A 72089-nucleotide genomic window follows, 5' to 3' on the forward strand; every position below is an offset into this window, starting at 1 on the left:
ATGAAATATCAAAATAAAATTGGTTCCAATCATAAAAAATATTGAAAAATCCAGTTATGAAATTTTAACATCCAGACATGTGTTTTTTTTGTTTAAAATCCACATAGTTTTTAAAAACAGCTCAATAAAAAACAAATAGGCTATTGGAAGGAATGAGCTATAACAATTTAAAGGCCTGAGAAGAGTTAATTAAATTAAAATTTCAGTTTGACATGCAGTTTTAGGGTGTTTAAGATTTGTGATATCTTTATATTAATTCTAATGAGTTGATTTTGATATGACTACGTAATCTCTTGTCTTACGTGGTATATTGAAGAACTGTAACTTAAGAAACAGACAAGAGCAAATAACGGAAAACGTAAATGCCTGTAATTTATAGACATAATCTGTATCAAAGGTTTGTTGAAAGAAGTTTACACAATGTTAGTAATTGAAAACCTGGAAGGTTGGTAGAAAAAGGTTTTTTGCAGTTACTTAGGCACTTGTTCTGTTTGTCATCGAATTCTTCATTATTTTGTTTACACTATTTTTTGCGTAAAATAAACAAAAGTTAATCCTAATCCTTTATTCCGATGTGAGCCTCATGAATTCAAAGTAATAGCTTATTGATCTGCATATTTCAGTATCGTCAAAGGGGTTTTTCGTCATTAATATTCGAAACAGAATAAAAATCCTTTGTTGAGTGGCCTTGAAAAAAGATTTGAGTTACTGATGACTTGTTAGTTACCTTGTACCATGGTTTATTTACCAATAAATTTTTATCTAGTTAAACAGAACTATGCTCAGAAAACAGTAGTTTTTCCAGACAAAGGAAGAAAAAGAAAAATTAGTTCGCATTCTTTCTCGGACTGTACTAGGTTATACGTCCATCCGCCATTTAATCCTTTCATATTACGTCTATATTCATGATGTCTATTCTCCAGCTACCTTATTTTCAAGGATTACATTGTTGTATTAAAGGAATAGTAAAATATGTGTCTCAAACTAGTATTTACGAACTATGTTATACTAAAAGATTAATCACCTAATTATTGTGTTCTGGATCGAATATTGGTAATAAACATAATGGACATGAAAACAAGATCATCTGCATCGTCAAGGAATTTGAGTGATATAGATGAATGCTCCAGAATTGAACTTGATAATTCTACGAATAGAGTGGATTAGAAGCGAGCAGCCTGATATTTAAAGCCAATGGAGCGTGTTGAAATCCATTCATCCTGTGAATGATCTGCGAAGTTGGATCGTAAAGAACTCCACCAGTTTACTAAATAATTCATATGTGTAATTTAACTCAATCTTTGACATTTGAAGAACGTTTTGTTTTATTTATCTGTAAAAAGTACGATAATTGTTTTAAAGTTTAAAACTTTATTATTTTACTCGTTATAATTCACGTGAATAGTGTTTTATATTGTTAGTATAATGTAAATTTAAATAAATTATTAGAAACCTCATTCAGTAAATATTTATGATTTTATAGTCATCTCCCTTAAATAAACAATACATGTAACCATGTACTTATGCGACTTGCGCATCGGAATAAAAATAACCAATAATTCGTTACCAAAGATAATAAAAACTATCAGCATATTAAAAGTGCTTATGCTTGCCTATGTACTTTTGTTCCAGGTAAGAAAATACATAAAGTGAATCTAACTTCATCCAGTGTAGGAAATAAGTTGCTTTTAACTTACTGAGCAGGTCGTAGAATCAGAAGTTTGTCTGAAATACCCTGATCTAAAACCTCTTTCAGTTGAGGATCTTCAACACCAATATTGTTATCATTTCCCTGATGACATCGTCAAAGCTTATTCTACTCCACGGGACAGCTTAGTACTGAAATATAAATCGATCAGCTATTTTTGATTATGTATAACAAGGATATTTTTTATGACTAATATTTTTAAGGATCATCATTTTATAGACAAAAACAGTTCGTTCGCACGTTTCCTTTGTGAGGTTTCGGTTACTCTATATATCAGAGGTGCGAGTGTTAAATTATTTAAATTAAATTATTTACAGTGTTAACGGTATCAAACAGTGTTATTCTCGTTAACAGTTAAAGTCCTTTTATTCCAAACGAAAGAAATATCATTATTGTTACCAAGAGCGTTACGTTAGAATACTTCGTTATCGTTTGAAATTTTAAACTTAAGTATTTTGAAGTTTTGAATAACGTAAATATTAAAGCACTGCCACAGGAGGCAGTGAAAAATAATTGTTTAATCAAAACTATACAAAACATGTAATATATTTTATAATTCGGGTATAGAATATGTATAATACGCTATCAAAAAAGCAAATAAACATAATAATAAGAAACATAATAACAAACATAAGCATAATCAGATAATTACGTAATAAATAAGGAATATAGCATTACTCAACTTTAAAGGAAAAATTTAATCCACCCAAATAAGTACAATAATCAGTAACAAAAAACAGCTCCTGTGTTGTTTATAGACACAGTGACAAATATCATATGTTCATTTAAATAAATGAAATACACCATATAGATGGAAATATTTGCTTTGTATACGAAAAAGTCAATAAATTAAATAACGTTTCACAGTATACAACTAGCGACAATGTTTTATATCGTTTAGTAGGTTGACAAAGATTTTGGAATTACGTTGATCAATGATTTTTTTTATGTACGTGTCAAAACATTTTGGAAATGTATACTTCTAAAAGATCTAAGATTACAACGTTCTTTTAATATTTAGTTTCCTAAAACTGACGGATTTATAAAACTTTTGAAATAGTTTGTTTTTAAATATATAAGCTTCGGATATAATGAGCAGTATACGTTCATCGCAAATTGAACGATGGAAAGGACTCGAAATTAAGAAGAGAACTCCTTTGCAAATTTTTCAATACGCTCAGGTACAAATTGGGAGGCGCTACCCCACGCTTCAACACTGCACCAAATTAAGACTCAAACATGGATCAATAGATGAGTTTGTGCTGGTCTACGTAGTGATTTTCTTAGAAAATACAATTTCCTAATCACTTTTCATATGCTGATATTTTTTATTATCTTAGCTAGCTGGACACTTTTATTCAGATGGTCAAGTGTTGAATGGAGTTTATTGATATGGCAAATTTAATATGATACACAGTTCAGCTAAATTATGAAGGGAAAAATACAATTTTTTTATCTCTTTTTCTTTATAATAGGTTAAATAACCAGTAAATGGTCCAGCAAATTCAGACCCAACACATATTCATTTATTCAAATTCCTTAAAGTCCGAGTTATTTACACATATGGATTACTTGAGTAAAATCGTGGGTTCTATTCGATCAAATTACCACGCAGATGATGAATAGATTTAAACACGCACCACTAGCTCTAAATATCAGGCTGTTCGCTTCCAACTCATTCAATACAATGAGTGATCGAGTCAAATTTCAGTGATTTCGTCCAAAAACACCACCCAATTGCAATGACGACGTAGATGATCTGGTATTCAGAGTACGTGTCTATTGCAGAGTATTAACACATAAAATGTTTAATTAAATAATCCTTTAAGTAACTTAGTACGTTATAAGAAAATTACATTTACGGTACAATATTTTTATAACCTTTACTCAAATAGTTTAAGTTATCATTGCCTATCGTATCGTTCACTTCTTATTGTTAATTTCCCCAAACTTTTCCGTATATATTTTTTGCAAAATAAACTTACCTGTAAGTTATGGTTATTAATGTATTGCTATACTATCCTACGTTTAATTGTTGTATCTAAGCAAAATTGTTCTTTTTTATTGTTTGTAATCTTTGTATTGTTTAACTGACTTTTTTAGGAAATTCAGGATTAAAAGATATGAGCTTTTTAAGATATTAGGGATTTACAGATTTTTTTTCTTTCTTCTTTTTTTCTAAGCATAGTAAAACTTTTTTTGATAAAAAACTAAATGTTTAAAAGTGAAAAACTTAAGTAACAGCTTAAAAAATTACTGAAGACGTGGTTTTTGTAACCCAAAAACTACAATAAGTGTAAAAGCTGAAATAAATAAATCTCGACGTATATATTTGACAAAGTTATCAGAAATCTTATTTAATAACCTTATAGTTTTTATACCGACGATGCTGCATTAAAAATAGAAAATATAATTGCGTTCTATTCCAGTAATCAGTGAAAACAATTTATTGAAACCATGGAAATTACTCTAATGTTTTTACATTTATCTGCAGTACAATAATGCATTTCTGATCGTGCACTTACTTTTGAGTAATATTTTATTGAGTAAGAGATATTTTTGTTATGTTGTGCAGCATACATTAATTAATGCGGTATGTAAAATATTAAACACAACTAGGTTTTGTCCCGTTCATAAACAAAACTACATACTACATTAAGACATGGCACTGTATGTGGTAAATATTGTTCGTCATGCTCATTACTGAACACAATAAATATTCTTTTGGATATTTCTTCAAAGGGAATAATGGACCCATAATATAAGTTTTAATAACTACGACCTTCAACTCCTGGTGAGTCTTTTTCATTTGTAATTACTGACTGCAAAATTATTCGAATATTGGTTTGATGTGCGGTTTACTCATAACCAACACAGATATCGGACTCAATTATCTCTCACCGTCCTTGTTACAGTGCTCATAATGACATTATCAGAAGTTCAAAAAAAAGGTCGAGCTCACTTTCATATATTATACTGGCACATAATCAGTCCATTATACAGTGTGATTACGAACTCTCTGGTGATACCTTAGGAATGTATATGTTCTTTGGAACAATGTAAACAAAATATAAAATATAGACATCATTCATAAAAACTTATTTTATTGCCTGCCTTCCTGTATGCATGTTTTAATTTTATTCCATTGCTTACAAAAAACAGGAAATATAAGACATTTAATTTTAGCAAGAATATTGTTTTTTTCAGTCTCAGAGAGAAAAACGTATAATTATCAATTTATTTAATATTTAAGTGCTTCATTTTCATCACTTCAGAATTTCCTAGATAGTCGAACAATAATGTTAAAGTTAAATTAATTATTGTTTTAAACTGACAAGCAGTTTGGGACCACTTGTGAATACCAAATAAGCGATAGATGATATCTGTAGTTTATTAACACGTGCGATATAAACATAGTTAACTATTGTTAATCAATGTTTCTAACAGTAAACAGAAACTCACAGCCCCATTTGTGAACACCCTAACACACATCATCTTACCGACATTCTTTGTGAAATAGAATATTAAATTTTATATAACTCATAATGGTAGTTGTTGTAATGTACAGTAACTACGTAAAATGTAAAAATTAAATAACTAGTAACACATCTGTCATTTGACTATCAGAATATACTTTTATAATCCGTGTGAGTAGAACATACAGGCAAGTAAGCAAGTGGCAGGCAGCGAAGGGGTGATACCTCAGGACCTTATGTACTGTGTACTTGTGTACTCGGGGCCTCGACCGCATCCCGGCAAGTGCAACTGACGACTAAACTAAAGGCTCTGGGCTGTAATGGAGGCTGACCACATCACAGGAGCCACAGCTAAAACAAGTTTTGACCTGCCCACGGACCTGATGTTTGACATTAAATACACAACTAGAATTCAGCGTACGTCATATTACATCAAAAGTATGCCTAAATACGTACACCTGTTCGTGTTGAGCTCTTTTTTGTAATATGACGAAACTAATCTTTATAATTTTCCGTTTATGTATATTAATTTACTAGCATGTTTTTAAATAGTAAAACTAAAGTTTCGAATAGAGTAAAATTACACATAGTCAGTTATTATTATAAAACATTATTATAAAATAATAATATACAAACGAACTGTATTATTATAAACACATCCTAGGAGTTGAACTGCTTACAAATAAAGAAAAATACGTTATAAAAAATATGAAAGCTATCATTATCATTAATGAATTAACATAACTTACTTCATATATTGTTAACGAGAGCATTTATATCCATATAGACGATTTTGCATTATATACACCAGTGATATATAGGTGAAATGCATCATAACTTAGCAAATGGTTTGTATGTACGTACTGCTAAGTTAATAGTAATGAACTGTGTTTTACACTATCGTAGCATATATATCGTAGCATATATATTAGCGCTTGTTATCTATATGTTTATCGATATAATTATTTGTTAGGAAGGTTCTTAATGTTTCCTCTGATTGCTGCATTGTTGTCTATTGGTTATATTGTAAGGTTAAATTTGTATGGTTTGTTAAATTGCATTGATATATTATGAATTGTATCTATGTAAATGATGAGTTTAGCTCCAGTTCCTCTTCCTCTTAGAGCAGCGTCTGGAATCTGATGATGTCACAGACTTGATTTCTGGAGTCTTGAGTCATTAGTCATAATAGTCATAATTTATTTATTGGTACACGAGTGCAAAAAAAAGTAAAAATGTACGTTATTAATATAATTTTTAGGTGCTTTAAATGCTAATCATTGAAAGACATTCCCTTTCTCCGGATAGTTTTTCGAATAACTAGATATGCAACTTTGAAGGAGTGTATTTGGGAACACCAAAACTGGAGAACGAAACATGTTTTATGAATATTACGGAGATATACAGGGTGGAACCGGTCCCCAACTGTCAAACTTTTACAGATAAGAATAAACCACTTGATTTATTTGACATACATAAATAATACTAAGAACACCACATTTTCAGATGACTTTATAGTTTTCATCATATCAAGGGGATGTTTCTCAGACTAAGTTTAAAAAATCTTAAATGTAGCCATAGGTCGAGTTGTACATCAAATTAAGGGCTTATACGATGCGAATAGCCTCTCGGTTTCTGAATTATTTTCAAATGATATCGGTGACTACAAGTTTCTTCTAACTATATATGCTGTCCATTTGAAGTTTGCCAAATATCTAATATACTGAGTCATACAATATTTTGTAGTATTTAGGTGTGTATTTATATTAATTTTGACAGCTCCAACAGTTACATCTCATTTAAACTTGAATTAATTTAAAAATAATTCAATGCATAACATTCGGATCATGTCTATCACAAAAACATTAGTTTCTGACTATACATATTTTTAACATAGATCAGAGAGTAATATAACTGCAAAGTTAGAGGTAATAAGAGATGTTGGACGATGAGGCCAAAGATCAGAACAGCGAAGCGAACACAGCCGAACAAAGTTTGGGTGAACAAAGGCAGCATCCTGTGATGAGGCCTCACACCTCCGCTCTATGGCGCCTTTATCTGCTCTGATAACCATTGTGAACATCTTGGAGCATTATCAGGTACATGGGCCAACTTGCTCATACAACCAGCTAATGGCCCATTGACGTTGTAACATAGTGGAGGAAATTTAGAGAAGTAGCTACTCTCCCAGCGGAATCTTCTCTAAAGCGTTCTTTTATTTTCACAGGGCGAAACAAACAGAGAAAATTACAGGGTGGAAAAAAAGTATGGAAACGCTTTCACACTAATTTTGTATGGCTTCACTTATACAAATTAAATTTTGTACATCACCACTTGTATTAAGAACCTAGTTTTTGAGACCAGTGGGGACATTTTATCTTTTCAGGGGGGACGGCCCCGTGAGGGTCGGACGAAAATCTTAAATGTAAGCATAGGCCGAGTTTGGTATCAAATTAAAGGTCTAGTAAAGAGAAACTCATTACCGTAAACCGCACTTAAAAAGGTTGACCCTGACCCTATCCAGAGTACGGGCCGTATGAATTTCATGAGAAAGAAGTTTAGTGTAATTTTGTCTTGTGAAGTAACTAATTTACTTTCAGTAGTATGTTTTATGTCGGTTATGTAAATTTGAAAAACAATTTCCAAAAAAAAAATTATTTTTTTTTACCTCTACATTTGTTGGATAACAGTAAATAGGGGTTTTCCTGTCTTGTCTTCAAGAAACTGAGAGTATTCAATAATACCACCGTAACTCCTTATCAACATGAGGTCAAGGTCCAGTCCTCCAGCCCTTTTATCTCAGGCAAACATAAACTGGTTTAGGCAATACAAACAGTACTGTCACAGCAAAACTCCACAGTTTTGTATTTTTTAATATCAGCTTGGTTTTTTAGTCTACGTTATAATTTCGTTCACGTAAGATAAAGTTGAAAGTCTTCACTAGAAGGTACTGCGATAGTTATACATTTTTTTTACTTAAGTGTTTACATTTTTATTCTACTAGTTTTAAAAGCAATGTCACTTAGTGAGTTTGAGAGAATCACGCTGCTTATGATGCGTGGGTATGGATATCTAGTTCGTCCCTATGAAGAAACAGCGCATTTGTTTAATGACACTTTTCTTGATAGACCCCCAATTAATAAAGTCAACAGTGTTTAAGACAGTAAAAAGATTTTGAAGAAACTAGAACAGTCAAAAGTGGCAGGCCTAAATCGGCAACAAATGAACAAAAATCTTTGGATGTACTCCAAACATTTGTTGAAAATCCCAGCACCTCGGCCAGAGTGGCTGCAGAAGATCTTGATATGAGCCATACCTCAGTGTTGAATGTTTTTACACAAAAACAAGTATCACCCTTTTAAAGTAACCCTAACCCAAGAACTTTCAGAGGATGATTTTGATCGAAGGACTGAATTTTGCGAAATAATGATGAGAAAGTGTGACGAAATTCAAAATTTTTTAAGTTCGATATTGTTTTCAGATGAAGCTACATTCTTTGTTAATGGACAAGTTAATAGGCATAATTGCCGTTACTGGGCCAACCATAATCCACACTGGATGATAGAAGGCCACACACAAAGGCCTCAGAAAGTGAATATGTGGGCTGGAATAATAAACAATAACATTGGTAGGGCCGTTTGTGATAGATGGAAATCTAACAGGCGAAATTTATTTCAATATGTTGACAAATAACATTTTGCCAGCAGTGCGTGCTCTTCTTGGGGCAAAATTTTAATGCAGTATGGTTTCAGCAAGGTGGAGCACCGCCCCATTACTATTTTCGGTGTGCGCAATCTGTTAGATGAAGTGTTTCCTAACCGTTGGATTGGTCGCAGGGGGTACCGTTGAGTGGCCGGCTAGGTCAACGGATCTTAATCCACTAGATTTCTTTTTGTGGGGCTTATTACAAGATAATGTGTATAAAACTAAACCAGCCAACATTGAGGAGCTGACAAATTGTTTATTAGAAGAAGCAAGAAGAAATTAACACCCGAGATGCTTCAAAATTGTGACTGCAGTAGGTTTTTATAATAGACTAGCTCATTGCCAACAAGTGTTCGGAGAGCAGTTGAGCACCTCATTTAAAAGGTATGGTTATTTTTTGTAATACACAGATAATTTTTAATTAAATTCTTTTTGGATAATTGTGTTCCATAAAGTGTCATTTTCAGTCAGAACAGTTTACTTGAGACTGTGAAATTGCGGAGAAATAATAATTTCAATCAAACATTATTTATGAAATTCAAACGGCCCATACTTGGATAGGGTCAAACCTTTTTAAGTGCGGTTTGCGGTAATGAGTTTCTCTTTACTAGAGCTTTAATTTGATACCAAACTCGGCCTATGCTTACATTTAAGATTTTCGTCCGACTCCTCACGGGCCGACCCCCCTGAAAAGATAAAATGCCCCCCACTGGTCTCAAAAACTAGGTTCTTAATACAAGTGGTGATGTACAAAATTTAATTTGTATAAGTGAAGCCATACAAAATTAGTGAAAGCGTTTCCATACTTTTTTTCCACCCTGTATATTTTTAAACACCTAAATAATTTTTCAGATTAGATATTTCTTTCTCTTTTCCATGTGAACCATGGTCTTTAAAAAGCTGAGCGTTAGCGAAACTTATCATTTGAGAGGCTGGAAATATTTCATACCTGTCTAACCAACCAATCATATAGGCTTGCAATTACTGTATGCATAACGCTTTATATCTGAATGACAAACATCGAGTCCAATGATGGTTCATGTCACTTCTTGGGATTACCAAGTATTTTTACAAGGGTAAACGTGATGGCAACGAGAAAATAGCATAATAAATGTTATTTAAACAAACTAAATTCAAAATGATAACATTTTAACATGTTACATAGTAACAAATGTAGCCTAACAAAATTAGATAGCTATTGACTTGACATTTGCCGTACTCCCTCTGTAAAGCCATAGTGAAGCCCTCTATGTATTTAGAACGATGCAGTTACGAGTCCATACTTGCCTCCTTTCATAATGTGAGTCATACTACAATTTAAGTATGACTCACAATAACAATTACCGATTGCTTAAAATACTAAAGAGATAAAAATTCAAATAATAGCTGTGAATGTTTGTTAGTGTTTAAGAAGAGTGCATGTTTTCCATAAATACAGTTAGTAAAATTGAAAGATAAATTCAAAGTCATATTCGCGAGAACAATGGCGCTTACATTATTCAAAGATGAGCACAGATGTGGCCTAAAGATCATCATTCGTCTGTATCAAGCGAGTTTTGATTGATGGCCGCGCGTTGTTTGTTGTCCTTCGATTGTATTTGTGGGATCCAATCATTATTCTATTCACCTTATTATATAGATACGGTTCTAGAGTGTTTGAATGTATTGTGTTTAATCGAAATGGGATTTATTGTGTATGAGTTTTAAACCATTAACAGGCGTTAGAGAATTTAGCTACTTTTATCAAGTATTCTGAAGGACTACGTGAAGAGTTCCAAAGTGATTAACAGTAGTTTGTGTTAAGAGTATTGCAAATTAGGCTAATACTGTTAGAAATATAAAATATACTAATTGGCCTCCGCAGTCAGTTTGAATCGAGAATAATGTGTATATAATAAGTTACTATATATTTTATATTTATACAGTAAAATGTATACTGCGTATTACAAAAGTCCTAATTTGTATTAATATTTGAATAACTATACAGTGAGTAATAGGTCACACTCACACCAATTTTTATTTCAGTCATCTATTGAACTTAAATAATTCTTAAAAAGGACAAATAGATATAGGTATACAGGAATACAGTGTTCGTGCTCTCAGTTTCTTTAATTACAAAGTTCAAAGGCTATAAGTTCTTACTAGTTTGTTTTTACTGTCACTTATTATACTCTTCTACACACCCTTTTCCATATAACCTTTTACATTTACTTACTAATAATAAATCATTGTTATATAAAAGTGTCAATTCACTTAAAAAAATAAAATCCAGGCCCTTACGGAGAAAATGCTCTGTGTAACCTTGCTTATTTCGTAAGTTAATCCTAGCATAGTAAAACAATCATTTTTATATTTTTCTCTGTTTCCTCACACGTTACTAATAACTATTTTGCTATTACTATGACATTATTATTTATTAAGATGTTTCAATATACATCTTAAATACCTAAGTAGTTGAATGTTATTTATTTTATATATTATATACGAGTGTTTTTATTAAGAAGTAGATGTAACTTGATTTTCAGCTCTTCCTCAAGGGAGAACGTTTTACTATATTCATTCGATTCTATTCGTTTTAAACGATAAATTTTAAAAATAATAACGATATTACTAAGAGTAATTTATACACACAATATATTATATTAATATTTAAATAAAAACAAAAGCATGCCAATATAGACATGTAGTTAATATCAGTGGACATGTTTCAAAATGTGGTCTATTTTATATTAAAATTACGTATTACATAGTTAGAAATTAAGCATTCCTTTAGTATTATGACAAAGTTTGTCTTGAAAACAGGTTGTATTGAGAATACGCTTCGAAAATAAAGGTATTTTTATTACTGTCATTAAAATATACGAGCAAAATATATAGACGTGCTGTTTTAGAAAATTATTGGGTATATGACAAAATACTGAATACTATTTCTTATAATTATAAAAATATGTAAAATGAAACAGAAATGATTCATTTTAAACTATATAACAAACAATATTACGACGAAATACATAATGTCAATACATGTTATTAATTTGACCATCACATGTTTTCGGACAAGACGAGGAGCTCTAGGCAACTGAGCAGATAAAACCATAATTTCCCGTTTCCTCTGTATGGTTGTAAGGTACTAGTAGTACTAATTCATACAAAACTAAAATTTGCGTAATTTTGAACCGATCTGAGTCACCTTTTATTGATTGTATTATATATCCTGCAAAATTTTGGAACGAAGTCATCACGAATTTTTTGTTACTTTGCAGGCATCTCACGTAAGCATTAAGCTACAAACTGTAGGTTGTAACCATAAAAGGGTAAAAAGGGTTGAAAGGGTAAAAAGATGAAAAGTTTAATTTTGTGCGCAAAGCATGGACGTAGTAAAATAAATATTTGTTAAAGCATAATAATGTGAATAGGAACAACGTTTGGGTATAAAAACAATGATTATTATAGAGAAATATCAGATGTTAGTATGTCAAACTAAAAAATACTTTCATTAAGCGCTGTACAATAATTTCTATCGAATTGTATTATAAAGAGTTTTATAACAACCTTTAGAACAGTCAGATTGTTATACGTGAAATGCTATAAAAATATGTCCTTTCATAAAAACACTGTATATGAGGTAACTGTGTATAAATAGTTTATATTTTTGCCATAAAAATTGTTTTCCTATAAACAGAAGAGGCTGCAGAAATGTTTGAGTCATAAAGCGGGTTCAATACAATTGTAATTACAGCGATTCAAACTGAGCGAGTCAAGAACGTTAAGGCCAATTAGTTAGGCTCGGAATGTCCCTTTCTGCGAGTATTTTGGAATACCCTGTTAGACAAAGTACTATGCAATGTGCAGGGTATCTTTGATGTCAAGAGAACATGAAACCGTAAATCAGAACTCTAACTACGAGTTGGCACATAATCTGCAATACTATATATGAGTTAAAAACAAATGTGTAAAGATCGTCGACTTTTAAATAAGAACTTGTAAATTTCAAATCCTTAGATTCCAAAAACTTTCTGAATTGTTCTAATAAAATTATTTAACGCTCATGAATGTACTGGTTAAAATTTACAAAAGAATTTGAAAATCACAGCGTATCGCTCTTGGATTTACGACATGTAGATTGGTTGGTTACTTTGATAGATAGCGCTTGGTTTATGGTTAAGATTTTTTTCCTGAGTGTAGTTGACCATAAATTAGAGGGAGCATTATTACGTTACCGACCGAATTTATAACTAAAAGTATTTGAATGAAATTTAAAACTATTTGCACAAAACAATATTTATTCTCTTTGCCTTTAATTGTAATACGTATTAAATTGGTTCAAATGAATACAAGTGTCATCAATTTAAAAAGTTTAATGTTATACACATGAAAATTCTACATCCGAATACAAAATTATTATTAAATAGGCTTAATACTATATTTATAATCCAGTTGGGTAGAAAACATATTTAATTTAAATCCCAATTCGAAGCACTATCGGATCTGTAAAATTGAAACTCTCGAAAAACATGTGTTAAATAACCTTAGTTAAATTTTCCACGAACAACGAGACAATGATTTCCACTCTGGCCAGTTCCGGAAATTATCATTATTCCCCGGAAGTGACGTCAGTGGTTTATCGCTTTCACAGCGTACGCTGGCTCTTGGATGGGTTTGTGATTTTTTAGTTTTATTTCATACAGAATCCAATTGAAAATTTCTTTGTACTATTTTTCATATTTTATTAAGATCATATAATTAACCGAGATTTAAGGATCGCCCACTTCAGTTACTTCCTCCTTACTACGACAAATAAATCAATTCAAGTTCAATTTGACATTATTAAAGCGCATTTCCATTTCAATAACAATTGATTAAGGTTTATTGGTCTCAAGGTTGATTGTGCTCTAGAGAACAAAAAACTATTCAGAATCTAAAACAATTAATTCTTCACAGATATCACTTTGTTTTAAGTTGGTGTCAATTCACACATCTTATAACAAGCAGTTTCCAATTCTTCTTTCAGTTTAAAGCTCAAATTGGATTTTGTTTACTAATATGGAAGTTAAGTTACAAATATGCATGAGAGCTTTAAATATTAAAGCTTTGGGAAAATATTAAAATAAAATTCATTCTAAATTAGAAACAAATATTGACAATGAAAACTGTGAAATTTACCACCCAGATCTGTGTATGTGTCTTAGTTATAAATCCTCAAGCAGTTTTGAAAAACCGCTCAATCAGGGCATTGGAGGAATAAGCTATTACATTCTTTTAAAGCTTGAGAAGTGTTTACATTTATTTCTCGTTAAAATTGGTTTGATATGCAGTTTAAATGCTTTCCAAATTTGTCATGTTTAGTAACAATGAACTGAAATTGAGTATCGAGTAATCTCTTGCCTTACCTCACATACTAACAAAAAAACTAAAGTACCAGATAACGTAAAACGTAAATGCCTATGATTTGTGTACAATATGTATATCAAAGAGCTTGTAAAAGGATAGTTACACAAATGTAAGCAAGTGGAAATTAGAAAGGTTTGGCAGAAAGCAGGTTCTTGTTCTTACTCAGCCACTTGTTCTTTTGCCTTACCTCGTATACTAATGAAAAATTAAAGTACCAGATAAGTACAAAAATACAACTTAATACCTTATCGTATAATGCCAGCAATGTTTATTTCTTATAACGTATTGATCAAATTTGTTATTATAGGACTAATGACGTTGTAAATATGTCTCTTATACTCTTATCTACCATATACAGTCACTAGACAAGAAAGAAATTAGGCCTAATTGTTGTAAAAAGAATGTGTGAAGTGTTGGACTTAAACAATACGTATATTCGTACAGTTTAGTCTAACATTGGTAATAAACACGTGTGTATGAAAACCATATCATCTGCCACGTCATGGACATTGAAATTTATGGATGAATGCTTCGGAATTGGACTTGATCACTCTACGTATTGAGTGAGTTAGAAGCGAGCAGCCTGATATTTACAGCTAGTGAAGCGTGTTGAACTCGTGCTATTGATCCTTGAAGTTCGGTCTAATACAACACCACCAGTTCTCTAATTAATGCATATGTGTACATAAATTCAACTTTTTAGACATTTTAAATAAATAAATGACAATTCAGATGAATTATTTTATTATTTTGAATGTGATAGAACAAAGATACTAGTTGTTTTATTTATTTCTGAAAAAGTATTATAATTGTAATGCATTTTCAAAATTATTGTTTTACTCGTCACAATTCAAGTAATGCGTGTTTCATATTGTTTGTATAACATATGGTAGCCATTTATGATTTATATCATTCTCTCTGAGATATAACGAAAAAAACTCAAGCTATGTATCTTATGCATCTTGTACATTTGAATACAAGTATCCAATAATTCGTTAGCTAATATGGTAAAAACTATCAACTAATGAAACTGTATAATTTAAGAACGTATGCTTGGCTCTGGTATGAATTTCATAGGTAAGACAATACGGGAAGTGGATCAGACTTTATGTGACGTGAGTTTTTGACAATACGTAATCAAATCAAGTGGTTAAATTGTAATTAAAGTTTCATCCATTAGAAATAGACAAACATTTCTCCATCCAATCTAGTGAGAGGCTTCGCTGACGCTCAGCCAATAATTTATTTTATGGTAGGAAAAAACAGATAAACAAACTATTCTTCTTCTAAAACTGTTAACTCAGTATTGAAACTCCTCCGTTTAAATTCTAGTAAAAAAAGTTTTTTTACATCTTTTTACGTTTTCGAAACTTTGAAATACTTAGGTTTAAAGTGTTAAAGAATTCCTAAGTAACGCTCATCCTAATAACAAGGTTCTTTCTTTAGATGAAAATAAAAGGATTTTAATTTTAACTAGAATAAGCACTTTAGATTATTCGTGTTTGATAAATAAGTTTGCCCTTACAAACACTCACAGTCCTGATACGTAATGTTACCAAAATCTTACAGCAATAAATTTTTAACAATATCACTTCCTGCTAAGACGGAAAAAGGTAGATTTCACATGAGATGCGTTATTGGTTTAGATGTTTAATTCGCACAACACTGATGGGACAATAACCCTCAATCTTGGTATGTTAATATAATTATATACAAATGTTCAAACCTTTTGGAAATCCATATCTTGAAACATTACTTGACAGATATCGTTATAACAATGTAAAATACTTTATAACGTAAACTTGATTTAGTTTTAGTTCATCCGCATTATGTCTGTAAACATATCCAATTATAACGGTCCAATTGTATACCTTAAACAGGCACCATCGTGAAACCTTAAATAAGATCTTAAATTATAGAAAAATAAGAAAGAATAACCGTTACTTTGGAATTAGTTGACAATTTAATAAACATTTTGATTTACTTTCTGAAATACTCGAGATGGAATTTTACCTCAATAAGAATGACCACCCACCTTGAAACGTTTTATTGGGACTGGCTACCAAACTCTTCCAAACTATATGCAAATACTACGGTAGTTATCGTTTTCAAAATTATTCCTGCAGTGTTGTATATTAGTTAAAGGTTTGTACGCTCGCTATCTAATAACAATACGCGATATCAAAAATCACTTCTTAACAAACGTTATTTTAAATAATGTAATAATCCTAATATACATTTTATGCGACATAATGCATATAACTTATGTATAACCATTCCTTTTCCAAACTTTGAATTCCCGCCCTTGTAAAACCGTCAGATATATATTAAATTTTAAAGACTAAAATCTGTTTATAATTCCATAATATATGAAAAATAATATATCAATTTGAGTCGATGTTGGGAATTTTTTGATCCAAAATGTTTGCTCGAATGTGAATGGCCATCTTCTTGAAACTCTTTATCTTCCGTCAAGGTAACGAACTCAACAACAATACACTAAATACAAATACCAAGTTTGGTTAGAATCTATTAAGAACTGCACTGCGATAGTTATTGTGTCCGCAATTATTCCTTGAGTATTAAACTCCTTTTAACAGCTCATAACAATAATTCACAATGTTATCATTTATGATTGGTCTAACTATATATTCTCGGTAAAATATGTAGGCTTTACACCGAATATATTATGGCTATAGATTGATCAAGTCATGACCCACATCACTGGGAAAATTTTAATCTTGCCCCAGGCTGTTAAGTCGGAACTGGCACAAACAATAGATTTCATATTAATTTTCACTAACTTCAAAATTAAATTTAAACTCAAAATCAATAATAATTCGATAAGTGAATTTCAGTGTAATGAACTGTATTAAATTTTAACAACTAAACAAACTTAGTCTTTTATAATTGTTTATAAAAATATTTTGTTCCATATTACTATTCTAAGAGTTATTCTAAATTTACACTAAATTTGAAATGAGCGATAGAGCGTTATATGCATGGAATCATAATTAAGTGTTTTGTACATGGTGTTTATTAATAATTATTATTTTCATGTAACTTAGTTAGCGAGGATTCTATTTCACAATATGAAATCAATATTGTACAGGAACCGTGTAGGACAATTTCATTACAATCAATAATTTCAAAGTTATTTGGAACCTGTGCCTTACAATCATCAATTTTACAAATATAGTCATGCAAGCTGCAGCATGTGTTGGTTAGTTGTACTTAAAGAAAATGAAACCTGTTAATAGTACAAACCGATAAAGATTCTAAAGTTAACTATTCCTTATATTAGAAAATTTTGTAGACCACATTGAAAGCTACATTGTTAACCAACAAGATCTTGTTATTACGTGGTTGCGTGTACTGACTAACCTAACTTTTGACAATGCTGAGTCTAACTTGCCTGCTATTTGACCCCAAATGTAGTAGAGTTCGTAGAGAGATCCGCAAGTTTCACAAACTGGTACAGACTCAAAGTTCAAGCTATAATTTAACTATGTTTCACCCAACAATATTTATCAAAAGTTAAATATACTTATATAAAAATTAATCTGACTGTTGTATACTACATATTTATTACAAGTAATTTTTAAATTATTATAATATTAAAATTAAAGACATTAATTTAAAGAATACTTGCAACGACCTGTAATACATTGACAACTTGCGTTACTTATTAAGTAAATTCTAATCTTCTTATTTACCTTTTGTATCAAAATAAAACATTAATCCGCTAAATTCCGCGCAGACTTAGAGCGTAAAAAGTAAAACGCAAACCACTAACAATTAAACTTCAAAAAGATACTCAAAAAGACGCCGAGAAGCGCGTGTCACAGGTTTTTAAACCGATCTCTTCTCCTAACCAGCTAACTAAAACTGATGCCTTTGATAGGCCTTCGACTATCCATCACAAGGCTTTAGAGAAACAATAGTAGACTTTATCACAGTAGACTACCGAAAACACCTGCTGTCTTAGTGTGTATTCCTACATCCGCATACCCTTTCTTGAGAAATTACATTATTTATTTTAACTATATTTTGACATCATTAAACAAATTCTAAACAATGTTCGCAAATAATTTCTCCCATCAATATTTAGTAAATAAATTTTAAACTGCCTATGTAGAAAAGGCTACATAGTTTATTTTTGGAGCCAAAGGAACTCACTTGCTTTATGTCAAGTCAACTAGACCTTTCTACCAATTGTTCATACAGACGGGCAGATTGACAACGACTTTAACAGAGGACCAATGGGGATATGGAGGAGAAATATATATGTTTATTCTCAAAGTTGATACAAAGGATAAAGAATAAAGAAAATAAAGGTTACCAACAGTAAGTCGTTTTGAACTCTTACCTGGAAACCTGTTGAAATACATGTTATGTCCAAGCGTATCTGTGATCGGCTTTTATGAGAGAAATCATTCTCTCCAGTACAGTTTGCCTTTTCATAGTACACTGAAATACGAAAATAATAACATCTAACTATTCGTATTAGATCCAAACATAAGCTACTAAATATCCTATTTTCCGATATTCTGTGATTAATCAAATTTAAAATTTTGAGTTAAAATAGTAAATATAAAATCTATTCTGTGAATTATTTATCGCTTTGTTACACATTTCGAAACAATATTAAAGAACAATAATAAAACTGTGAAATTCACAATCATATGTTGTTTCGACATTGCTTGTAATGGACAAACAGTAATACTGTTTGTTTGCAAGGAGTGACCACTTGGTTGGTGGTTAGTGTCGACAGGTGACGGTAGAGTGCACTCATTCACTCGACAGCCACTCTACAATCATCACACAGCAGTTTCGTCACCACTCCTACTTGCTACTCGCCACTACAGCGGTGCTTCATGTTTACATTACCATCACCGTGCGTTTTCATCAACAACACTCATACAAAAATATTCTCTTGTGTCTAAATACTAAACGATATAACGGCTTTAAATAATTAAGTAAACAAAATTTGTCTTTCCGGCCCAGTCATAGAAGGTAGGTACATTTTGTGTCATAATTATAAATGTATTAATTAATTATTCTTAACTCCATTCGCAATAAAAACACATTGATTAAAGTAAAAGTTTAGGATATTTTAGGATATTAAGCATTGCAAAACACTTTTTATATTTTCTTTAGCTTGATAAATAGTGCGGTTGTGTAATTTTCAAAATTTTGAACAGTCGCCTGTTTTTAAAAAAATGGCTCACCAGGCTTGCCAACGAACTTAGCAGATATATTTATATATTTATGACATTATTATCTACAAGTTATACAATAGTTTACGACTCCAGCTACACAAAACAAAATACTAAACCTTTTATTTATAAATACCTAGAGCAATTATAGACAGCATCTCACAGTTTAAGAAATTACGTGAATTGTATAGGCATTGAAAGCCTCTGCTTCAAGTAAGATTAAAGTTTGGGACCACATTTAGAATTGTCAACCTCCAAAAAAAGAGTTAACTAAAAAAGTATGAAGTCGAGTAGAAGATCCACTTCATAATCACTTATAAGTAAGTACGATGCTAATTGCATTGTGCCGAATCACTTGTGTGTGACTGAGTCCCACTGAATGTTGGTAACATCGAACGACATGATGCAGTCTGCTTCATGGTGCTGATTGGATTGTGCCAAATCACTTGTGTGTCAGAGGCTGCCACTTGCGTGATGACTGAGTCCCACTGAAATGTTGGTAACATCGACCGGCATGATGCAGTCAGCGACACCATGGTGCTGATTAAATTGTGCCGAATCACTTGTGTGTGAGAGGCTGCCACTTGTGTGATAATTGAGTCCCACTAAAATGTTGATAACATCGAGTCTGTGATTATCGTGTGCCACGGCCGAATAAAAACGCCGTATGACGGTTATTATGTTTTATTCACATCTATAAATTTAACAGTTTGTGGAATGGGCATGTTTTGCAAGTTGAGTATTTCTCAAATATACAATGCTGCTATCGTATATTTATTTGTACGTGCGATATAAACATACATAACAACTGTAAATTCACCTTTGAAACAGCAAAAAGGAAATAATAACAATTTGCTACATAATTTTTTCCCTACCCATATTGTTTGTGAAATAGAGTATCACATTTGATGTATCTGATAATGCTTGCCGTCTTAATGTCGAGTATCAACGTAAATTGAAAAATATAAACAATTACTTACACACCTATATCATCTGACTACCAGAGTATAATCTTATAACCAATGTAAGTAGGACATACAAATAAGTGACCCAGGGACAGGGTGGGGAGGGTGGTTGGGGGTGAGACCTCAGGACCGCCACTTGTGTACTGTACCCGGGGCCTCGACCGCATCCCGGCAAGTGCAACTGACGACTAAACTAAAGGCTCTGGGCTGTAATGGAGGCTGACCACATCACAGGAGCCACAGCTAAAACAAGTCTTGACCTGCCCACGGACCTGGTGTTTGACAATAAATATACAACTATAATGCTGCGTGTATCAGATTCTATCAAAAGTATAACTAAACATACCTTAACATGTAGAACTCTTTGTCGTGATATAGCGAAACTGGCCTCTATTAATATCTGTTTATGTGTATACATTTATTTACAACCATGATTGTAATAATGTTAAACAATCACATACAGTGTAGCATTGCTCATAGTCAGTTATCGTATTATTATAAAATAAAAATATAGAAAGGTAGTATATTTATTATAAATTAACACATGCTAGGAATATAACTGCTTACACACAAAGGAAAATACGAGTCATGACAAAAATATCAAATATTCATTATAATAATGAATTAATTAACATAACTTACTTCGTACGTTGTGAGAATTTATATCCATATAGGTGATTTTGTATTTTATACCCTAGTGATATATGAGTTACGTGCATTATTACTTAGCAAACTGTGCGAATGTACTTATAGCTAATTTAATATTAATGAATTTAATTTTAAATTACCGTAGCATATCTGTTGTTACCATTTATTATCCATGATTATCGTTATTAATGAATAGTTTTAATTATTTTTATAAATTGTTAGATATTTACTGATTGTAACTTCTGATTTTTGCATTTTTGTTTATTGAATATGTTCTAATGTTACATTGTTTTTTTAATATATTAAATTGTTATATTAATAGTGTTTATATTAATGTTTGGTTTAGCTCCGGTTCACCTTCCCTTTAGTGCAGTGTCTGGTACTGTCACAGACTTCACTCCTAGAATCTGGATTCCCAATCATAATATTCATAACTTATGTCATTACTAGGATGTAGAATTAAGGCCACATGGCCCTTTCTTATATTTAACCCCAACAAAACCAACTACTAAAAAATATATAACTCGGTTTGAAAAATTTGCCAACTTAAATCTGTTGCAGTCATGTTCGTCTGGAGAAATCCGAAAATTTCGGGGACAAAGAAGCTCAAAACGAACTCGATGAACAACATTTCAACATCAGAGAAAAATTGACTATAACATATAGTGTAATATAGGTGAAGAGTTATCCTCATTGTTTCAAAACAGGAATATCGTTAGATCTGTGGAAGGACTAAGCAGATTAAGGAGAAGAGTCGATACAGTACATGGTCAACAATACTGATAACAGTGCTGTGGTCAAAGATTTTGGTTTGGCTATCCTAAAATGACAATCTAACCAAAATATATAGATGAATTTGTAACCAAAAAACTCTTTTACTTTTGATCATTTTATTTAAAAAAATATATAAGTACTAAACACAGAAAATTAAACCTATAACAAAAAACATCATTTTTGTTTATTTTGGCGACTGAAAAAATCAAATTAACAAATACACGGCCTTAAAATATAAAATTATAGAATGTTGATAATTTAAATCACAACATTGTTGCTTATTAAAAGTTAGGTACTAGAGTAAAGGCACTTAATCCTACAGAATTGATCAATCCTTGATTCGTAAACTCACCAATTGACCTTTTGCACCAGTAGGGACTTAAGTATCCTCTTAGACAGTGGTTTCCTATATTCAAAATGCAAGTCTAATAGCAGCTTGTTGAATGATTTCGACCTAACCTCAGATAGCAGATCGTCGTAAACCTACCTGTGCTGCGTTGATCGAAACGCATTCCGTCCTCTGGTATTGTACTCATAAGTATAATATCGTATTTTTAGAGTGCCTTGAACGGTAGCAAATCAAGTTCCCTGAAACAATACAGCAGAGTTCTCTTACTCACATTTTTTAAATGATTCATACTACCTAGCTAGCATTAAAAACAATTGTGCCAGGTTTATTTGGGATTGGTTAAGGATTACAGTAATGACCACATTAGTTCGTATATTATTGTACACCTTTAAAAAACAGTAATTCCATTTTCTTGAAACCTTGATAGGGATTAAAAACATAAGAACAATAGTTGTATTTACTGAATAATTCTAAAATACTTTATTTATAGCCATCATTTCCAACCTAAGATAAACCGTAAAGTGCTACACTATAATGCTAATTTGTAAAAATCATGTTTGCTATATTGTGTAATAAAAGCAGGAATAACCATGCATCTTGAATGTGTAAAGATCCGAAGGAGATCTTGAGGGTACAAGGGCAAAGTGGAGAAACATGAAGGAAGTGTTAATGTAGTCATAGAGCCAATCAATATAGAGTAACGGGTGTAGAGTATCAGTTAACTACAAATATCCAGTAGGCCAGAAATATATAACGCACCCACTCCCTGCCAACATGACTTCACCAAACCTAGCCAATGTATTTTCAATGAAAGGCTGAAGAGTCTGATCTGAGAGAGACTAAAATTGCTTGCTAACTGGGAAATGGGATGGGAAGGGAGTGTATACCGAAGTAAAGTAAAGTAGTCTTATTTTACCAAGCGAAGTTAGGGCTAACATCACAAACACCCTATTTAACACTTAACCTGGGGACCAACGGCTTAACGGTGACTTCCAAACCACCAAACCAACTCACGAAGTCTCATAGATCTGGTGATATCTGCTTCAATACACCAGGTGGCATTTAGATTTATAAAGGGTAAATGTTTTGGGGTGCAGAGCTCAAAAACGCTCACGTGATTTGGACGGATGCCAAAGACAATGAGGTTCAGCATAACAGAGACTCATTAACCTAGATTTTCTGAAACTCTTTATTATGTTCATCAATATTCAATTAACAGCAAATGTTTTCTGGAAGGATTCTTGTTATTCCCTTATTTATGTTGCCATAAGACTTCACTATTTTATAATTTATTATAATAATTATTTTCTGTAATTACATCTTCTACCCCTAAATAACTTTTCTCATATAAATACAAATATATTCAAATAAAGTACACAATTACAAATATAAAACCAACTATATAGTAACTGTATACTGTTTTATTACAGTATTCTTTTTATTTCATGTATACATTCACGTGATTGACTACAGCGAAATGGACTTACTAAACTGTAAGAATTAGAAAATAGTATTCTAATTATATACTCACATTAATCTACCACCCATTTTATTATTAAATTGTAATGATTATAAAAGTGTGCTATATTTGCTTATTTGCATAAACTCAATTTTTTTCGAGCGGTAAAGATGCTATTTACACTTTTCAATTTATAGTCAATACTTTAATTATTTCCAAAAGTGGAGAATTGAAACAGTCTTATGAATACTATTGTGATATACAGAGTGTCAATTAAGTCTGAAACCGGCCTCCCAGCTGTTAATCAATTACAGATAAGAATAAACTACTTTGGTTTATTAATATTGTACAAAGAAAACGATATTTTTAGGTGATTTTCTAGTTTTTATCATATCAAGGTGATGTCTCTCAGAGTAAGTTATTAAATATTAAATGTAACCATAGATCGAGTTGTACATAAAATTAAGTGATATCGGTAACTACAAGTTTCTTCTACCTATATCTGTTGTCCATTTTAAGTTTAGCAAAATCACGACTATACTGAGTCAGATAACATTTTCTAATATTTAGTTGTGTATTTAATAATTGTTGACAGTCTCAATAGTTCTTTGAAATGTGTAAACACAACGTTGTGTTTGTAGATCAGCCAATAAAAAGTATTGGAGTTCAATGGATAACACTCGGATTGTGTCTATGAAGAAATCGTTAATTTAAATCTATTCAGACTTGAAACATAGATCACAGAGTAATGTAATTCCGAAATTGGAGGTAATAAGAGATGTTACACAATGAAGGTAAAGATTAGACCAGCCAAGTGAACAAAGCTGAACAAAGTTTGGGTGAACAAAGGCACCATCCTGTGGCGGGCCCCACACTTCCGTTCAATGGCGCCTTTATCTGTTCTGATATCCATTGTGAACATCTTGGAGCATTAGAAGGTACATGGGCCAACTTGCTCACACAACCAGCCAATGGCCCATTGACGATGTATCTTTGTAGAGAAAATATAGACAAGTAGACTTGTTTTAATGTTACAATCCACTGGCCGTTAATTGCACGTCATGGGATTTGCAAATATTTTTACATTAGTCAAAAATATCAGAATAAATAAATTTGTAAGTAAACTGTATACAAACATGTGACATTTAAACATCTGCCACACGAAATTAGCTACATATACTACATAAAACTATCTACATAAACTATGCAGATACCAGTTTCTACTTGACTGCAGCCTCCAAATTTATTTAAAGCTAAGTAGTATTAATAGTGACGAATTAGTTGTATTTATTGTATTTTCCTATGAATCTACTCATGTTCCAGTAAAACTAAATGTTTTCTCAACTTTGTAAAAGTTTCTAAGTATGTAGGCAAGTCTATAAATGTTAGAAGGAAAACCAAACTCTTGTTGGGCTAAGTGTAAGCAATGTTATACAAGGTAGGAGAACACTACATCGCGTGTCACCTAAACACGTTGCTAAGGTTGCATGTAAAATATCAAATCTATACAGCTCATTTCATTTTGTGCGTACACTGTGTATAGATAAACAGACATACTTTTACATAAATTTCATCCGATATTCAAAGTTTTCAGATGAGACCTTGCATGAGACATCTTCCCACATGATTCAGTATCAGTGTTGTACCATAAATTAGGTTGTGTAGTATTTTTAAAATAAAAGTTCCGGTAAGCAAGCGAGAATAAAATGTGAGAGTACGCTGAAGTCAAATTCTGTCACCGACTTTTAGCATTGACTCCAGTTTATTATATCTTCTTTTAATTCTATGAATCAAAGTCTTATTCATAGATGAATACAAATCTATGAGTCATTTTCTAAAATCTGTCATGAGTCTGCACATTTTTTCACAAATATATTTATTCAGCTACTATCTCGTTTCCAGTACGGTTGCCCATAAGACCAATGTAAGGATATTCACTGACATAAAATTTTTCTTTTCCAAAGGGATAGGCTTCTCTGAAGCTCAGCCAAAATCTCAAAATATAATTCAGTACTATACCTGTGTTTTTAAGTCTCCATTTACATTGTTGTATTATTATGTTATAATAATGTTGTTAGACAGTTCAAATACAATTACATAATTGTAATATTTTGTTGGGATAACATATTGGAAAATAAAATTGTGGATATCGTGTGATCCTATATTGGTTTGGTTACAAACGTATTCAATAACTACGGTCATTTCATATTGGTTTTGTCTAATATTGCTCGATGTCAAGTTCAAAAGTTTAACTATTGTGTTATTTTTTTATTTTTGGTAAATCATAACTAACAGTTTATTGTAGGACATATATAATGCAATTTATTTAAATTTTATATTTTATAAAATTTCTTTTTTTTTAGAGTAAATATTTTTTAATAATTTCTTAAGTGCACATATGTGTTCATCCTCGAAATGAAACGGATTCCTTCTTTTGTTCAAATAGGACAGGAAGAGGAAATTCCTTATTGCATTTACTCCGAAGAGGACGAGCTCTACTTCCGAATGGACAGGATAATCAGGTGGGGTAAGGTTGAGGACAGGAGGTTTCTTCTGTCAGATCATATGAGGAAGGATAACGGGAACGTTCACATTCATGGCACCTTTTAGGAAGGGGAAGCTGTCTCTGTTCCAGCCTCTTCCAGTCCAAACGGTATTGGAGACTGTGGGAAGACAATAATCCCTCATTTTTAGACTAAGCTTCCTTTAACGTTAAGGGATGTCGCAACGTCTAATATTTTTCGGTTAGTGCTGTTCCTGGACATCCATTGAGCTACGCATATTTAAGTGACACGTTAGAAGTGAACACTCCTAGGACAATTGCTTGATATTGTAAGAACGTAAATTCAACAAGCAAAGTTATTTTCTGGAAGTTCTTATGTGATAATGAAGTTAAATGAAAACTACATACTTAATATATTTTATATTATTACATTATCACAATGAATAATGAAAAGATTGATTTTTACATTGTATTGTAGGGTCATGAGTTGGAGATAAGAATGAAGTAGATTACTTTCAATCCATTTCAATGAGATTATTTATTTGCATTATTGACGTTTAAGCAGGATAAATCAATCATTTTAAAAGCGTCAATCCCAATTAGCAAACAGCTTGAACACATGACCCTAACTAATTAACCAAAGAACTATACAACATATTCGTTTTAGATAATACAAAATTGTATATCATGTAAATCAAACTGTTTTCAAACCGCGGTCGTTCGCACATGTGATGAATTACATAAAATGGTGTGTTCCATTTGATCCAACTTAAAGGCCAACTCGTATATTGAATAACTGTTAGCACTTTACACCATCTGTAAATACGGGTTGCTCAATCCATTCAATAAGCCAAACGATCGTGTCCAATTTCTGTTCATTCATCCAAAAACTAGCAATTTCTATGGCATTCCAGTTGACTTGAACTTTGTATGTGGCCATTAGGGATATTTAACACATATAAACCGAATAACGAATTGGTCTCTCTCAGTGTTAAATAATCCTCACAAATTTTATTGACAATAAATACGATAACCCATTAATGCATAAAAGGTTAAGGTCTAAATTATATATGTTTTATTCAATGAATTTATCAATTCCCTCATGGGAAACTCGAAATCTGTGATTACTGGCATGAACAAAATTAATTTGTGGATAATTTTACCGCTTAGCATTATAACGATTAATATATTGCTAGTTCGTTAATGCTAGTCTCTCTTTAACACGACAGTAAAAAAAATTATTTAGTCATTGCTCTGCCCACATTTGCCAAATTCACTTATCACATTACGTCCAAAATTTTTCAGGCAAATATTACGTTTTACATTTTTTTTTTCTTCACTATGGTCTGTACATGCGACAGATTAGTAGATTTAGAACTCATTCTGGTTGTACGCTTTATTATTTAAAACTTTATTATTGAGAGTTAGAGGGTATTACAATTTAACTCAGAGGAATGGAAACATTTCATTTTTGTTTATCCGTATAATTTTACGAAAACTAATTAAGGAGTAGACTTTGCAAAGTTTATTTCTAAATAGACAACAGTAATTTAGATGACAGTATATATCCTTCCATTTGATTTTCAACTTTCACTTCTGTAGAGGCTAGATCGAGTTCAACGATGAAACATATTCATTTATGTAATTTGGCTGAGTATTCACTAAACTATTACTGATGGAAATATAATCGATATCTAATTGAACTTCATTTTAATATAGGCAAGATCGAGGATTTTGGCAGGATCGAGGATATAGGCAATTTTCATCATGAGATTTTGCGATGCGTTAGCGAAGTCTTTTACTGAAGGAGATTGATTTATTGAGAACGAATTGATCTGTGAATTTAATGTTTTAATTGATATTCATTTCTAGATAGGTAAGTTTACATGTCTTCCGTGACCCTCCCTCAAAGGGCCCGCATTCCGTCAGTGCCAAAGAGGGATCCAGGGAGACAGCAGTCTTCCTGTCATAATTACACTTTATTACTTGACTTAGTATGAACCACATCCCACCAGGATATTGTGATAAAAAACACATAATCGATAAGAGCAGAGTATTAATGGGTTATATTTTAAAGTTTACCTTTAATTTTGACCTTTTACCCCAAAATGGTTAGAATTCTTCCATACATCAAGAGGAACACGTAAAGAATGTTGCAAGTCTTTAGGGCCTTTCTGGTCCTTTAGAGTTATCGCATGAAGGAGCAGGGAATGACGTTGGTAGTCTACGGTCCAAAGAAAACAACACATTATTTTAAATATAACCCCATAATTATTACAAAATTATATTTTCCATTAAGAGTTTGCACCAAAATGGCCCGTTATCTAGGTAATACAAAAATGTCAACTCGAATGGAAAGAATTATTTCAGCCAATCTATAAGGTTATCAGGTAAACATTGTACCCTTAAGTTAATAATTCCTGTAGCTAAGGAAAAAATACTTCTATGAAACGAATATGAAACCAACAAGGAAAATTTGCAGACAGGGTTTGTTGGTAGAGATTGGGACTATTGTAGACCATGCGTGCACCAATAACTTTCTACTATGTCAGGATAAGTCCTGAGGAAATTCATGTTGTCATTAAACATCTGTACAACACAAGTTAACAGGAAATAAAACAAATTAATTATTACGGTTTATTATAAGAAAGATAACAAATATCTGAGAGATATTACATAAGAGACTGTCTGAAGATGACAGCAGCAGACATACTCTCGATGTATCTGACAACTGTAGAATAATTTAACACAATAATAATTTAACACAACTCTGAATAGCTATAAGTTGGTTTATTTTCAATTTATTCACTACTAACGTATTTTCAGCAATTAGTTTAATTTGATACCTCCCGAATAACTGACAAGCATCATGTCGTAGAACCTTAATACGATAAACACGCTGTGGTCTGACTGAGGAAGAATAGGGTGATAATCGTTTTGACAAATGTTCCAAACTATGTCACAGTTTATGAATCAAAATGAACATTTACTGACACATCACAGATAATTCAATAAACATGTTTAATTAATAAGAATAAACTAAATTCAAATTAATAATTTCTTTATTGCATTTTGGAAATTTAAATATTGTATTTCAAGCGTTAATTACATTTAGAGGCTAATGCAGTCAATAATGAAATAAAATTAGTAGTATAATATTACCAATCGCTCTCCTATTTATACCAGAGGTTTTAAGACACACAACTACCATGCAATGAACCCAATATCACAATTTTAAATATCATAGTGTTAGAGTTCAATTTACTGATCCCAGCGGTTTTCCTTGAAGTCATCAACAGAATAAAAGGCTCTCGACACTAGATCTCCTAATCCAATCTTAAACTTATTCTTACTTTTCAATTATTTCATGCACTCTGGGTTCATTAGGGTTAGTTCATTGATACACTTCACACCAACATGAGATGGAAGTTCCTCGAAACTTAAAGTTCTGTGAGATTTTTTATAATGTCCCTTTACCTAGTCTTGTATCCATAGACTCCATGAGTCGACACAAATTTGTACCGACAATGCAGAGCCACTTCCAGAATGTAGAGTCAAAGTAAAGTAAGCAATTCTAAACTCCCGAAGGAATTTCTATTTAAGTAGACTCATAAAAGCGTTACAATTACAGTGCTCTAGCTATATTTGACAATAAGTAAATGGCATTCCACCAATAATTGGAAGATACATCAAAATCGGGGCTCAGTATCGGTCAGCTGTTACTATTAATTAACGATAATTGATATCTATGTGGTTTGTATATTACCTACATCCATAAAACAAATTCTGGTTAATTACACAATTTATAATTCAAGAATGTATGTACCGATTATAATGATATTTGATTTGATGGATTCGCCTTCGCCATGAATAGTAGAACAACTATAAAAACATCGTAAAAGTTCACGGGAAAATCTGGTAAATAGAAAAAGATAACACATATACAGGGGAAAATGGCAGCACCTATCAAATTTTAGTTCGGGTCAGGTCTTGCTTATAAAAGCCACACTAGGCAAAATAATTTCAGCTTTAATTTTTAATTTATGTAACAACTATTTTCAATCTGTTTATATGTATATTCTTGAAAGCATAGAGTAAGCTTAGTAGTGACAAAACCTTTTATTTTAACCAGATAAAGAATTAAAAGTTTTATTGAAAATATCCCTTTAACCGAATATCTTAAATATTAATTATGGAATACTTGGTCATTTAATGCACGTATTAAAGCCAAAGTCATTACATAACTTTATTATGAATCTATAGACTTAAAAAAAAGTCATGTTAGTTGTTTTATCCAGAAATAGGCTTCTTAGACCTGTTTATGTATATGTGATTGTCAAGGAAACAAGGCAAAAACAAACTGTGGCACAAAAATACTAAAACCGGAGTCAATTTCAATTGCCATAACTATACACATTTTTGCGATATATACATTTTTTCTTGGCAATAAGGCAAACTCAACATTTACATTGGGAAGATTCGTAATTCACAGGAACCAGCAGTGCTCATGCGCTTGCAAAACCTACGAAATTGTGTGCGAAGTCGCGGGTAACTGCTATTTAGTGGATAAACAACCATAGCAGTTAGAAGATTCGTTCCTTTCCTTATTTTCTGTATAAAGAAATGTAATAAATGAATGTAAAATATCCAAGGATAAACAACACAAAGCGAAAAACTGAGGCAGAACATGGAGCTTTGTTCTGACAAATTTGTCTGCCTTTGTTTACTAACTAAAACTGTAAAACCAACATTAGCAATTACCTAGATATATTTTTTGTTCGCTGATTATGAGTGTTTCCATATAGGTTATATATATATATATATATATATATATATATATATATATATAGTAATTTCTTTGGATTTGTGTAATACGCTTCACTTATTGGGCTACTTATTTATTTAGCTAGTAATACAAAGATTATACTTTGGATACATACATAATCCATTACTTTGGGGTTGTTAAAGTAAAATTGTACCATCAGGAGAACAATAAAAACAAATGTCAACAAATACATAAGTCTACTTCATGGTCAAACCACCTTACTAAAAAGCTGTATAACAATCTGAACAAATTTTATGAAAGTGGACAATGACATAAACACCTGATACAGAAATGAACCGAAGCGTTAATCTGATTCTCTGTAACCATAAATCCCCTCGGTTATCGTTACCACTTCTGCTAAATAGCCGTGACGGGTTAATACCTGTCCTGCCCGTTCTCACCACCAACACAGCAATATTGTGGTGTGAGCCACCTTCCGGCGTAATATTGTCCGCTGCGAGGTCTCTATTTCGTTAAACGTCCACAAATTCTTTAAACCTACTCGTAGCAGTGCAATTTTTTTCCAATGATTGTATAACATTCTTGATTATGAAACTCAGAAGGATTCATAATTATGGGTAATCCTTTCAGTGTATTCCAGTGTGAACAACGTTATTTATTTTGTAATTGCATTACCCCTAAAAGAGAATGAAACGCGTTTTACAATAAACAATACAAAATGTAAATATGTAGATGAAGTGCCCATGACTGAGGATTTTTTGTACATAGTACTATAAAAGCAAATAAATGGAATAAAATAAGTGAAAACATAAAGCATAGTTTGTCTAAGCCAGAATATTTTGTACAGAACTTACATTATAGTTGGAAAATGTTATACGTACCAATATTATACAAAATATATAGTAATTTTATTATAATATAAAAGCAATGAATAGAAAATTAAAAAATAATATATAGTTAAAGGGTAGCTGTATATGGTACTGCATTCTAATGGTATAACTGCATTTTTACGATAAAGAACGATTTAATAGCTTTATATATTAGGAATTGGGGATAGGATGACACAGTTTTTCTGTCTGTTGGTGTTTCTCAAATTAGATACATATCTCGGCATTTTATCTTAATAAAATCTTAGTTTAAAGTTGTTTTAAAATATTCTAAATTGAAATCAATACGTATATTTACTTTGGGGAAAAAATAATATTTCTTGCTGACTGTTAAATTACAAAACAGTTTTAGGTAACGATCTTATTATAATTTAAAACCAATGTAGAATAAATTAATTAATTGTATGTAGTTCAAGGAAAATTTCACTTAGTAATTCATTTGTTCGATTATGAGTAATTCAATAGGTTTATCGTTAAGAATTGTAGATATTATGACATAGTTCTTACTCTCTATTTCTCAAGACACAAGAAACACATCTTCCTCATATTATCGAGGTAAAAGTTTATTTTAAAGTTCTGTTAAAGAAGTATAATTTGAAATAATAAGTGTATAATAATTAGTAAGAGAGAGCTATTTAAAGAATATTTATTAACTCGTAGCTAATCAGTTTTGGGGATTTATATCCAAGGACGATGAAATTACGATCACGCTATCATACTATTAAAATACCCGTCAGTACTTCAATGAAAAATGTGACAAGTTAAAATTAAAAAATATTTTTATTTTAACTAAGTAACGATAAGTGTACGCTTAATAATGCTAATAGAAAGCCAGTAAAACTAAAAACAAGTATAACAGAATCGACACTCAAAACACTACAAAGCTAACAGGGGCTAACCAAATAAAATGAATTGTTCATATCCTAAGGTACTTATTTTTCATATTTTCAGGATAATTTTAATGTATATTTTATGGTTATGCATTTTTTTATCCTGTACCATAATCTCTCTGAATTTCATCCTTATTATTTCTAAGTAGAGCTATAATACGTATTGATTTTGCAAGTCTCGACCGTGAAAGGCGCTATTGTGGGAACTGCGGCAGGATGTTCCAGTCTAACAATAGTTCGAACCCTTTGTAATAGTATAGAACAAAGTTTACCATGTCCTTGGACGTATAAATAGTTTATGTGAGAACCTGTAACTAATCTTGCCAAGTTTGAAGGCGAACTTTAGAATTACTACAAGCATCACGTCAGCTTAACCGTATCAATTGGCAGAGGCTTAGCTACAAATTTACAAATACGAGTATACTCAGCAGAACAACCCCAGGAAGAACCAATCACTTTTAATATATAATATAAATTAAAGTTACCTGGTCTTCAAAGGAGTATCATAAAATATTAAGTATATTTCAGACAAATGGGTACATTGCAATCAACCTCATGATGACACTTTCAGGAGATTTTCGTATTTTCTCCAATCTTGGACCACAGAATACTAAACTATCATCCGAATATTATAAATGGCTAATTCATACAAGGTGTCTTGAATCGGTCGTGAGAAATTAAATTATCTTAGAATCGTCAACCAAACAGTTCACCCAAAAATTAATTCTTGAAAACATTTAAAGAGTTGTAATAAATATCGCAATACTGGGTCTGTCAACGTACGTCTGAGGTTCAATTCCGTAAGTGTTTTTAGCCATATTTATATTTTACACTACACTATGGCTTCTGTAAACTTCAGCCAGAAATCATTATAGATTTTCCTCGATTATAGCTGTTCCAGTCTCAAAAACAAAGAAAAATTAATACTAGATAAACATACCACATTTGAAGATGGCGGACATTTAACATTTTCAAACTTTAATAACGTAACCTATTCTAATACATGAAAATCTAATGCTCGTGTGTGTGTGTTACTCAATCACTTAAAGCTACTGGACCGACTGAATGGAAATTATATACGGACATCTTTAGGGTCCCTGTTTATCATATCGGCCTATTCCTATTTCGAAAATCCCTCTGGGCTACGTCCAAAAGGTCTTCGAACTTCCTAAGATTGGCTTAATCAGCAAATTTTAAATGTTTTTAAACATTATAATTAGACATCACAACTATATATTCATATAATATAAGTACCATTTTAAATGTATTTAAGTTTAAGCACTAAAAGCATAGAGAAAGCTTAAAAGTAACAAAACTTCTTATTTTAATCTTCTCTGAAGTCATAGAGGTTATCCAGATAATACAATAGGAAGTATTAGTACAAATATTCACTTAACTTTAAATTATTGCAAATATAAAGTATAAACTGCTTAATCATTACTGTCATTAAAATATTACAGACTAAGTTACTACCTATCTAACATTTGGTACTAATTTAAAGATTGTTATAACACACATCTTAGTGGTTGTATCTCTGAGGTAGGCCTTTTGGGCAAACTCAATTATTGTGTAAAAAACATTAGACCGGGGCATCAACTCAAAATCAACTTCCATTTCAAATTTAAATAGAACACCATTATTCGCTACATCCTGACTTTGTTAACTGAAAAGCTGGGAACTTTAACTTTAGGATTCCTCCACGCAGGCCTAAAATAGATTAAGTGTTATTGAAATAGTTTATCATGGAACATGAAATATTAGGAAGAAATTCGAGTTATTTCTTGTTACTTTTAAAATCTGTTTAACTCTCCGAGGGTCCCAAAACATAGCTCTTTAAACTTATATCTACATCGGATATGAAGGTTTGAATATTTTTCAGTCATTATAACCTAACTCATGAGTGTTCAGAACGTCGTTTGAAAGGATTGTAGTCATGATTTGTATTCCATGCTTTTCAGTAGGAAAATTCGTGCGAAGCCGCGGGTAACTGCTAGTAAATAATATGACTATGATATATTTATGATAAATTTAAACCTAATTGGACAATTTAAACACACTAGCATTGACACACACTATAACTAACGCACACAAACACCGACACCGTGAACACTACAAGGGGAGCACACACACAGTACCGCGCGCCGGAGTTCCCGTACCTCCTCAGTCATGTTAAAGCGAGTAGCGGATTGAGTACCGCACTGTCCACTCTAGAAACATATTGGAATTTGACTGAGGGCAGGTTTTATTTGCTTATTTGTTTAGAGATAAGGAGATTTGGGAATTCCGGTAGCCGGCGTTGTCAGATTTCCTGATGACAGGGTTGCCATTCGTCGTTGCTGAGGGAAGAATTAATTAGGATTTTTAGGGACTCAAATATGCGTTTGATTTTAACTATTACTATTAAGTATTATTTAAAAAAACTGAACTGTTTCGATCAAATTTACCACACATACCAAGATATCTAAGCTAATGCCTGCCCTAAACCGCCGAATTTGAGTTTATAGTTTAGTAAATTAAAAGAAAGTTAAAAGTTGAATATTTGTATCAATGTGTTCTATTTACTTTTTCAAGTGGTCCTCACCGACAAGTTTTGTAGAACTTGGTGAGGCCAAGACTATGTAAAACAACTGTTTATAAATAAAATAAATAAATAAAATAAAGGATGATCAAAGTTGCGAAATTCAAATACAAATATTTCGACAACAACATCTTAAAAATTGATCAGTAAATTATGTAACTATAAGTTTTTAACTATTGTAATGCACGGTTAGTGTTGCTTTAAATAAGTAAGCAACGAAAATTTTGCCGTGTTTATTAGAACAGTTAAAAAGTTACACATACACGATCCCTTGGTTATTTTTTATTTGTTATGTGTCAAAATGTTTATAATTACATTTATCAACTTCTATTGCTATTTTCGTATATTTACAGTCTTATTAGTTGTTGTGACTTATTATATGTTATTATACTTTAAAAACCTCAACCATCCGTCATATTGAAACTCATTGTAATAGTTTTATATAAGCTGCTCTCTTGATTTTGAGGCTGGAAAACTAATAAGTGTGCAAGATTTCAATTTCTCATATTTACTGATTTCTAAAATAAAAATAAAATTTCAAAAATTCTTACATGGAGACGATAAATTAGGCATTTATTAATGATGTTTATAATACATTTTTTTTGTCTTGACACAAAGAACGGATTCTCAAAATATTACCTGAGATTTAGTAGACACCCTGTATAAGTATGTATAAATTATTGACTTGTATAATGTGATCACGTGAACATAATAACTGTTGTAATTATTAATATTTCGCATAGGAATAAACGTGGTAGAGACAGTATTCATTCTTGGATACGTTAGTTGGCCAGTCTCAACTAATAAAACAGTTTGAGATGGCAGCTGGTTACATTTTTACAGAGTTAGTATCAAAATATCTATTTCCCTCGTTATGTATTATACATTTCCACATGTTTAATGCGATTAACGTTTTAAGATGCAAGGCCAAAATTTTTTGTAAATAAACATTTTTGTAGTAGTTATGCGCCGAAAAAGACAAATATTTTAGAGTAGTCATTCATAATATTGTTTGTTCTCAAATTTCGAATGTTTTTTAAATCTGCAATATCCTGTATTACGAACTGATGTATCAATCTTCATAACCAATAATGTATCTTCGTTTGTATACAGTTGTAGTTGTGTTGTTCTAGAGTTTTAGGTTCAAACAGCTTACAAGAAGAAGTTGTTGACTTATTGAGCCAAATTTTTTCTGTAACCTTTTAAAAACTACAGATGTTTTCGTAATTATATATAAATATAAATTGGTTTATAAAGTGCTATAGGTTGGTACAAATGTACCTAATAACTGTTTGAGACATAAACATTCATGGATTTTTTTAAATCCTGTATATTTATAAATGCTCATTATAAGCACAGTATAATACTATCATACATCTATAAAGAAATGTCTTTTTATACAACATATGTTCAAAATTAAATAATCTCACTCAACATAGGTAAATAACTAAATATAATGTATGGAAATGTCATAATATTAAGCAGCAGCAAAAATGTTTTCCGTAACGCACCACTTTGCAACTTGAAAAGTTTTTATGAAACAGATTATAATTGGTTGGTTGAAATGTGTTATAAAAGTCAATTTGCGAGTAAAATATAGAGAAATAACGCCAAAAAAGGAAAAAACAAAGCGAAACAGTTGAAAATCAAAGCATGGCACTCTTGGATAAATGACATGCGATTAGTTGGTTACTTCGATGGATAGCGCTTGGTTGATGGTTAAGATCTTTACTACGAGTCTAGTCGACCTGTAGGCTATGCATTAGCACGCTAACGACTGAATTAATAACCTACGAATATTTGAATAAAATTATATTTATGTTTACTTGCACAAAAAATCTGTCATTCTAAGACGTATTAAAATGGTTCAAGTGATAATAAGTAAAATTAATGTAAGAGATTTAATCATAAACACAATAAAATTCTACATTCAAATACATAACTACTAATACTGAATTTGTAAGCAATTTGGGTTGAAATAAAATATTTAACTTAATTCCCAATTTAAAGCACTAACGGATCAGTAAAACTGATAACATGGGTCAAATAACCTTGGTTAAACTGTCCACAAACAACCAAACAATGATTTCCACTCTAACCAGTTCCGGAAATTATCACCACGCCCCGGAAGTGATGTCAGGGGTTTATCGCGTTCACAGCGTATGCTCGTTTTCGGATGGATTTGTGATTTTTCATTTTAATTTTATACAATAACCAATTTAAAATTGGTACACCTAAATATATATTGTAGAAACTACGTTAAATAAGCAAAAATTCTAGAGCATATGTAACAAAGTAGGATTTGAAATTCTTCTTAAAATAGGTTTCCTTAAAAAATAATTAAAGTTGTATAAACATAAAATTGTGATTATTGCTCTGTATACTTATGTCCACAAACTGTCTTAAACACTTTCACGCACGTTATTGCCAGTTGTATATTTAAGTATTACAATTTGTATATAACTCTAAACTTATTAACATTAAAAGTAATAATATATTGATTGGAAAATGTGATTTTAGGTCGTTAATTAATTTTGCGTTCATTTATAAACTATATTCTCAAGAACACTGAAACTCAGAAGTTTCATGGTAGTTCTTGTCATGCTGTAGATATAAATGGTTTAAATTTTACTTTTCTGGTGATTAAAATATATCAAGTCTTGACATTTTGTACCCTTAACAGATATAAACTGACCCACGGATGAGCATCCACTATTACTTTTTGTTATTTACTATTAATAAATACGTAGAGAATCTAACGTTAACGAGAAACAATGATAAGGTCTCTTAAACAATGTAGTTGTAGTTTGAGCCTTCAAGTATGCATATGTCTTCAAAACTAGAAGATACATAAAAATTAAACTTGATATCGAACAGTACTATTTTCTCTCAGACAGGCATTACACTTGTCAATAGACATTATATATCCTATTAATCAGCCCAAGTTACCTAATCATTAATATTTTTTTGAAACTTACTCTGGGGGAGTTTTTTCATCACAGGTGGTTTTACACTTTTTCAAATATTTCAGAAAACAACGTTAATTAAATTAGAGTTCACATAAGTTATTGTTTTTAAACATCACACAAAACAAAACCATTGTTTCATGAAAGCGCACTATTTTCTTGTAATTTATCACGAAAAATCCTGTAAATTTTGTAACGGTTGTAATTGTACATGTTGAATATTAAAAAACTTAATTTATTGGTTTAATTTTAATTTCGTTCCAGTATTTTACTTCCAGTATACATTACTGTGCAATTCGCAAGTATATGTTTAAACAGTATTTAAAGTATATTTTTCAAAACCACCTAATTGTTAGTTTTACTATGTGTACAATGATAATTACCAAATTTCTTCTGACATTCTTTAAAGAAATTTCAATAGCCTAGGAACAGGAATAGATAATGTGCTGTGTTTAAATACTGCAGAAACTATTCAACAAAAGTATACAACCAAAATACCTGTATTGACTGTCTACACCATCTCAATTTACTATGTCAGTTTTTCTCAATCAACTTAAAGGTTATTTTCTTAACGATTAAATTCTTTTATTACACGGCTATTGACGTTGTAAATACGAGCCTCATATTCGTGTCTAACATTAATAGTCTCTATAAAGTAAGAAATTAAAGTAAATTACAGTAAAAAGAATGTGAAATTTTTACTTTAACAATATTTATAGTAATTACGTACAGTTTATTCCATCAAATTCTAGCTGTTATTTTCAATGTAGGCTAATTAATCAATAAATTTAGGTACAAATGTATTTACACCTAAAATATTACTTAATTAGTATGTTGGTTTTGTGTCAAAAATTGGCAATAAACACATATGTATGAAAGCAAGCCAGATCATCTGCAAATTCATGGAAATTGAGTGATTTATGGATGAATGCTCCGGAATCGGACTCGATCACTCTACTTACTGAGTGGATTGGAAGCGTGCAGGCTGATATTTAGATTTAGTGGTGCGTGTTGAAATCCATTCATGGTGCGAGTGATCCGTGAAGTTGGATCGTCCACCAGTTTACTCAATAATTCATATGTGTAAATAAAATCAATCTTTTAGACATTTGAAAGAACGTGACAATTCAGATTAACCATCTGCACATTTCTGAATGTGACAGAATAAAGATGATAGTTGTTTTATTTATTTGTAAAAAAGTATGATATTTATTTTAAAAAATTATTGTTTTACTCGTCATAATTCACGTGATTAGTATTTCATATTGAGTGTACGACATAAAGTTAAATAAATTATTAAAATGTTATTTCATTTCTTATTTTATGTTTGAATAAAGTATGGAATAATTCGTTAGCAAAGATAATAAAAACAACCAGCGTATAAACAGTGCTAGGGAACACAATATTTTAAGTGAATCAGATTTCATTCGGTGTGAGACGTCCTTTTTTGCAATAAGTAATCATGGCAGGTGGTTTTAAATTTTAATTCAATTATTCGTCCGTTAGCTTCCCTCGCTATTCGGCTATTAGTTAATAAACATTTCCAGTTATCAATTAAATTTACAAATATACAGAGATAACACACATTCATTCTACATACATTTATTATTCGTCTCTTAATATGAAAGTCAATGACTGTAATATTCACACTACAAGTCATAAATACGCTAAACCACATGTCACTTTAATAGTCTTCGCTGAAGTTTCATGCAACACTTAATTCTGCAGAAGTACTTTTTCTGAGATATCTTGCAGATAATTTACCATAATGTATTACTATGTCAATTGTTAAATGCCATATGACTGTAGTCGCATTGTTTACAAATATTAATTCCGCGATCTTCTCGTTGCCATTATGATTACCCATAAGACTAATGAAAAGATGTTTGCTAATTTTTTTCCTAATCCCATCAAGTGACATGCATCATCATCTAACACGACTTTAAATATATAGAATTTAAGTCTCATGTAACATTTTAAATCTCTAATTCAATTCGTTCTCTATATACGGTGCGCATAGACAAACAATATTTCCAGCCAATCGAGTGATAGGCTTCGCTAACGATCAGCGAATAACTTGGTTTTAATTATTATTCTCCTTATAAAACTGTTAATCTCCGTATTGAAATTCGTCCAGTTAAGTTGTGGTAAACAAAGATTTTTCCAACTTTTTACGTTTTGAAAAACTTTGAAATACTTACGTTTAAAGTTTTAAAGAATTCCGAAGTAATGCTATTGTTTTATAAGAAGTTTCTTTGTTTAAGTTCAAATGAAAGGATTTTAACTTTTAACTAGAATAAGCCCTTTAAATTGTTCGTGTTTGATAAATAATTTAGACGTCACAAAAACTCGCACTCCTGAAATATTAGACTACTAAATTCCAACAACAATAATTTTTAATATCCCTTCCAACTCAGTCGTACTTGCAAATACTACCTCTGTACGAGGTTTAGTCTGCATTAGGTTCAGTCTATTAAGAACTACAGTAGCTATTGTTTTCACAATTATTCTTGTAGTGTATACTAGTTAAAAGTTTTATGTCCGCTATCTGAGAATCAAACGTGAATTAAAAAATCACTTTGGAACAAACTTTATTGTAAATTACCTGAGAATTCTAAAACATAATTTTGTTAGGGACATAATGCATAGTAAATTATATATATAACCATTCCTTAAAAACTTGTAATGACCTTTATCGGAAACCTTAAGAAACTGTCTTAAAAATTAAAGAATGAAAGCTGTTTATATCTCATAATATATGAAAAATGTGTCAATTTTGGCCTATGGGTTGAAGGTAAATAAATTATGTAAAATACGGTAATAGTTTCAAATTATTTGTTATGTACAATTTAATTATCTTAATGTAAGATAAGGTATCGGAATAGTTCAGTTAGCCTCACATGGCAAACCAGATTTGTTGGGATATGTATTTCCTCAACAATGAATGACCGACATCGGCAGTTACAGGTTTACCATTGTATCAGAGTAAATTTTCCTCGTAATTACTGCGATATGTTCGCATGTTGAAGATATGGAATTTACTTAATGGAAGGAATATTTTTTATGACTACTCTCCACATGTATTTATCTTAAAACGTAATTTTTGAAATGGTAGTAGAACCGATTACAAGTAAAGTGAATAATTTGACACTTATTTAATCATTGCGAATAATTTTGTTAAATTTACGAAGCTTCAGTGCCACGTATTATTTGGTTGGTAAAATACGCCTGATGAAATTCAGCTAATAGGTGATTATCGTTTTTTTTGGATTTTATACAACAGCGAAGCTCCAATGAAAGAAGTGTAATCCGTATTTTCAATTCCTCGTTCTCTCAGCTAAGATCTCATTGGTTAAGCGGGGAGTAAAGTATCTTAGGCTATAGTTGCATTTAGATAAGATTATATTAGATCTATCCGTGGCTTTGGTAATATTTTTAGGAACTAATGACATTATTGTTTAGGAGGAAATCTTGTGTATCGATCTTGGTGCTAGTGTAATTATACAGTTACCTGTTTACAAATATGTAAAAATAATAAGAATTAAGTGGTTTGTTTTAAAACAATGGGTAGCTAGTGTTTAAAATCTACTTTACTCGTGTAGTAATGTTTCACGATTGTATGCTTAACGACGATTTATTTAATCATCGATATCCAAAATCAGTGAGGATCGATATGTTGCACCTAAACATCAAAGGCTGTGATTTGATGCTTGAATTATTGAAATCTGTGTTATTCAATGTTAATATAAATTAGAAGAATATAAAAATGGATCAATTAAGTTAATATAATGTGACCCTGTTGTGTTAATGAAAAGTATGTATAATGGTAAAAAATGTTTTAACAAGTTTGAAGTCTAAACAACACCAGTTAAATATATGTTAGTAGGGAACATTTTTGTCATGAAACAAAATTAGTTTTCAAAAGGATTTCACACATTATTAGTAAGGTAATTCATAATTTTAACCGTGATAACAAGGAGTTTTATAAAATAAGTAGGTATAATGGGATAACATTTAATTAAATCCAGAATAACCTCCCTGCTCCTCTAAACCAGGGAAATAACCAATTAATGAAACTGAATTTATCAGTGATTATGAGTGTTGTATGAAACAAACCAAATTATAGCGGTAATGAGAAAAGAATGAACAATTTGTACGTACATGTTCCGACACCGTAGAACAACCCCAACCTCAGTTTATTGCACGCATATTTAAACTAAGTTCAATAGAATAATCATATTGAGTAATTATTAATAGTGTATTTATTGGTTGCTTTTCATACTCATGCATGTATTAACATAAGTTGAGAGGATTAAAAATTTCATTATAGGAGGAAAAGATGGATTCGCAACTTCGTTAAACTTTGCCTAAGCAACCACAAGACATCATAGATTTATAAGTTAAGCGCTTAGGAAGCCAAAGAACAGTTCAAGCTCTGGCAGATAAATCATGCCGATAGTCTGGAGGAAAATAGGTTGGTTCTTTTTTAATATAACAAGGAAATACCAGACTTGCTTCAATAAAGGCTGCTCGCGATTAGCTCTCGGGAGCCGGCGTTTTGAACAAACAAACCGAGACGGCAAAAACAAGTACCGAAGACCAAAAAGTCACGCCGGCGTAAGACTAATATTTACACTAGCCGTAACTGATTCCCAGTATTAATTTTGAGTATATTGCCCAAAACTAGGGTTACTTGATATCAGTATGGTATGCATTGCTTAATGTGCATTAGGTTGTGCAATTGACTAAGGAAACCTTTTTTGCCAGAGCGTTTTAGATATCACTGGGATGGTTTATCGGGCTTAGAAGCCTAACGAAACTCTGGCTGATACTATAAATGATAATCAGGTTACGCTATCATCGCAGAACAAAAACTATCGGCACACTTGACCTAATCGTTACTGGTATAAATCCGCAAACTCGTACCCGCCTCGCGGGATTTCCGGCTCCTACATCTGTTTTGGATGTGTTGTTTCTTGCTTAGGATTAAAGTTATTCGAAATACAGAAAAACTGTTTAATAGAGATTAGGCTCATTATTAGTCTATTTCGAAAACAACAGTGCCATTCAAGTAGATGATCTTATTCTTATACACTTGATTAACTAAAAAATTATTTAAATTCTTATAAACGACATACTTGAGAGTTTTTTGATAAAGCTTATTAAATATTAAAGGTATAAATAAAAGAGTAGTCGATATTAGAGATAAATTTTGTGAACTTATTGAAAAATCAATAACATTTAGGCCATATTTCAATATATTTAAAGATGATTATGAGATAAATTTACAAATACCTCAAATAAATTTCGATCGTCTGGAAAGGTTATCTAACAAATAATTATCAAAAGTAAGTTATAAAATTACAACAATTGCGAACGAATTGATAATTATGCTAATAATATACAAATTGATAAATATACAAATTAAAAGTTTTCTTTTATACTAGCTGTACCCTGCGGTTTCACACTCACATTTTAAAAATCGATGTCCTTATACTAATTAGTAAAAGCAATTTTCGGTGTAATATGATAGATTCCTATGAAAATTTTCAAACGTAAGTAAACGTATATCAGGTACACGTTATTTTAGAGTTCATGCTTAAGATTTAAACTTACTCTTATGTTATGTTTGGGCACATGTGTGGATGTTTCTGGTTCAAATTAATAATATTTCTAACGCTACTCTGAGTTTTCCTTGTTTCCCGGATAAAAATACAAACACATAGGTCTCGCAAAACCTATTTCGGCCAAAAAGCGATTACTTCTATTCCTTCTAATTATTTACTTGCGGTCTAAGAAATATCCAGTGCCGTAGTAAAGTTCACCTTGTCCCGACAAAAAAACCATATGTACATACGTAGCATTGAGAAGCCTAATTTGGTTAAAAGGGGTCTACTTTACTCTAAAAATCAATTACTAAAATCAATTACTGTGCCACGGTTTCGGTCTAATGTATTGCCAGTGGCATAGTTAAGTTTGCCCTAATGTCCTAATGAAGAAAGTAAGCTTACATAAAGGACTGAGAAGCACATTACTGTCTAACAAGAAATACTGCCTACTTCCTATATACTACTGGTATAAGGGGGAAATCCTTGTCAATAAGGTTTTGCGTTGTGAAGTCTTGTTGTTTTTCGGACTGCAGTCGTTGAGGCATGTCAGTATTCATTATTCCTTAAGCCACTGTTAAAATTCCTTATCACAATGTTAAGGAAGCCGACCAGTTTCTCAGCTGTGTTCATTCAGGTTGATTTTGTAACAGTATTTAAAATATATTAATAAAAAAATCATATATATACGTATATATATATATATACATATATGATTTTTTTAATTCTTCACCTGTGCGATCTGAGGTAAAAATATATATATCAACTTTGTATTTACTATTTGAATTACACTAATATTCAAGCTCTTTACAATTAGTTTTTTTTTTTTTTATTTAAATACAAAACGATTTGTCAAACAATTTTTTAAACTACAGCTTAAAGTTTCAACAAAAAGTTTCGTGTCTGTTAAAATTAGATTATAAAACATAAAATACTACCATTTTTTTAAATTCCTAAATATTCCTTAACTTATATAATCTCTCTTTATATGAGCCTTCTTCTTTAACGAATATATTACAAAAAGAGTTAGCCGAAAAGTTTAACCATTCTATAAATAAAAGTCTGCTGACCCGCACTCTCACTAGACTTGTCGGCTTTGGATTTTTTTAAGAAAAATCGCTAACAAAGTGTGTACGCGCAGAGCAACATAGTATTTAAATCATGGGATGTGCGCGAAAAGGGGCCATATTAAAACCTGTTGTTTATTAAAAGCTACTTAAAAACTCTTTACGTTTACATGCCTATTACATAAAACCAATAAGTGTTTTTAATTTAAGTATAATAAGTTGCGTTAAACATTTAAAAACCTAGTTTAACTATTGTTATATGATGATTTTTATTTTTTTACTATACAATATAACACAATTTTAAACTGACATGCTATTGTGCTAATCAGTTCCAAAAATGTCAGAAGCAGTAATTTTCAGACTAACCTTGTCATATAATTTCTGTGTTTCAGTTAAGTTGATTCCGACACTATGTATAGTATACCTAAATCAATAATAATAATAATTGTACTATTTAAGGAATTTTTTAATGAATTAACTTTAAAATTTCTTTCTCATGTGCAATCGAGACTTCAGTGTGTAGTGCAATGTCGGGAAGGTATTTACTAGACTAACATTTTTAAAATAATTTATAACCCAAAAACTCACCTTATTACAAAAGTCTAAAATAGTTCTTTTACATTATACTACAAATTTAAAACTCTTCCGATTCTAGACAATTTTATAAATAAATTTTTACGAATATTTTACGTTAGAAGTAGCAATACTGTCTCCAAAAATCTGTTACATGATACGAGAAGTGGATCAAACAAAACGTTTAAACTACGGAGTCATAGAGTAAATGGTTCTTTGAGTCATTATAATATTATAGTAGTTCTCGGTCCCACCGTTTTTATTCCTTCGGCTAAAATGTAAATATACCGTCCTACAAGGTCAATTCACTTTGACGACAGTTACAATTCTTTTCATAAAACTGAATTTATAACAACGTTTAGTAAAATAATATACAGAATAAAGTAAACTGATTGAATTTGTCACTGCCGTCACCTATAGTAAAAGTTATATAATCCTAATGTCATTGCTTTTTGCAGGAAACTTCTACATCGTGAATCGTTAGAAGTTTTCCTTTTCCAGAATATTAATTACTTTGGTTGTTTATTTGTAACAGCTGGTATTTGTTACAGGAAATAAAGTAAGCTTGACGCAAAATTAATCATCTAAAATCGATTTGATCATGTTTACAGCATTTTTGTATTATTTTTCACATTATTTATGGGTAGTATAGGGGTACAGAGGTGTCTATATTTTATTCCCATATCTAACCATCGCATATATATTACAAAATTCGTCTAAACTTGGCCACTTGGTTTTTGGGTGGTTGTGTATTAAAAGTAGATATTTTCATAGACTGTATAATTTACAATAAAACTAGGGTTAACTTTTGTAGCCATCACGCCCAGAGTAAGTATAATTATCTGTAGCTATTATAATTCTACAAACTTGATAGGGTAAAATGTAACAATAATGGATGATCATTTATACGAACTTTGAAAATTACTATGCGTGGTGCAAATCGGATAGGATAACTCAATCATATGCGTTAATGCGATTTATAATAATTAATAGCTAATGGACCAAAAAAAGGCGGAGAAAGAAAACATTCGCAGGTAGCAGGATATACACAATGATTATTTTAGGTTTTCCATACTCATAATCTTTGCTAGTTATTTTAAATTTGATTTGTTCTTTCGTCTGATTATAAAGTACTCAATAAACCCTGTGTTAGACTGTATTTAACACTGCAGAATCTCCAAATCGATAAGGAGACAATCTATCAGTAATGTGATAACGGCACACTATTTATTTGTATACATAATATAACATATAAATGCACAAAGTAATTACCCGTGATCTATGTATTACAACGTTTAAATAGAAGGCTGTTAAAGATGGTTACACAATGTAAGGCATGAGACAAAGGCAAGGTTGTTAGAACAAAGCTCCGTGTTCTTACTCAGCCGCTCGCTCTCTCTGCGTTGTTTGTCCTCAGATTTTTCACTATCATTTATTACATTCTTTTGTGCGTAACATAAACAAAGGAAATGAATATTCCCTTTGTGGTGAGTCTCTTGGGTATTCGTAAGTAATTAATTATTTCTTGGCGTGTTTAATTTTTTAAAGTAGATGTTCTTTCAAGATAACATTCATCCTTGAATTTAATCACGCGTAATCGTGACTGACTACCATCTGCTTTGGTGTGATTTACTTATATAATTAAAGTACTTGAACACTCAATCTAAAATAAATATAATTAATTAGTAATTAATTGAATGTTTACCAACATCACAAAACTCTATTTATAATTCCAATCATTTTCCTGCATATCATTTTCTTACATCTAATAGTTGTATAAAATAGAATTCAAGGCAATCCTAAGATAAATAGTGGTTATTAGAAGATATCATTATCTACGGTACTTTTTAATAGGTGATAAATGCTAAGATATTCATAAGGAGGAGAGCAGTATTCATGGTTAACGGTTCTGGTTAATTTGGAATTTAACACATCGTACCGAAAACGTTCATAGCGCACCAAATAGCGGCGCATGCGCAATACTTCAGTCTCGGAATTAGGTATTAATTATATTTCCGTGAGGTTTAACTTTGGATTTGCTGGGTGATCTGTGGTATACATGGGTTGGTTAGGACTATAGTTGTAGAAGATTGGTAATAAGTCCTGCACACTAAATCCCGACTGCTCATAGAATTCCCAGTATCCTTCTAAGAAGCAAAGTACATGAGGGACTGTCGTGCACCTGAAAGAACACCGAATGTTTAAACTTTTTCTATTAAAATCCGTACGTGCGGAACAGTATTCATTGCATTTAAAATTGTTAAGACTCAATCCGCATTAGTGTCACCAACGAAACACTTGTGTTGCTAGATTCTTACTTTGCACACCAAAAGAATTCATTGAATATATCTATTACTATAAACTGATTGATAGGTTTGGAGTTCTCTAAAGCTCTACCAGCTGGACCTCGACTACAGCTAATATTGTTTAAATTTTACATAAATAATTTAATATATTTTAATAATTATGATTATAATGCTAATATTCTGACACTAAAGACATTTATTTTATCCTTCGTCCTATACGACGGAGGAGCTTCAGTTAAACAACATTGTAATGGTAAATTAAGTTTGTAAGTGCATGAACATGATTAACACAAGAATATGGATATTTCATAACCAAATATAAATTACCTTGTTTGACACCTTGTGCTTTTTTTTTTTTTTTTTTTGGAGAGAAAACTGTGGAAAATCTATTCTTAAAACAGCAAGGAGAGCGTTTTTTATGTCTCTTGTTTAAAACTCTAGTATTTTTATCTATGCTTTGATAGCAATGTTTTTACTTATGTTATAATACTTAACATAATACTGTAAACAAAAAATGTTATATATTTTTGATATTTATGCAAATTGAAACATTTAAGTTAACTGGTAAATTTATAGATAGTCAGCATACTAGTCAACATTTTCTGCGAAATTTGTGGCAAGTATTCATTGTAATTCCCGTTCTTATAATGCGTTCGTATTAAGAAAATAATAATCAAGAATATGATTGCAGGGAAAATTATATTTAGTTACAGACCAATGGGTGGTTTTCCAATACTTTCAGATCAATTTCATTTCTTTTAAAGTGAATGAAAGTTTTAAATGGCAGTAACAGCTACGGATTTCTGTTACTGAAACTGACACTTCTTTATATTATTATTCAATAGTACCTAAATGGACGTATTTAGATATTGGATGTGGTTGTAAATAGATATAGGTGACTTATTTAAGATTATATATTAGACATCTTTCAAGATTTTATAGTGCTTTTCCCTTAAAATTGATACAAGTACATTACGTAAGTTAAGTTACCTAGTAACGTGGTACGATGTAAATTTGATAATGATACAATAAATACCTAAGAAGTTGCTTTAAAATTTGTAATAATATATTACTTGGTGGCTAATACAAAGTAATAATGTATACTATTTATTAAGTTAAAAAAATGTGTACTTTCTAACTATAACGTCCATGAATTCATTGTGTAAGTTATATAGAATTAACAAAATCATCGTTTCAATATGCTCTAAAATTAATAAGCAAACACCTTTGGACAAAGAAAAATAATTAATCAATCACGAATTTACTGACATGTACTTCTACAAAATATAAAACCGTAAAATTTTGTAAAGTCGATCACTTTATAAAACCTAGTTTGTTTGCACATATGGAGAGTTACCTAACACGTTGGGTTCCATTCGGCCCAACTTAAGGCCCACTCGTATGATGAAATCTTGTTAGCACGCTACACCAGCTGTAAATACGGGCTGCTCAACCCATTCAATAAGTCGAGCGATCGTGTCCAATTTCTGTGCATTCATCCAAAAACTCCCAATTTCCTTGGCGTTCCGGCTGACATGAACTTTATATGTGGCTATTAGTGTTACTCAACATATTAACAGGGTAATGAATTGGTCTTTTTTAGAGTAATTTACTTTTATTGGCAATGAGTACTGTTACGTATTGATGCATAGAATATTGAAGTAAATCAACATTAAGTTACATTTAGAGATATTATCGATGCCATCGTAGCAAATATAATTCTGTGGTACATTGACATGGACAAAACTATTTTGTGGCTTCATTTTCCATTTCGTCAACACGAAGACTTGGTCATCAGGCTCGGTCCATCCATTGACGTTTCAATCATTAGTGGTCATGTCACTTTGTCACACGTTCATGAACGTTGCTTATGATATCTAAAGATATTTTCTGTAAATAATAAGTTGTGATACATGTTTTTTTTTTCAGTTTACAAAATGGAATGTAGAATAAACTTATAAACGCATCAATTCTTTTTATTAATATTCTTTCCATTGGCTAGAACAAAATACTAGTTATTAAACGTTTTACTCTTTGATATTTGTTTTAATAAATAGTGTTCCAATATGAGGAACAAAGGAAGTCCAGTATCCAGAGTTTGGCAGTGATTATTTCAGAGAAACTGTAAGCTTCTAATTAGTAAATGATTATTCAACTAACAATGGATTCCATCGAAAATAACACAGATATTTCTAGTAAACAATATAAAAAAATAGAGATATTGATTTTTTAATTCAATTGGAAAGCATCGGTCGATCGGATCATCATCAATCAGACATACCATCGTGGTTAAATAAATTTATAATTTTGTAGTATGTGTTACTTAAAAAAATCGAAATGAAGTATGTTTAAAGATAACATTATCTAAGGAGCTAATTGTTTATTACAAGCTGTTGTAAATTCGTCCTTGGCTGTCAGCGGAATACTGTGGTTTACTGTTAAATAAAACACCTGTAGCAACGAAACCATTCCTCGTATGAAATTAACAGAGGAAACTTGAGACTGGAGCTTGCGCGAGCCATGTATCTGTCCCTTGTTACTATGTCCGCGTTCTCGCACCTCGTCACATGTCCAGAGGAAATACATGTCAGTACATGTAAGATATCTGCATATCATACTGTTAGGTAGCTACTAGAAAATAACGCGAACTAATTATTAAATACTGTACAGTATAAACACAAAGTAAGCATTTATAAATGTATTATTCATTCCGCACAAGTGATTTCCAGAAATGTTGGCTACATTTCAAAACAATAAAATATATTGTGCGGAGAGTGTTTTAATGGAGCGTAATTGAGGTCTCGTACAAAAAGACTAAGCGTTAAATCAAACCTTCTGATGAAGCTGGACCTCTTAGGCTAACTTTTTTAATAGAATGACTAGAAAACCAAACCAAATTAAAACAATTAAAGAAACCTTAGCCAGTTAAATCTGTACACACACGATGAATGTGTGACCCATGACAAAATATAAAGTCGGGAATGCCTGTTGATTTTTAAGTTGACTTTCATCATAAGAAAGAGATAACAAACAGATTGTGAATATATATGTAATCTATTTATTGACAAAACTTAAAGCTGTTAAATTTCAGAATTAATTTGATAGAAAAGTAAAATATTATATAAACACAACATAAGGAAATGAACCAAAGCGTTAATGCGATTCTCTCTAACCATAAATTCCTCGATTATCGGAACTACGTCTGCTAAATAGGTTTGACGGATGACGGATAAATACCTGTCATGTCCGTTCTTACTACCAGCACAGCAATATTGTTATGTTACCCAACTTGCAGTATAGAACAAACAATATTGCCCGCTATGAGATCTCCATTTAATATCGTCCACAAACGTATTAAACTCGCACATCATAGTGGTAATTTCCTTTGTCGATAACTGTGTAGTGCTGAATGCGTGAAACAAATTATTCATCATATTAGGGAATAATAACTAAAGTCCTCTTTATAATTCTTCAAAAACTTAATATCTACATTTGATCATAAGGATATGTATTTTAACCATTTTCCATTTAAAGTACAGTTACTTTATACAACTGTTACTTGTTATTAAGAATCCATAAATGTTTGACTAATATCCCTATGTTTTTTACTTTAAAACTCTGGATGCTTATCCAAAGTTTTATTTTACCTATAGACATCTAACAATCATTAAAATTAAGAGCATTGGATGAACATTTAATTTGTTTAAATTAATTGAAACCATTACACCTATAACACCTTTAGATCATTTCAGAAAAGGAGTCACAACATGAGTCATCGCCATTATTGTACCAATTAGCCTTAATCATTAGTTATTGATGTAAGGAGCTAAATTGTTATATACCAAATGAAACAAGCATTATCTTGGTTATAGAGTTGTAATTACTTGCTGACAGATTTATTTATATGAATACAGAGAAATAACTATGTTTAGTGTTGAGTCAGTAAGAGAAGCGGATCAATAATGCAGTGTGACCTAGACGGCAATTTTCAATATTACATTGAGTAGGTTGACGCATTTAATTTGACGAATTCAGTAATTTCCGTCTATCCAACAATGCAGTTCTGCAAAACAACTTTCTTTCAAGGGTTGCTCTCTGTTTATATTGGTATAGTTTTCTGATTGTAATATCAGTATTGTATTTTGTAGTTAAATAAATGAATTTTTCGAGCCGTACCAAGAGATGAAACGGTGTTATGAGAAGATTAAACTTATTGGACTACACAAACGCAAGACTCCTTATTGAAAATATTGCCTTTTATAATCACGTTATCATATAATTTTCTATAAAAATTTAATCAAAAAATTACTTACTCCTGTATAATCAATATATATATATAATATAAAGATATAAATAACGATAAAGATATATCGAAAAAGGATACGTTAAAAAGTAAATGGCCTGACATTTCTAAATCTCTCTTTTGTTATGTACTGATAGCAAAGATATAGTTGATGTATTTGATACTTATTTAACCTACGTAAAGTAGTATTATTTCGATAACTCGTGCGTTATACAACAACAAGGTTAAATTATTTCTGAAAGTATATAGAAAAAAATTATTTAAAAACATTTATTTTTACAAGAATTGTGTACTCATTAAAAGATAGAACTCCTTTATTCTGACATCAGTATTGTTTTGAGCGTTGATTATGAATTGAATCTCTGCTTTATATTCTAAACTTAAACTCTTTCAAGTAAGACCTTTTGCTGAAATTTTCATCTGCTAGAGTTTAATATTTTTTTGTATTTATCAATTATTGTAGCACGATGAAATTTTAAATGTACTAATTCTAGAATATTAGGATACAAATTTTACATAACTTAATCGAATCTTTGTTTTTATCACTCATTGTGAAATTTTTGCGTTCAGGAACATTTCTTGGATAGTTCCCTTTCCTATCTTCCTTCGTTAGCACATAGGATATTTCTTTATTGTATTTGAACTTGTCAGGATGAGTTTGTTATTCTGAAGTATAACCTCAGTTGTGAGCAAGGGCTAATATAGACTTTAAGAAGGTTGTAACTACGAGTAAGTAGAAAGGTAAATAAAGTACTAATAAACCCAGAAAAAGAACAAATCCCAAAGTGTTCATTAGATGTTACCTCCGAGCCTGGGTTTTGCTCTGATACTGTCGCCAAACACACGGTACACAGAACTCATCGAGGTATCTTAACTGTAGGAATCACGCTACAAAAATAATAGCGCTTTTTATTACTTACAACTAAATTAATTTACTTAAATACTTATAACGTAACGGTTTGTTAAAGTAAATTTAAAAGCACAGTCAAAATAAAATATATGATGTTGTACAAATTAGAAACAAACGAATGCAGTAATTACGTTTACAACGATTGCTTGATTCTAGAAAATACGCGCAATGTGAACTTCCAAAACGTTACTTCCAACGCGTATTAAAGCCACAACTCACTTCCATTTAATGAGAATGCAGCAAATGTTGACGTGTATAGCATTATGCTAACGCTTGAAAGACAAATATTATTCAAAAGCACCTTATAACTTATTCATTGTCTACAAGAGATATTAATGAAAACGTGTAGAGAAGGAAAAGATTTGACGAAAGGTTTAATAAATTAAGTAATGATCGCATATGTTCCATGAAAAGCTAGTAATACTGAAAAAATTATAACCTCTAGAAGTAACTGAAATAAATTTAGAAAAGTTAATAAAATTTAATTGAATGTTTTTTATATTACCGCGTTATAAACTGAAGCTATAACAGGCTTGCTTTTTTTAAGTCTGGATACGTTTACTGTGTAACACCCTATTGTGTGAACTTCGGCAGGATTTTCCAGCCTAACAATAGCTGAAATCCATTGTAATAGTTTCAGAACAAAGTTCTCATGGTCTTATAAATAGTTTATATGAGACTCTGTAACTAATCTTACTAAGTTGAAGGAGAACTTAGAGTTACTACAACTATTTCATCGGCTTAACCGCACCGACTAACAGTCATCGCTAGGAGTATCAATCTGAGGGAGTTGACAAGGACTTTCTCGATCATTGAGAAGTACATAAATCATAAATTAGCAGAAACCGATTACCATAGCTTTCATGTTTCAGTTATATTTTGAGGTCCCCATATGAGCCCTAATGTGCAGGAGAAGATATTTATAGGCCCAAAATCTCTGTATCTTTCCTAAGTTACTGAAGACTGTTATAAATATTTGGCAATGATTCTTGAAAAATAAAAACCTTTACCTTAACTAAATAAGGAACCCTAACTAATGTGTAATATATTAAGGTCCCGACAGGACCTTATAAAATAATTGTATGTCCGCCCGTCTATGCGATAACCCTCGAAAGAAAAGTCATAGAGACTTGGACTTTACACCCCTCTTGGTTCAAGGAAGAATTGATATTTTGTTCTTCTAAATCTGTCAATATCCAAATATCAATATTCGTCCTAAACTATATAAAATCTATTTTCCTTGAATTCTTCAGATTATGATATCTATAATAATGATAAATGATATATGATGGTGTGCCTTTCAACTGGAAGAATCAGATGCTGAGTAGCACCTATTATTGGCTAGTAACGAATGCTTAAAGCTAGCATTTAATACGTTTCAGTACGTACATTAAAGATGGCGCATGTAAATTTCTCGAGCATCGATATGATTAACAATATTCAGCCTTATAAGGTGAAAATATATGGAACGGTAGATCACAATACCATATAGTGTGTAAAAGTGTAAAACTTTTTAGTATGGTTGTCCCTGGCTCATAGCGTTTAAATTTAAAATAATATAAGACATTATTAACTATGCATTACGATTTAAACAATTACACGTTTGCTTTAAAACAGGAGAAGATAAACGAATTCCAATAATGTTTCAAAATAATGGAATGCCCATAGTTGTAGAATATAATTCACTCTGGAATGTGTTAATGGTGCATAAAAAACACATAGTCGGTAAAAGTGGAAGATAAATCCGTAGTCACAACAAAAAGGGCTTGATATTCACTAGAACAGTAGCGCTTACATTATTCAAAGATGAGCACAGATGTGGCTTAACGATCATTATTCGTCTGTATCAAGCGAGTTCGGATCGATGGCCGTGCGTTGCTTTTTGTAAATCAACTGTATTTTCGCGATTTAATCTTCATTATATTCTTCTTTAATGTCATCATATTGTTTTAGGCTGTTAGAATGTATTATTTCCAAAAAAAATGGAATATATTCAGTATAAACATTTTAAACCATTAATAACTCGGTACTAGCAAATTATTACACAAAATAAAGTAGTGAGTCTAAAGTGAAGTAATTTTTACGCGATTAAAATTATTTAAAACTTACAAGTTTTGGTTATGAGGCACCGTCCCATACTTCCGTTCGTGCCTTCATTCGTTTCAAAGTGGAAAGTTCAGAAAGACGTTGAACGGGTGCGCGCTTTGATCCAGAAGGCTATACTTATTTTGACTGAAGCTTCCCTAGGGATTAGATTCATAGTAGTGCGAATAATATTGGACGAGTTTTTAAAAGAGAGTAAAGATTGTCAGTGGATTTTACAGTTGAGCTCTCTATACGGTGTGAGTTAAAAGTATAGATACATTCTTTTTAGTTTTTTTATGGAGGGATAGAATTTAGGACACCTTTCTAGGAAATAGAAGTGATCTTTTTAGTCACTATAACAACTTCAGATACTAGAATGGTATAATGTAATACTAATAATAAATTTATTTATTACTTTATTTTTTATTTTTGGACGAGGCTGCAAAAATTCTTATGTTAAAAGGCCTGTTTAATACAATTGTAATTACGGAGTTCTGTTATTAGTAATTTGAGAGCCTTTTAAGGCCAATTACTGTATTTAGTCTTGGAATATTCCAACCTTGATGTTAGTGAACAACATATATCTGCTAAGTATTTGTGGAATAAGTCACAGTACTTAATAATTAGATGGGTGGCCTTAAACTCGATAGCAGCATAATCACTAAGGCCATAGATTATAAGACGTTTATTCTAAGTTAGAATCAATTGTTTTAACACTGTTGGTTGTTTATTTTTCAAAGTAACAAATGAAAATATTTATTATTATTTTCCTGCCAATCTGATACAGTTTAACTATGGTAGAATCCAACGAACCATTGATTGTATTAGTTAAACAGGAGTATATCAGTCGTACATACGTGATGTGCTGAGATCTGGAGTTTTAATCAATTAGTCCTGAGGTCCGACGCTAGGGTTGTACCACGTAACTGATTGTTACCGTTCAAATATGTGTTATCTGCTCTTTCACTACATGGATGGCAGTCCGCAGGATGTCGTACCTCAATTTATAACATTGGATGAATCATCAATTTTGCAACTAATACTATTGAAAGTCGTTGGCTATTCTGTCGTGCGGCATACAAAGTTAGTACATGACTCTTTATCTTTAATTTAATAGAATGTGACATAGTACATGTACTAGGACATACTTATTCTAATTAAAAACCTAAGTACACGATAGTAAAACAGTTATATTACCAGTGATTTAAATTTGGATTCAGCTGGGGTAAGTGTAAGGTGGAATTAAATACCACTGATATAAAAGGAATTACTGTACCTATTAATTATTTTATACGCCGATTATAAGTAGTATAGTACTATCAAAATGTATTACAAACTTTATTATTTTGTATTAAAATTTTAAGTGAAATACTGATATTTAAAAGGCTCCCACCCAAATACTAGGTTAACAAATCGATTATTCTATTTCTGTTTATACTAAGACGATAATTTATCTACACTATTAAACTTGTCACAAGGATCGCATAAATTATATAGCCGAAAAATTGGTATTCAAAAAACTAGAGTCCTCTTGTTGTAGTTTGTTTATACTCAGTTTTAAAAATAACGATTTTAGTGTTTTAATAAGAATTTATTTGTTGATTTCACTTGTGTACACCACACATTACAGCACAAACTCGTGTGCTGTAATGTGTGGTGTACATAAGTGAAATCAACAATTAAATTCTTATTCACCACTATAGACATCGATTTGAAACAATAGTGATAGTGGAAATCTCCAGAACAGTTTTTGCTTCATACCGGTGTATTTCTGAACTCCCTTTGAGACGAATCCGTATATAGCTTAAAACCCTACGTTCCAATCAAGAAAGAAACCCAACATAAATTATGACTGTTAAAGACATCTCAACAATCTCCGCTATATTCTAGAATTGTGAAATTGGTATTCAAGGCGGGCCATCTCAATTACCACAGTCACTATAAAAGTAGACAAAGAATAGGGAGAACCCCAGACCCGAAGAAGATTAAGAGGCCAACTGATCTCCACAGTGCTTTTTCTTACTAACAGTAACGATCTCAGTATTTTAAATATAAAATACGGAAATGTCTAAACACTAAAGTTTTATTATATTAGTCAAAATATAAAGATGTTAATGTAAGGTAGTACCATAATAATATAAGGGTACACTTCTCTTGTTGAATGAGGAAGTTAAAGACACTAAAAGCTCGGATTGCATTTGAAAACAGGCCCATTAAACAGCTGAAAACCCTTCCTCATGGATGTTGACAGGAGGTGGCCTCTACCCCCAACCTTACCTATCCAGAATATCCTGTCACTCCGATAGCAGCGCAAATTTTTTTAGATGAAAATTAAATTCCTCAGCTTCTTTTCATAAGATAAAAAAAGTTCAAACTATCAAGAGTTGTTACAAACAACGATAAAATGCCAGATAACGTGTTGAAATTTATTCGTAACTAAAATTTAGGTAAAAGAAAAATGTTTACACATAAAGATAGGAGTACGTGGTGTTGATTTAAAAACATTACTTATTTATATTAGGTTTTAAACTATTCAAATCATTACTATTACTCTTCATAAACAATCGTAGATGTTTTCAAATCTGGGAACAATATAACTGGAGATTTATTGAAGGAGAAGGGTAAGACGGGTTGAGTTTCTTCCAGGACTTTTGAATTAATTAGGAAGAAACGCCAACACAACTCTTCACTTTGTAGTTTTTTAGTGGTTAGTTGGCAACAGGAAAATAAACTCTTTACTTCCGTTACCTGTGATAAATAAAATTACGAAGTGTTAACTGCTTTAAAGTTATTTTGTATCAAATATATTTCAATTCTGTGTGTATATATACATATATGAATGGTAGTATCCTACTTCATGGCAACCATTTGAATCCATCTTGGAAAAATCCAATTATATATATATATATATATATATATATATATATATATATATATATATATATATATAATATTATAATATAATAATATATAATATATGTGACAGATAAGGCCAAATACAAAATAATTGAATCGGAAAAAGTAAGCGCTCTGTGGTGTAATGGTAGCACATTCACCCGGCAAGTGAGAGATCCGGGTTCGACTCCCGGCGGAGCAAGTATTTTTTGCGATTGAATGTTTATTGAAATTATATATATAATATATATATATATATATATATATATATATATATACAATTAAAAATAGTAATACTGTACTTTAAAATAATCATGTAAATGATTCTATGTTTTCGTGTGTCAATTTTCCGTGTCAATTACATATTATATAATGTTTAACCAAGATTATTTTTCAGCGTTTTCAGTACTTTTAGCGATTTTAATTAGAAAACTTTAAATTTATGTATAATTATGTAGAATCAATTACATGATCATTTTAAAGTACAGTATTACTATTTTTAAGAGCCATTCATGATAAACATAAATTAAAATTTTTCTAATTCAAATCGCTAAAAGTACTGAAAACACTGAAAAATAATCTTGGTTAAATGTTCCACGATCAATTAGATAATGATTTCCACTTTGACAAGTCCCGGAATAGTCTTCACTCTCCAGGAGTGATCAGAGTCTTATCGCGTTCACAGCTTGTGCTTGCTGTTGCATCGGTAGTCTCATTATGAAACGTTGTTTTATTCAATGTTTAATTTTCAATTGTTGTAATATAAATTAAAGTCACAAAATTCTAATTTTTGCAGTAAGCCAATATTAAATTAAACTCACTGTCTCGTTGTTGCATCTGGGAAACGGCGACAATGAAACTTACATTTATATTAGGCTCTAGCTGTATAACGCTGTGGTATTACATTTCTTAAAAGTAGTTTTCCTTCAAGTAATTTACCAAAAAATCGTGATTTTCCTCTTTATTCGCGCTTTCCAGAGAAACTATATCACAAGCAGGCAGATGCCCAGGACGATGTAAATTCGTGTTTAAAAACAGAGAAACCATGAGAACATTTAAAAAAATAACATTCGAAACACTCCAGATATAAGTGATATTTACTAGATTATACTCCAATCTATTGATCCATTTTAGATCTAATATTTAAAAACGTGTTTTGGGACCCTTAGTTGCAGAGTAGAAGAATTTTATGGGTATCCGTGAAATAACTCGGACTTCTCTCTAACCCACCATGATATTTTGTAAAAAGCTCCAGCGTTTTTTACAGTACAATAAATATATGAGGTTTAGAAACAAAATTATGCATAATTTCAGTACGTAATTACTTATGGTTTTTATTTTAGACTTTACACGTCTGTGAGCTCTTCTGGTTTAAATGAATTATATTTCTACGCCAATTTAAATGTGCCTTGTTGCCACAATCAAGTGTATATTTCAAAAATTGTATATGTATGTATAATTTACTCCGTTTTAGTCTTGTTGTACAATTGTTGATTTTGCCTTCTTTCCCCTAAAATACTAGGATCTCTGAAGCCGACTTCTGTCAACAGACAACTCAGATGGGTTTAGTAACAATCTTTATATTTATAGTTAGATAGTAACATTGTTCTTAATATCTCCATTACAGTCCTGCCCAAGCATTGCATACTTAGTATTTGATGAAATATACAGTTAAAATGATATTTTTTCTGAAACTTATAATTTTATTATCTTATTTCTGCTCGACATCTATTCCATAACGAATTAAAATAAGAAGGTTTGTAACCATTAAACTTCCTCTTTGCTTTCAAGACCATAAATTTAAACAAATTTCATAGTAATAGTTACATTAATTAAACATGTGGTTGTGCTGCCATAAAACGATATTCACACAGAACAGTTGATTACATTTAACAGGAACTTTGAACTAGTAAAATTCTTGTAATGCATTTCTTATGGATTCTCGCAACTTTAGACACTGGTAGGGCGTAGTCCGGAGGGATTTTCGAAATATGAAAAATATACCTACATGTTAACCAAGGCTCCTATGAATGTCCATGTAAAATATCAGCACAATCAGTTAAGTAGTTTTTACGTGATCGAGTAAAACACACACACACACACACACACACACACACACACACACACAGTCACACGGACAGAAGTCATTAAATCGTTATATAATATTATAGATTTTCATAGACCTTATTTGTAGTATTGTTTTGAACTATAAATTATTGTTCTAATTCATCTGACGTTACAAAATGAGAAATTTAGCTTCAAAACATAAATAATTAGATCGACTTTTCAAATCATACATTCCAATGCTGACAGATTATTTATACTTCCAGTGTAGAGTAAGTTAAACTGTTTATGTTGCAGTGAAACGTCTATTGCGTTAAATTAATTGACAAACATGCACTGTACGTGTTATGGGGAATCAGATGGGAGCGTTTACTCAATTATCGGAAAAGGAAATTAGACTGCGATGAGCGAGTTAAATGTCCCTGCGGACGTTTAACGAAATATCGCTCCCTCATCGTCACATTACCTGTTTCACACAGGAAGGTGGAATACACAACAATCACGGAATCGAGCATGCAAGATATTAACATGACGGCCCTATACAGGGTGATGCATACAACCCGTATAAATAGCAACATTCGTCATGGTGTACATCATTTAATAGGTCTCGTTAAGGTGTACAAAGTTTTTATTTAAAAGTTTTTTTTGTATCTTCAACGGTTTTTGATAAATAAGCGGAAATGTGTTTAATCGTAATTTTACAAGTATCAACTTTAAATTAAATTATCAACTTTGGCCATACATATTTGTATTATGTAAAAAGTATTCACATTAAAAAATGGACAACTCATTTTTTACACGCTTTTGTAAGCTTCGGTTGTATCTATGTATGTAACGGAATCTTTGAGCATAATTTTCACCAATTTCTAGAAGTCTGATTAATTTGAAACTTTGCATACGTATCAAGGACCGATGACAATGCAATAATTTGATCATAGTTTTCCATTATCCTTATAAGGACCGCCAGGATTAATAAATTCTTTTATAGATCCTCTGTGATAGAGCTAGGGCGCGATCTGCGCTAACCCAGCGTTCAAGTCTCCATTCGTCTCGGTATTCTCGGATGTGTTTGACTCTCTTAATATAGTAATATTATAGTGTAGTCATCCAGTCTCTGCCATTTCCAGTGGTTTCCTTGACAGCCAGATCTCTAAGTACACGATCCATGCATGTTCTTTGTTTAGTATACATTACATAATACAAATTTGAGTTGTTGCTTTACAGAAACATACATAGTATGTTTATCAGACAAAGCCCTTAGTGTTTTTTTTAACTAATTCCATTTCAACAATATTCCAAATTTTTCTTGCATTTTCAATTTTATTTACTATAAAATAAAGTTGAACAAATACAGTTTAGTTATTTTACAGTTTAGTGGTGTAATGGTAGCACATTCCCCGGCAAGTGAGAGATCCGGGTTCGAGTCCCGGCGGAGCAAGTACTTTTTGCGATTCAATGTTTATTTGAAATTTTATATATATATATATATATATATATATATATATATATATATATATATATATATATATATATCTGAATATAGCAATTATATGATAAAAATATAAAATGATTTACGATACTAAAAATTCAACTTAGTTTAGGGTGTCACATTTTACAATAGTATATCTCAAATAAGTAATAGCTTTAATACAGTTCAGTAATAATGATAAATGATATATACTAGCCAACATTACGTTTATTAAATACTTCACATACCTAACCCTCAAGTCCGGCAAAGGTGTTTCAAACAGCCACAGTTCCTTGGTAGCTTAGATGCCAGCCTTCGATTTTTACGATAATAATTAATCTAAAGAGAACTGCGAAGCTCCGAGTCTCCAGTGATCAGAGCCGACATCTTAAGTGCAAGCTCGAGGAGTCATATTGAGGCGATGCAGGTTGCTATTTCCCCGTTGGTAGCTATTAATAGGACAGAACCTTTAATGGGGCACCGATGACAGAAACGCACCAAGCGGGCAAAAACCTGTCCGACCCGACATCCTTGATCTAGGCTCGCGATTGTTTGCTGCTGGACAAGCCTATGCAGCACTTAGTCGTGTAAGATCTTTAGACGGTATTCGGACTGAAGAACTTGATTGCTCTAAGTTAACAGGAAATACCCCATGCAATAGTGAAGTTTTAAATGAAATGATGAGATTGCGGAATGATTCGTAAGAAATACCACAAGAAACTAATTGATAAATCTAACTAAAAAATGAAAAATAAATAATACTTTAAAAAACTAAAAAAACATGCTTTTATAGCTAACCAAACTAAAAAATAGAAAATAATTTTTAATTACAAAGAGTTTATACTATGGTAGTAGAAGGCAAAACAATCATTCATAGTTAATCACCTCAAAATAAAATTATAATAACATTTAAGTTATTAACAGAATAAATTAATTCAGAGTAAAAAGCGTGTGGTGCATTTTACTACATTCCATAAGTCTCCTCTCAAAGATAATTACCGATAGAATGATTGCAATATTTAATATATCAAGCACCCCATGCTTTTTACTCTGAATTAATTTATTCTGCATTTTTTTCATTAATTAAGAACTTTATGTAAAAAATAATACTTAACTATATCATGTTTAATATGGAAATTTTCATCCATATTAAAATACGTTTAAATATTGGGATTATAGTACTAATATCCCACAGTTTTGTATTTGTGTTATAATTAATTTTTAACAACAAGCATTGGGAATATAGAGTTTATAAGTAGTGTCATCGCGTTGAAAGCTGTAAATATTTAAAACGATTTGGAATAAATCTTGTTATTTTTTTATGTTTTTTACAAATGTACTATAAAGTTTTTATTTTTTATTTTAATTTAAGTTTTGATTTAAAATGTTCCAATAATACATATCCTCATAGTAAATAGTATGTTATTGATACGAGTATTAGGCAGTACTTAACATGATTTTTTATCTAAAATAAAGTGTAAGATAAAAATTATCAAAACTAAATGTAACTGCCTGTTATATGTATACAAAACGTTTACTAAAAGATTTTTACAGATTTTTACACAATGTGAGCAAGTGAACAAAGGCAACAAAGGTGGTAGAACACAGCTCCTTGTTCTTACTCAGCCACTCGTTCTGTTTGTTTGTCCTCAGATTCTTCTGTCACTCATGTTCTTTTACGCATAAATTTAACAAAATATATCATCGAGGGAATTTTTACTGTAAACCTTGTTGTGTATTTGTAAGTAATATCTTATTTATCTGCATATTTTAACATTTAAATTATTTTTATCTATTTTAATAATTGTAACAAATAAATATAATCTGATTTAGAATGGTTTACAGATTTAAATACATTTACATTTTTTCGATTACGTGCTCTTCAGAACATGCGAAAATGTAAGACAAATAAAACAGCGTGGAGCGAGCTGTGCTCTTTACAACAAGATTTACCCGGCAAAACCCCATTCCGGGAGCTGGAACACCAGCTCAAAATATAAGCGCTCACGATCAGTTCAGTTCAATTGATCATTTTGAATCACACATTATGTATGTGTAAATATTGTATCCATCTCCGTATCAGTGTAAGCACGATTTAGGAATAGTCCAATTTATGCCCCTGCTCCTGACCCCTTAAATCGCCTATGCCGCGCCACACAGATCTCTTTATAGGCGTCCTATTAAACAATTTTGACATCTCTATCGTCGTTTGGGTTTTCAGCTTCCTTTTATTTCTCAGAAGTAAACACGTCCACCACTACTAGTTTGATGGCAGAACTTTCACTCCCTATACACATCCATATATTACCTTTTCTGAGATAGCGTCTCATACACTACCTACAGTGAGTTCTCGTCTGTTTGAGATGAAATGTAGTGGTAAAAGAAGAAATAAATACCACCAATACTGTAGAGGTTGTACGAGGTCATATAATCCGTTCACAGCTCCCATTTGAGAGAATAGAGCGAGCTAAACAGGCTATATCGTCCCTTTATTTTGCTAATTATATACTTACTCTCCCTCATTTACGTTTATGTAGCTGGTTATAGAAGAGTATTTTAGCTAAATCAATATATTGTTAATCGTTAAGAAACATGACCTGATTATCGTTGGATATAAAGTATAAATTCATTGAGTGAAAATGGTACCCACTTAAAAATACTTTTTTCAATATTTTTACAAATGTTATAACCAAATTACATGTTCTTGAACATGTCGTTTATAATATTCTATTACACAGGATAAGATATGTAAATCTGTAGACAATGTATTGACTCCTATCTGTCTCCGTTAAGTTTTAGAAAGCTAGGAATAAAGAGAATTAAAATGAAGTAATATGAATTTTACAGTATATGCTTTATGGGTATTGGATTGTAAGCATCCATTAGTTTAAAAATGAAACCACCAAATAATAATACATTTTAGGCCTTTTCTTTTAAGCCACATCACAGAAAAAAATGTCCTTTTTATTCTAACATAAAGTCTTGTAAACCAACATAATTTTCTTATAACGTACAAAATAGAGGTCCGTGAAGTTAGCCATGTCTAGAAAGCACTAATTTTGTAAAAAGGATATGTGGTTAGTGCTTCAGTCCCCATCGTTAGTACTCTCATCTGGTCGTGGCAATCTGTCTCTTGGTTTCTATCGGCAAAACATTTCCGAGAAGTTAACTGCGCCTACTGTTTTGTTCCCAATAGTGCCAAAAAACGATGAGCACTAACGATGGAATTGAAGGACTAACTAAGTACTATCCAACTGTACCAATTTTAAAATTGTATTATACCATCGGGAAATCGTACCTTATCTTCCTGGAAGGTTAGCCTAATCAACCAGTTTTATCCCGATAGCACCAAGACCAAATGAGCACTAACCACATAGGTTACCCTTTTTACAATTGAAGTGCTTTCTGGAAGGGGCAACTTCACAAAACTATGAACTGGTTTGCTTAAAAGATCTAATTGCATTTTTAATGTTTTAAAAATTTGTAAAAAAAAACGTACGTATAGATACCAGATTATCTGCAACATCATGGTGATTGGGTGCTTTTGGATGGATGTACTTAAATTGGACTCGATCACTTTAAGTATTGAATAGGTTGAAAGCGAGTAGCCTGATATTTACAACTAGTGATGCATGGTAAAATCCATTCATCATGCGAGTGGTTCGTGAAGTTGGATGGAATATAACTCACCATCTTACTCAAATAATTAATATCTGTAAGTACCTCGGACCTTCAAACATTTGAATGAATGAATATTTGTTGAATCTGAATTTGATGGAACGCAGATTTACTGGTTCTGTAACCAGTTAGTAAAAGAATCAGGTATTTTGTAAAATTATTACAAAAATGATCATTTCCCCCTTCCAAGTCTCCACGACTCTTGTGTAATATTAAGTAAATTATAACATTATGTTCAATTAAGTATTAACACCTTATTTCAATTCATATTTATAACTTTACTAGCACAAACTCGCGGTTTCAACCAAACTTTCTAAGCAACATTATATGTTTGAACACCTCTCACGATTTCACTTAATTACTGTAGAGACCAGTGGGGCGTAGCCCATATGGATTTTTGTAATAATAATAGACTTATATTCATCCCAGGGGCCCTAAAAATTTCAATGTAAAATTTCAGTACAATCGGTTTCATAGTTTTTGCGTGAAAGGAAAATAAACAAACACAGGTACTTTCGCATTTATAATATTAATTAGGGTGGTTCTCTTTATCATATGACTAAGAAATTATATTTTTTTAAATAAAAATAAATAATTCGGAGATAATCAAAACTTTGAACACATCAAAACTGCTTTTGCTGGTATTTGGGTTATTTAATAGAAAATAAGCTGGGAAAGACAATCAGATCCCAGCCAATGTAAGAACATGAATAGGTTTTGACATTCTTACATAACTACGTGGTTTGACATTCTTAGTTCTTTGGTAATTCAGTTATTAAATAATGATCGTTTCTAATGATTAGTCAACATTAGATAATGCCAAGTCTACAATGATCATTCTCATTCATACAACAGATTCATAATCTTAATTTTAATAATAATGCTATTAATAAAATGTTCTTATTATTATGAACAAAATGTGATTAATGAATTGTTCTCACTAAAAACGGTTAAATGCGATATTGAAACTCTTCCAGTTAAATTGTAGTAAACAAAGTTTTTGTACAACTTACGTTGTTTGAAACTTCAAAATCCTTAAGTCTAAAGTTTTAAACGATGATGAAGAACTCTGAAATAACGCTCTTAGCAAATAATAATGTTCTTTCTTTCATTCGGAATAAAAGGATTTTTACTTTTAACAAGAGTTAACACATCATTAAAAAGAATTAACTACTTTCATTAATTAAAACAGAAAATTCTTATAAAATTCTGCCTTGGTACATTTATGATTACAAACTACAGCATTGCAATATTAGGAACACCATGCGAAAATAAAACGTTTAATTAACTAAAAAGGAAACATAACATTTTTATAACCAATAATTAATTTCAAAATACTTACACGTGTACATATGGTACACGTTTTACAAAAAGTGAAATTTTGTTTAGTTTTAGATAACTTTTAAAATATCTTATATATTGTGTATGCATCACTTCAGAGACTTACCTATTGTTATCAAATGTGGCCGACTTGGACGAGACTTTGCTATAACACTAAACATGACAATATTTCAACTATGTTGCAAAGAAATATGTTGCAATTCCTTTTTTAAATCAATTCGTATTCCGTCCGTCTGCTCATATGTGGGATAGCTGTTGACAGAAAGGGCATATACACAATAATGTGTACAAAGTTTCCTCCTATTCCACCGAAAAACTTATTGAGTCTGGAGTTAATATATCAATGGGCAGTCCGCCCATCTTTCCAGTGCAATAACTCTTGATAGAAAGATTATAGACACATGAAACGTGGTACATAGGTTTCTCCTACATATACAAGTAACTGTAAGCTATAAAGTAACGGATCAATATTCTGGGACGACTGCATTTGATTTGACGAATGCAGCAATTTCCGTACAAATTGTAGAACAGTTCAACAAAATTCAATTATTCAAAAGGTATTCTTGGATGCCTTCACCTAACTCATATATTTTAACATAAAACTTGGTTACAGAAATAACATGTACAGTATATGAATGAAAATATAACATTATCGCCAATTGTATTAATGTTAAATAATTTCACTTTGCAAGGAAGTTCGAAGATTTATCTATTGTAATGATCTCCTATTATCTGAATTTTACATACATACATCTAGATGTTTTTAGTAGAATAATCTTTTATATCACCAGCAATAGAAACGGAAATTTGGGTAAGTAAGAATATTGTAAACCGTAGTGACTTAAATTGTATTCAATATTATATTTATATAAATATAATAATATATATTTATATAATAATGATAATATATATATATATATATGTATATAATAAATAAATTATATATATTATAAGAGAGAGAGAGAGACCCAGAACCCTTTACTAATATTAATAGGTATTATTCCTTGTCCTTCTGTATTCAAAAATTAAATGAGGCTATTGCCACTTATAAAAATTTGATAAATGTAAATAAAAGTCGTTTGACAGGTATTTGGTTTTCTAATCATATCTTAGTTTGGTTATTTAAACGCATATGTGACAGATATGGCCAAATACAGAATAATGGAGTCGTAAAAAGTAACGGCTCTCTGTGGTGTAGTGGTATCACACTCATCCGGCAAGTGAGAGATCCGGGTTCAACTCCCGGCGGAGCAAGTACTTTTTGTGATTCAATGTTTATTGAAATTAAAATAAGGCTATTGCCATTTATACAATTTAACGTATATATATATATATATATATATATATATATATATATATATATATGTTTATTTATATTTACTAATCATATCTTTTTCAATAACTATATATAAACATATATACATTATGTTTATACATATATAAACAGATAAATAAATAATTTCTAACTATGGTTGTAAATTTGTGACGAGTATTCAAATGATTTAAATTAATTCTCGACGATTCAATCCATAAAACAATTTTGATTTAGTGATACTTTGACATGCGTGTTCTAAATTTCTTAATTTTGACGAATTTGAATGATTATTAATTCATTGTTCGTATTGTTTTCACTTTATATACATTTTCAAAAGATTCTTTATGCATTTTACCACGAATGACTAATGGTTTTTTAATTACTTGCTCCACCACTGAGTACTTTTGGTAATTTAATGTTTTGTTAAATTAATTTACGCTACTGCCATTTATACAAATTGAATGAATGTGTACATATAAAGTTAAAAACATACAGTTAAACACCTGTAATTTGTTATTGGAATAAACACGTAAATAAACATACAGATATCGATTGTTCCTATATCAGTGTGGTTACGACCGTAATGAATGACCGATATCAATTAATATTGGTTTTGTCGAATATTTGTCATGTCACTTTTCGGACCCAATCATACAATTTTAACTATTTCAATATTTATTTTCTAGTAAATTTTAACTATTATATTATTATAACCAATCAATAATATAGTTTATATTAGTTTAATATCTGAAACCTTTGTTATTTTTTGGAATAAATGTTTAATAACGCCACATCAGAAAAGTACAAAGATCCGTGTTTACCCAGGAAATGAAAGTGTTTGCTGTTGTAAGAAAGCAATTTCAGCAAGAAGAGATATTTTGTAGAAGTTCTCGACTAGAAGTGAATAGAATAAGAAAAGTTAAGGTAAAAAAATCTTTTTCTTAGCTTTTAAAAATAATGTTAATTAAGATATAAGATATCATTAGGATTCAAATATATTGGAATAGAGCAAATAATTTTGATTGCTTCCTTCACTTATTAGAATAATATTTTTTATTTACTTTTATTATTTAATCTGAATTAAAAATAGTACCTTGTACATCTATTCCTATGTGTCTGAAATAAATAAACTATTTTTACTCTTAGTTATTTAAATAAAAGATAACTAGATACAATTTCATAAACCTTATTAATATTTATGAATAAAATGGAAGTTTATTTTCTAGAAGAATTATCATCATGTAAAACTCAAAACTGGCTACTATAAGAGATTGAGTTTTTTAGGTCACCGATCATTACTGTAACAAGGCTTTAGTTAATATAAACGTGTTTTCTTTATATCCTTGGGATTCACAGGAACTCATTTTACTTCCTTAAGGTTTACGAAAAAGCATTCGTTCTTTATAAAAATATATAAATCTAATGTTCCGGATCATTACAATCATAATGCTTAAAAAATAGTACCTGTCTATTGTAGACTGTATAATTCTGCCCTACACAATGTATATAAATTTGCTATGAAGAAATACAACAATTTTATATCTGCAGCTACGGCACGTTTTAGGTACTATATATTTTTTTAAGAGTCATCTCGGTTTACTATATAAAGATTTCAAAGCAAATAAAGTGATCTTGTGTTAACACCTTGTGATTTTTGCGTTAAGAGCTATAATGTAGAAACATCTATTATTAAAACTAAAAAGAGAGCATGTTTTATATTCTGTTTGTTGTAAATCTTCTTTCTTATGTTTTTATACTAATCTGTTAAATCTTAAAATGTTATTCATTCTAGCAATTTATGTTATTTACAACATTTCTGTTAACTGGTCAATAGACAGGTAGTCCAGCATACTTTGTATTTTTTGCTGAACTAGGTGGAAAGTATTTATTGAAATTTCCATTCTAAATTGAGTTCATATTAAGAAAATGTTAATTCATATTAAGATTACAGGGTAAAGTATACTTAGTTATAGATAAGTGGGTGGTGTTCTAATATTTTCAGACTAATTTCATTCCTTTTAAAGTGCATGAAAGTTTTAAATGGCATCAACAGTTTCTAGTTTCTTTAAAAGAAACAGAGACTTCTACGTTTTTCCAATAGTACCTAATTATTGTATTTAACTACGTATTATCTTTCAAAACTTATAGTTATACATTTTTCACTTAAAACCGATAGTTCTTCATTGTTAAGTTTAACCGGCAGTATGTTACTTTCCACAGTACTTAAATACAATTTGAAATAACATATTACATTCTGGATAGTGTAAAGTAATATAATATAGCATGTAGGGAATAAATATGTGATTGGTATCTTATAACTATAACTTACAAAAATGCAATTTATATTTTTTATTAGCATTATCACACTGTCATGTGCTAATGTGCTAATATAATGTGCTAAATATTGATTGCTGAACACCTTTGAACAAATAAAATTACTTATGCAACCAAGAACTACAGCACACAATACAGCACCCTGAATTTCTGTAAAATAGACCAATTTAAACCGAGGTTGTTCGCACACGTGAAGAATTACATAACACGTTGTGTTCCATTCGATCCAACTGAAAGGCCCACTCGTATGATGATCTTGTTAGCACGGTACACCAGCTGTAAATACGGGCCATTCAATAAGTCGAGCGATCGTGTCCAATTTCTGTGCATTCTTCCAAAAACTCCCAATTTCCTCGGAGTTCCGGCTGACATGAACTTTGTATGTGAACATTAGTGATATTTAACACGTATAAACTGGTTAATGTATCGATCTATAAATTAGTGATCTACTTCACACATTTTATTGGTGATAAATAAATACGATGGTTTATTGATGCTTTAAATACTAAAGTCTAAATGACAAGCGTCATTTAGAGAAACTATTTATGTCGTCGTAGCAAATCAGAACACTTAATATTGGTTAAATAGTTTGTGGATGATTTGCCACTTGATCAACGCGACTACTAGGTCATCAGGCTACATCAGTTGACATTTTAATCAATAGTGGTTGTATCATTAATTTATCACAAGTTTATGAAATTTGTTTATAATGTCTACAGATATTTTTAATAACCGTGTTTAAAAAAATCGTTTTTCGTTATTACTATATCGATAATAGTAAAGTGTAATTTAACGCTAACCCAAGAAAATTTAAATGCGCCCATCTTTCAATTCTTATTAAGTCATCTATTCCACAGGTCCAAAAACCAAATAAACTACGTTTTTAAGTTTTAACAACTATGGAGTTTCAATATGAGGAACACAGGAAGTAGAACCCAGAATTTAATAAATGGCTGTTTAGATGGAAGAGACAATGCAAGCTTGTACATTTTGGTGTTGTAAACGATTATTCAACAAACAGTTGAATTCATGGAAAATAACACAGAATAACGGAACATAAAATGAAGTTTTTAATTATTTAATTTTTGTGGGAAACGTCAAATCGATTATCAGTTATACACCCATGGTTACAATAAGAATAAAATTTCATTTATAACGATTTTTATATGCAACTTAAAAACCAATTCAAATGGAATAAAGTACTTTTAAAGAGAACGAGGAGCTAATTGTTTATTTTGTGATGAGTTATCTACTCGAACTTGGCGGTACATGGTTTAACTGTTATATAAAACACCTGTAGCACAGAAACCATTACTCATATGACATTAACAGAGAAAATGTGAAGTCAAGTGTAATGATAGAGACTGGAACTATCCATACATCTGTCTCTTGTTACACCGTCCGCGTTTCTCGCATCTCTTCATCTGTCCTGAGGAAATGCATGTTGTCATAAGATACCTGCATATGATACCGCTAGATATTTAGTAGAAAATAACGCGAGTTAATTATAAAGTAATGGATAGTATGAAAACAAAATAAAAATATTGAAATGTATAAATTATTGCACATAAGTGATTTCCAGAATTATTAACAACACCGCAAAATAATAAAATACATCGCAGAGACTTGATTTAAAGAAACATTAATCAGGTTTCGTGCATAAAGACTAAACGATGAATCAATACTTGTCAATACATGTGTTTGTATATATATATATATATATATATATATATATATATATATATACAGAGCAATAACTATGTTCAGTGTTATGAGTCAGTAAGAGAAGCAGATCGATAATGCAGTGTGACCTAGACGGCAATTGTGTTGGTTGACGCGA

The sequence above is a fragment of the Homalodisca vitripennis genome, chromosome 3 (genome assembly GCF_021130785.1).
Source record: "Homalodisca vitripennis isolate AUS2020 chromosome 3, UT_GWSS_2.1, whole genome shotgun sequence".
Lineage (NCBI taxonomy): Eukaryota > Metazoa > Arthropoda > Insecta > Hemiptera > Cicadellidae > Homalodisca > Homalodisca vitripennis.